The sequence below is a fragment of the Gossypium raimondii genome, chromosome 13 (genome assembly GCF_025698545.1).
Source record: "Gossypium raimondii isolate GPD5lz chromosome 13, ASM2569854v1, whole genome shotgun sequence".
NCBI classification, from domain to species: domain Eukaryota; kingdom Viridiplantae; phylum Streptophyta; class Magnoliopsida; order Malvales; family Malvaceae; genus Gossypium; species Gossypium raimondii.
Genome location: NC_068577.1, coordinates 3971562 through 4042581, shown reverse-complemented (window position 1 = coordinate 4042581; position 71020 = coordinate 3971562). Strand labels below are relative to the sequence as shown.

The window sequence follows — 71020 nt, the reverse complement described above, 5'->3', positions numbered from 1 at the left end:
TCGTTCAAATAAATAGAAAACAGTTACATGTTTGCTACAATATGAGCACATTTCTCAATAAAAACTTCAGCCAATCTTTGATGACGTCAAATTCCTTCTCCAATTTGTCAAAATTGAACACCAACCTACAAGTAATCATCAGATGTGAAAAGATGTAACTTAATGGGATACAAATGCTTCCGAAGCCTTCATAAGCTTTTCTTGAACATAATCGTGCTTGATTTTGTACCAAAAGAAAATGTTGACATGATTTTTCATAAAAAGGTTAATATGTAGTTTGCCTTTGAATTTGTCCAAAAGTATCTAGGTAGAACTTGAATTATTTTTTACCTAGTTAGTACCTGAATTTGTCTTTCATCACCCAAGTTGGTACCTCCGTACTAATATCATTAGTTTGTGCTAACAAGGCACTAATGGTCAATTCGGTGATGACACGTGGTAGACATGAATTTAAAAATATATAAATTAATTCAAAAGTATAAATTTTTTCGGATACATCTAAATCCGGACATTCATTTATCTAGATTCACTGTAGATGCATTTTTAAATAAGTTTATGTTTTTATTTTATAAAATATCATGTTAATATTATTTTGAAATTAAAATGTATAAATTTTAAAATACTTAAATTAATAAAATGTATAAAATGTTTTTACATTAAGAATGAACCTAGATGGATTAGTTGTCCAAATTCAAATGCATCTAGACAACTATATATCCGATTTATTGTAGATGTGATTTTAGTTCTTTTCTATATTTATATGTTTTAATAAATTTATAAAATTTTAATTAATTAATTATATATATTATATGTTGTAACTTTTTATATATTTTAAAAATATTATACACTTTTTATATATTTTTATAAATTTATGTTTTATATATATTTTAAAACAATAACGATACTTTATAAAAGAAATTAAAATATATAAACTTACTAAAAATACATCTAGAATAAATCTGGACAAATAGGTGTCTAGATTCATATATATCTGGACAACTGTTTGTCTAGGTTTATTTTTATGTGAATTTAATTTGTATATTTTTAAAGAATTTTTAATTTTTTTAACTTTATTTATGCCATGTGTCATACTAAGAGGTTGCTACATATCACCATCGTATTGGTCCTTAATGCCACGTCAACACAAACAAATAGTGTTTGTTGGGAGTTATGAACTTAGGTGGTAGAATATAAATTTAGGTACCAACTAAGTAAAAAAATATTCAAATACTAACTAGATACTTTTGAACAAATTCAAGAAACAATTTACTTGTTAACCCTTCCGATCTCTTCTAACATAAAAAGAAAATTTATGTCGAAAATACCGAGTTAAATGATTGTTATTAAGAAAAATCAGAGTTTATTTTAATCAAAATAATTAACATTTAAATAAACTAATCAACAATAACATTGCAAAAGAAAAGATATCAAATTATAAAATTAAAATATTACAATTTTAGCATAATAAAAGAACAAAACCCAAAGTCAGAAGGCATGCATGTGGCAAAACCCTTGGTTAAAATTCTACAATTTCCTTTTGAATCCTCTTAAAATATTAATAATTTAATTAAATCCTTTTAAGCCAGTGGTTAAATATGTCATTCCCAACACATTTTTAATTTCACTTCTTATTTAAAATGGTTTTTTATTTATTTAGCATTTATAGTATTGAGGAGGATTTAAGGACCATTGAGTTTTAAGATAATTTTGAATGGATAATGGGATACGATGTAATACGTTTAACTTATTTTTATTTCATATTATAGTATCATTATAATATTTAATCTTATTGTCACAGTTATTTTTATATTAATTACAGATAAATATATTGTCCATCCAAATTTATTTTTAGTATTTTAAAAAAAAATTAAATGTTGATGAATGACAATTCAACGAAGAGTGGTTAAAACAAAAGCACTGCGGCCCACCTAATAATGAGTTTGGTTGAAACAAAAATGAAAGGAAAGGAGTGGACAAAAGTTTTTCAACCACATCAAGACACGACATAGCTTTAGACGATTACGCACATGCTGCTATTTTACCAAAAAATATTATATTTATAAAAATAACTCAGGTTTAAAAATAATCACTAAAATAACCTAAAATGAACAGTATCCACTCGTTTTTTCTACCCATGATTGCCTAATAATTGTGTCAGACTTAAAAAAATTAATTTTTTGGGTTTTGGCCTGTCAATGGCCGAAACCCATGTATTTTTTTTTAAAATTTATTAATACAGATATACGAAAAAGGAAAAAAATGAAAAATGAAAAAAATAAATTTTTTGGGTGCTGGCCTGTCAATGGCTGGCACCCAGTACAAATTTTAAAAAAAAATTTTTTTTTCGTGTCAGAATCAGATATCAGTATACGAAAAAAATTTTAAAAAAAATTTTGAGTGATGGCCTGTCAATGGCCGGTACAAATTAAAAAAAAATCTTTTTTTTGTTTCAAAATCAGATATCAGTATACGAAAAAAAATTTAAAATTTTTTTTTTGGTGCTGACCTATCAATGGCCGGCACCCAGTACAATTTAAAAAATTTTCTTTTTTTTTCGTGTCAGAATCAGATATCGGTATACGAAAAAAGTAAAAAAAATTTTGGTGTTGGCTCATCAATGGCGGCACTCAAGACAATTTAAAAAATCTTTTTTAACGTCGAATCGAGATATCGATATCTGAAAAATTCAAAAAAAAATTTTTTTGGGTGCTGGCTTGTCAATAGCCAGCACCCAGTACAATTTATAAAAAAAAAATTCTTTTTATTTTCGTGTCAGAATTAGATATCAGTATATGAAAAAATAATATTACGAAGTCATATATTCAAACAAATAATTATGTTAGATTCATTAAATAAATATTAAAAAAATGTAAAAATAAAAGAAATATTTACATAATAAAATTTAAGAAAGTAAAAATTAACATAAAAATTTAAATTGTCGCGATCCTGGGGACGTCCCCGGCGCTAGCGTGTAACGATCCGAAAAAAAATTAAAATTGATAGGCTAGCACCCAAAAAAAATTTTTTTAAATTTTTTTCGTATATTGATATCTGATTTTGACACGAAAAAAAAGAATTTTTTTATTTTAATGGGTGCCGGCCATTGACAGGCCAGCACTCAAAATTTTTTTTTAATTTTTTTCGTATATTGGTATCTGATTTTGACACGAAAAAAATAATTTTTTTTTAAAATTATATTGGTGCCGCCATTGATGTGCCAAAGACCCAAATTTTTTTACTTTTTGTATCTTGATATCTAATTCGAAAAGAGAAAAAAGTAAATTTTTTAAAAAATTTCTCTGGGTGCCGACCATTGACAAAGCCAAGACCCAAATTTTTTAATTTTATTCGTATACTGATATCTAATTTTGACACGAAAAAAAAGAAAAAAAATTTAATTGTACTGGGTGCCTGCCATTGACAGGCCAGCACCCAAAAAAAATTTTAAATTTTTTTCGTATATTGATATTTGATTTTGACACGAAAAACAAAAGAATTTTCTTTTTAATTGTACTGGGTGCCGGCCATTGACAGGCCAGCACCCAAAATTTTTTTTATTTTTTTCGTATATTGATATCTGATTCTGACACGAAAAAAAAGAATTTGTATTTAAAATTTGTACTGGGTGCCGGCCATTGACAGGTCAGCACCCAAATTTTTTTTTTCATTTTTCATTTTTTTCCTTTTTCGTATATCAGTATTATACAATTTAAAAAAAAATACATGGGTTCCGGCCATTGACAGATCAAAACCCAAAAAATTAATTTTTTTAAGTCTGACACAATTATTAGGCAATCATGGGTGCAAAAAACGAGTGGTTACTGTTCATTTTAGTTTATTTTGGTGATTGTTTTTAAACCTAGGTTATTTTTATAAATATAATATTTTTTAGACTATATTGGTAAAATGGCCCGCACCTGCCGATCGCGTGCCGACTTTTAACACTGCTAAGCTATACGCATTACCTACATCATCACATCAACTATTGGTTGAAGCCATACCAAATAAACATCACTAAAAAATTCTTTTTATAAATGTATAAATGTTGAGGTTAAATTTATTAAATTTTTCAGAATTAAAAATTAAATTTGATATTATACCAATTAAAATTATGCACAATTAATAAAAATATTAATACCGTGATTAATTATTTTTAATTGCCCACATTCAAAATTGAAAGAGATTAATTCACTTCATTTTTTTAAGGACTAATTTAGAAATCGAAAAGATCATTTGACCTAAAAAATAAGATTGAAAAAGTTGTATACTTTATTTAAAAATTCGATGGGTAAATTACAAAAATAGATTTTAGTCACTTATGTTTGAAATGTTACGTTTTAGTTATTTACGTTATCGTTTTGTTACGAGGTTATCACTCTAATGTTAAATTTCGTTACCTCCCTAATGATAGTCCTACATGGCAGTCCAAATGGGTTTTAAATGCCAACTTGGATATCTAGTTACTGGGATGAAAATAAGTTTTTAATTAGATACATTTAATTTGGATAGTCACATAGAATATCCAAATTGGCATTTAAAATTTATTTGGTTTGCGACGTAAGACCGCCATTAGGGATGTAATGAAACTTAATAGTAGAGTGACAACTTCGTAACAAAACTATAATGTAAGTGACTAAAACGTAATATTTCAAACATAAATAACTAAAATATAGTTTCAGGTAAATAAAAGTGACTATTTTTATAGTTTACCCAAATTCGATTTAACTTAGTACCGTGTATTATTGAAACTTGAAAGTTGAAACAAGTATGAATTAAATGCTTAATTAAATGTACATTATCCATCCTTTTTATGCTTTTTTTCTTAAAAAGCAAAAGTTTAAGATGCGACATTAGTGGTCCTTTTCTTCTTCTTTAATTTCCTTTGAGTACCGTCGATTAATAGTTTTAAAATGTTAAAAGTGTATTATTTTTATTTATAGATTGAGGAAGAATTATGAATGAATTTAAATATTGTGTTAAAAAGAATAAATATAATAAAAATTATAATAAAATTGCTTAAAAGGATTTCTCGTATATATTTAAAAAGATTTTAATTTAGTCACCTTTAAATTTTAATCTTCTGAACATAGTGATATCGAAATTTGTTATCACATTTTTTTTATAAAATCCTAGTTACCTCCAGATTATCTATTTGAATCGTGACCCTTTTAAACATCACTAAAATTCCTGAAAGTTAGGTTTCGAACTCACTTGTACTTAATGTAGTCATCGAAGACCAAAATTATTTGAAAACAGCAACTTAAATATATTAATGATTGAAACTTGAAACCGCTATGAATTAAATGCTTAATTTAATACCTTATCTTTGGTATATTGTAAAAGAAATATGGGCCAGCTTACTTATTTAAGTGATGGATCAGAGTATTAAATTAAATTCACCAAAGTTTGGCGAATTCCATTGTCGACATTAATGTGAAAACTGGAAAGGTATAACAACCTTTTGAATCATGGAGAATGGGTGGTATGAAATTGTGATTCCACGTTATTTTTATTCCTTTTTATTTGAAGAATGATAAATTATATTTCTCCTTCTGATTTTTAGCTTTTTCCTCTTAAAAAAATTCAAATCCAACTAAAAATGCTAAAAGTGAGGAGGAAAAATCTGATTTTTCATTCTCCTATTAAAAAGAAATAAAGATGACGTGGAATCACAGTTTCATACAATCACTTCTCTTGAATCGTATAGTTGCATTTTGTAATAATAGTTTATAATGTTTGTATGTAATAATATTCTGTTATTTAGAAAATCCATCGGATTATAACTTTTGTACGTAAAGTTATCTTATAAAACAACACAATCCTATAAAAGTCATACGAAATTATATATCATGTAAAGACATATTTACTGAATGCTTAAAGAAAATTATTCCGAGTCTCAAAGTCTTTATATTTTACTAACTTATTTTTTAATTTTCATGTTTCAATTTTTAATCTATTTTTCTAGCAATCTTAACGCTGTAATATCATTTATTATGAAGCAGGAATTATTTTGTGGCTACTATGCCTTTAAGGATTCATCGAAAGGAGGAATGAAAGACTACTGTATTGATACATATGATATCTTGATTGTTGATTTAAACATTTTTTTAGTAAAAGATGTACATCTTGCATTAACAACTATAATGAAATTTTTAAAATAAGAATCATGAGAACAAAATTATTTTAGTTATTAGATCAAAAATAAATAGTTCTAAGATTTAAATTTTGTATTTATCTTACTTTATTAAAATAAAATCAGCAACACCTAATTTTTTCATTCATTTTTCTTTTCACCGTCTAATTGAAGTTTTAGGGTGAAAAAGTTTGGATAATCTTTACTTTAAGATTTAATTTTTTAAAAATGCAATGGAAAGAGTTTAGGGTTTTAAGATTAGTCAAATTGGGCATTAGGTAATAGTTTTACTTGATTGAATAAATTGGTAGACCGTTTCATTGTAAAAATTTAAAATTTTTTATTGGTTGATTTTAAGTACTCACTTTTTACTCGACCAATGTAAAAGTCCCAATTTTTAAAAATGGAATGGTCAACCAATTTTTCAATAAAAAACACATATCTAATATACAAATTGATTAATCTTAATAACCTTAATATATTGCTTCCAATTCCCATTTTCTTAAAAAAATAAATTAAATATGAAAGTAAAGATTACCAAAAAAAAATCACCTTGATACTTTAATAACACACTGAAAAGAAAAGAAGAGAAAAATTGAGTGTTGTTGGTTTTATTTTAATAAGATAGAACCATTTATTTTGATTCAATGGCTACGATTATTTTAATTCTCATTGTTCTCATTTTAAAAGTTCTCACTTTAATTGCCATTACATTTTGCACATGGTATAATTTTACAACCATAATGTAGTAAAATTTGGTAAAATTTTACAATATGAAATTATACAATCTAATAATTTTAACTATCTTATTAAGAAAAAGTCATTGAAATGATTCTTAATCTTATAGGATTAAAGTGAATGACTTCTTTATTAAGTTTATCCAACTTAAAGTTGAATTTATGGAAATAGAATGGTTAAAATTTATATGAATGAAAATTAGAGTTCGGTCATAACCAATGCCGACTATTTCCTAAAAAAGGAACGATGTCCAAAAATATGTTGTAAAATATATTTTGGACATGTTAGTCTACGAATTGGTTATATTAGAGATCCAGTCTCTAATTTAAGATAATGAATGGCAAAGGAAATAATTTTGTTTGACTAGTAGTACCACAACTAGAATGAGTTTCAACCATATTATTAGACATTGATAATGAGAACCAAACTATTAATATTAACTTTTAATTTTAAAATTCAATGGGTAAAAACAAGTTATTGTTTATGTTTGTGATGCATTAGTAAAACTCATTCTAAAACAGGTTTAATGGAAACTATTAAAGGAACTCTTATCTGTAGAAATGTAAGAAGTGATGCTGCTTTGATGTGATTCCGGTCACATCCTGGTACAGAGTAATTCGACGATGTCGTAATTGACCCAAACACGAGGGACCCAAGTGCAAAATGAAACATCTCATGGGCTTGATTGATTATTGGGCCAACTATTTCAAGGATTTTTTCTTATTTTAATAAGTTGCATTTTAATTTAATCATAGATATTATCTTACATTGTATTTAATGTGTTGCATGAGTTATTTATGTTTATGCGTGAGTTTGAGTCATATGTCCATATTATATGTGTGTGGTGTGTTGTTCATTTTATGTTGTTGTGTTTTATCGCACATTGCATGTTAATATATATATATATATATATGCATATGATAGCATGTTTGGGTCATTGCTCGTAAATGTTACATATATGCGTGTGTCTAGTGCATGTGTGTTAATAACTAAGTAGTGTCTTGTGTTTATATTACTTATGCATGAGTCTTAGCTGAATTTTTGAATGATTTGTTGCGAAGTATGATGGCTATTTATATTGGTTGTAGGTGACCGATTGGTGCCCAAGAGTGACCTTTCATCTAGTTGAATGCATGCACCAAAAAGCTTCTAGAACATTCAAGAACCAGCCTTCAATGAAGATGCATTATGGCCATTCAAATGTTGCTCAACTACATGTCTTTATGCATTTCTTAATGAGGAAGAATTCATGAACAAATAAAGGGGAATGTGCCTCATAAATTTGGCCATTGAATGAGAATATACATGCACCAAAGTGGGGAATAAACTTCAAAGATCCATGCATCAAATTCATGAACCAACAATCTCATTATGACATCATTAATGGAAATGTATGTCCTACGCATTATACATTCGGTCAAAGGGGATGGTGAGGAATTAAAGGTGACCAATTCATGGAACATGGAGTTTCTTCATGGCTAAGCATGCATGCACGCACCAAAGGGGAAGAAGTGACCATTCGGTTTATGCATGCGTCTACCAAGTTCAAGAACCATTTTTAATGACCTATGTGTGAATATCTTTATGTTAAGATTGAACATGTTTATGGTGTGTGTGAACACCATTAGATGCCGAATTTGAGTAGTTATCTTTGTGTTTATAAATATCTTGTAACAATGAGATTTTGAGGTTAGAACTTTATTAATCAAATTTATACTTTGTTAGATTTTTCTTTCTTGGTTCTTAATCGAACTTATCAAGCCGAAAGGTTTGTGGCGTTCACCAATTGTCTTATCACTCTGTTCCCCATCCCGAGTGTGGCGACTTTCCTTATACCGAGATTTTAGTGGTTTGAGTGTTAAACATGTCTTAGCTTTAATATAGCTAAGGTTCTTTAGCTAAGACTGTTACGGGTCGAGGTTTTCCACCATTAAACATTTCAAGACGATCCATCCCATCTAAGCTGTTTTCCAAACTTTCTAAGTCCTAGGAAATTGCATCATGCTTCAACAAATAGAGGTGGGATCTCTCTTGTAAATGGTTATTATGAATAAGATAAGCACTATAATAGTGCTAAAAGTGAATGACCTCTAACTAAAATATGAATGAATATTATGTGTGGTGTACTTTCACTTCAAATACTAAGAGTTGTAGTTCAATTTTTGGACACCCACAACTTATTAGAATTCTAAATTATTTTTAATTGATGGCTCAAATCGAAAGATATCATCTTGTATATATAATATTTGTTTGAGTGAAAGACTATAAAATAAGTTACCAACATTTTAAACTTGCGGAGGATTGTTAGTAGTTTATAATGTTGATAGAGGTAATAATATTTTGTTATTTAGAAATGTCTAACAAATTATAATTATTGATCAAATAGTTGTACCGTAAAGACGTAACTTTTGCACATGAAGTTATCTTATAAAGACATAACTTTATGTAAAGTTATCTTATAAAACAAAACAATCCTATAAAAGAGTATCTCTTAAAAATATCTCTATGAAATGTTATATCATGGAAAGATAAACATGTTGGATTTTTATTTAAAGGACTTTTCTATTAATCGTTATTACTAATTTGTTGGAAGTGTTGAGTGTTTTGTTGTATCTTAGAGACATTTGTTGGGGATCGACCCGATTAAACAACGAACAAGTAAAAATAGCGGAAGAAATTGATAAGTTGAACACACAAATTTAACGTGAAAATGCCCCTCCAAAGAGGATAAAAAAAACCACGGGCAAAGATAATTTTACTATAATGGCAAAAGAATGAAGAGTACAAAAGATGGAGATAAAAACTGAACCTCGAAAACTCGAAAACAAAGAACCCTCAAAACGTAAACGCGAAATTTTCTAAAAGTGTTATGAGTTATAATCTCTAATGGGTGTGATTTTCTAAGGTTGTAAAAGAACCTATTTATAGGTTAAATTCATAGGTCAAATAATAATAAAATAATCTAAACTAATCAGAGTTTGATTGAAACAAATAAACAGAGTTTAACTGGAAGATTATTTCTTAAATTTGACTAAAATAGGAGTCATACTCAACAAATCTCCACATTGACTCATATTTCCACAACGCCATCTTTGCCAAAGCCCGCCATGGACCTATCTTGAATTATGTAGGGAATTAACTGAGTCGAATTTATGCTTAGAAACAAGAAGACTCCTAACCTTCGACTTGTACACTGCCAAATCAAAATTAACCCGGGTCTGATTTCACTTATATCAAAACACATTAGTTGCATATGCATGGTCAGTGACTAACTCAAGATATAGGTAAATCACACCATAAACATCACAAGTGAATTAATTCACAAATGGATTTAGAATTAATTCATCTTGAATCTAGTCCAATGTATCATTCTATCAATGAATACATCTATTTCTCTACTCGTGGAGTCAACTGCTCCGATAACCAAGACTAGTTATCTCTCCAATTGGAATTGTAGACGACATAATAGTCTTTCTCAGTATTTGAATCAAATGCTCACTTTGATTCTTTTACGGGATTATGGACTCATTTAGATTATCTACAGAAGTAAATTGTATTTCTCGTAATGTAATCGTTCTTACAATGCCATTTATCTTCAGTTTGAACTGAGATAATCAATGAGCTAATATTTGTTTGTCACAATTTCACTATGCATGCAAAATATAAAAGACATAAATACAAAAAGCATAATAGTGAAATGTGAAATTAACTTTATTTATTTATTCATCGGTCAAATAAATAGAAAATAGTTACATGTTTATTACAATATGGTCACATTTCCCAACAATCTCCCACTTGTCCTAGTGAAGTAAATGTGTCATGTTTCGCATGCTCATATCTTCGACGTGTTTGTTAAAACTCCTAGTTACAAGAGTCTTAGTAAACGGATCCGCAAGGTTATCTTCAGAAGCTACTTTCATCACATCTACAATTCCTTCGGCTATTGTCTCTCGTATCAAGTGATTCTTCCGATCAATGTGTTTTTTCCTCTTGTGACTTCTCATTTCATTGGTATTAGCTATTGCAACATTGTTATCATAATACAGTGTTATAGTTTTTTCCATACCAAGAATAACTTCAAGATCGAGTAAGAAATTTCGAAGCCATATTGCTTCTTTCGTCGCCTCAGAAGAAGCCACATACTTAACCTCCATAATAGAGTCAGCAATTCAAGTTTGTTTTATACTTCTTCATGCTATGGCTCCACAGTCTAGAACGAATACATTTCCTAGCGTCGATTTCATCGAATCTTTACAGGTTTGGAAGTCTGAGTCTGTGTATCTAATAGGAGTAAGGTTCTCCCCAGAATACACAAGCATATAATCTCTAGTTCTTTTAAGATACCTTTATATATGTTTTACAACTTGTCAATGCCTGAGACCTGGATGCGCCTAATATTAACTAACCATTCCTACTGCGAAACAAATATCTGGACGTGCGCAAAGCATCACATACATAAGGCTTCCAACTGTCAAAGTATATGGAACATTACTCATATTCTCTCTTTCTTCCTCTGTCTTAGGACAGTCATCTAAAGAAATATGAAAACCTAATGCAGTCGGCTGGGCGTCTGACTTCGCATCGGCCATTGCAAAACGTTTGGTATAAGTATAACACTATTTAAGTGATAATAACTTAAAAAACAACATAGATTAAATTACTTTTGGTATTATCATATAATAATAATCTACGTAAAATTTGTGTATTATTATTATTTTAATTTACTCAATTATATTCAATGAATTAAAAGTTTCTTAATATCACTTTTGTTATTATCAAATAATAATTAATTATATATTAATGAATTATTTTAATGTCAATTTAATAATATAATAAATAGTAAAAAGTTAATTTGTTAAATTAAATTTTTTTCTAAATAAATATTTTAGATTACGTATATAGATATTCATATAAGTATTTGGACTTTCAAGCCTGGCTTGGGTTTTAATGTCTTAAATTGGACCCTATTCCTATACTAAACCTGCCGAGTTATAGCCCACAATAGGTCTTGAGCTTTTAAAACGCACCGTTTAGCCTTTCAGAAATCAGAAACCCTAACCCACTCCATATATAACTACTTTTAAGCCACTCTCATTTTCCATTCGCTAGGGTTTTCAACAAAAAAATGGCGGAAAGAGCACCGATCGAATCCGTGCAATGCTTCGGCCGCAAGAAGACGGCGGTGGCGGTTACCCACTGCAAGCGAGGCCGTGGGCTTATCAAGATTAACGGTTGTCCTATCGAGCTTGTTGAGCCCGAAATCCTCCGTTTCAAGGCCGTCGAGCCAATTCTTCTCCTCGGCCGCCAGCGTTTTGCCGGCGTCGACATGAGGATCCGTGTTAAAGGCGGAGGCCACACTTCTCAGATCTACGCCATCCGTCAAAGCATTGCTAAGGCCCTCGTCGCTTTCTACCAGAAGTACGTCGATGAGCAAAGCAAGAAGGAGATTAAGGATATCTTAGTCGGGTACGATAGGACTTTGCTGGTGGCTGATCCGAGGAGGTGCGAGCCCAAGAAATTCGGTGGAAGAGGTGCTAGGGCAAGGTTCCAGAAGAGTTACCGTTGAAGAAGTTTTATGGTTTGTTCGCGAAACTTCGTTTTGTTTTACAAGAGATACTATGTTTATGTTCATTTTGAATTAAGTTTTGCTATGTTCGTGGATTAAAATTAGCTCATGACTGAGGTTCAGACTTCAAATGTTTGTTTTGCTTTTATCTTAATTTAGACTCATTCCTTAGATTACATCGGTTTTTTATTTGATATATGTATTCTGCTTTTCATGTTTTTGTTTGGTTGCTCAACCACTATTTAGTTTTCCTTTAGACTGATCCGTATGTGACAATCAGATTTGAATTTCGATTATAAGAAACGTTTTCATTTGATAGATATGATGGTGAAGTGGCAGGGAAGAGTTTAGAAAGGGAAGATTCAATTACTGATATGATTTTGTTTGTACTTTTTACATGGGACGTAGCTATACTGGATGCTGTTTTGTGGGGTTTTTAGATGTTACGCTAGGTGTTTGATAAAATACCTAATCAAAGCTCTTTGAAACCTTGTCGTGCTTGCCACTTAATTTTCAATGCCCTTAGAAGTTTGCAAACCTCAAAAATGATTCCCAACGTGTTTGGTTCCTTAATCATTGCATTTTTTCCAGATGGCTTTAATGGCAGGTGCATTGTGGGTTTATTCATAAATCGAAACTTTCCCTCAAATCCACTTCCAGTGGAAGAAAAATAATCTAAATCAGCTCTATTGATTACACACCCAAAACTGAAATCAGCTCTTAAAGGCATTAAAGTTAAATCTATAATCCCGAAAAGATCAAAACCTACTAATCAAATGTAATCAAGTCCCTAGCAACCGACGGTCTTTTGCTTTTACTATTTTTGAATCCTGGGTTTTAGCAGAAAGAGACATTGTAGTGATGGTGCAAAGTCAGAATGGGAAATTTACCCGACGCTGGTGGAACCTTTTATGTGGCCAAGGGGCAGATGGAAAATTCTTTTTGCTTTTGTAGTTTCAACAACCGAGTTGCCCAAATCCCAGTAACTCAACAAGCATGGGCGTAGCATCAAGTGGCAGCCGCCCCATCAAGGATGTTACAAATTAAAGCAGGAGCTGGCATGCTCATAAGTGATGGTAGGGGCGAGTGGATTTTTGAAGCTTACAGACATATTTCCCTATGCGCTGAGGTTGATGCTACCAATGTAATTGGTTTTTATGTATTTACGAAGCATGTCATGACCAACCTACTGTTGTACACATTAGTATATGAATATAGGACTCTCCTTAATCAGTTTGAACACTCCAAATTGATGCACACTTTTAGGGAGGGTAATCGTTGCAAGACTTGGGAGCAAATTTTCAAATCCCTCAATTACGGATGCTGTAGGATCGAGTTATTATTGGTGTTCTTGTCAATACCCACCGGACTCTTTAATCCCTATTTATGTGCTGAGGCCGCAAGGGAACGTCATATCTTTAACTCTTATGATAAATAAAAAATAAAAGAAAAGAAATTAGGTGAACAATTAATTCACCAAAACGTCCATGTGGAATAAGATGCATGGTAGTATGTGCTGTATCTGTATCGGTAGTACCAGCCTGTATGTACTGTTCTGGTCTTAAATTGGTATCAAAAAGTTTATATTTTGTTTTGGTTAAAATGTTAGTGTATTTCAGTCATTTCGATGTGTTCCAGCCCATTTTGGCCAATACTAGCTTATATCGGTACGTATCGGCCCATATCGGTTGATACAAAATTTTAATATTTTAAATTAATTTTTAATTTTTTTATCACAACTATTTTGAATTTTCTATAACTATACTTAAAATTAAAAGCTATTAAATTAAATTATCGAACTTAATTAATAATTTTAAAACTTATATTTACGTATAAATATATTTATTTGTATGTAATTGAAATATATTTGTCTTTATATATAATATATAATATATTTTTATCAAAGTAATATATGATTTATTAAAAAACAAAAAATTAGACTATATATATGTGGGTGAAAATATTTAAAACATCGATAAATCCAAAACGATACAAGTTCATCAAGATTGATTTCATTAATGTTGGAGATTAAATCGAATGTTTTCATATTTAGGTGACGAAATAAAGCACACAAATAAATAAGGGATCAAAGGTGAAATTTATCCTTATTTAATTGATGTTTTGTTTTTTTTATATAAATAAATTAATATTTGATTTTATGTTTTGTAGTTCTTTTGTGAACTCTCTGCTATTATGATGAAATTAAATATTTATGGAGTATGCAAGACACCATATTATTAGGGCAAAGCATTTTATACCATCTATTCCTCAATTCATAGCTTGATAAAATTAACATAGTAGATAATCATGTTTAAAAATATATCAAATTAAAAGTTAAACTATCACTATGGTAACCGCAGATAACGTGAATGACTAAAATGTAATATTTCAAATATAAATAACTAAAATATAATTTGATGATAATAATGGATATAATTGTAACTTAGAAAAATTAAAGTGTTAATATAAATAGAGCGATAAATAGGTACGGATTCAAGCTATATTATCTGATACCACCTTAATATTGTATAAAAAGGATAAACCCATTGTACAAGCCCAATAATGCCCGGGCCCGCACAAAACAAAGCATGCATCCAGTTTTTTTTCTAGTAGGCCTAAACCCATCAAGGCCCAAATATCCCATTTGACCCAAGCCCCATCAGCCTAAAACAAAAAAAAAAACCCTAGCTTCCTAGCCACTAACAGTTGCCGCAAGCTGCAACCGCCCCCGCATATTGCGCCCCTCGCTCCCGCACGTCGCATCTGCCGTTCCACGCACGTCGCGCGCATTCTTCTCCAAGCAATACCTGCAGCAACAAACACAAAGAAAACAAAGAAGAAAAGGGGAACAAAACAGAATAACAAAAATTGGGGGAACAATATTTATATTTTTTATTTTCGTTTCGGCTATAAAGCCGAAAAGATTGTCAAGTAAGAGGGGGATTTTTCAGGGTAAAAAGGATACGAAAATAGAGAGAAAAGAAATTGAAAGAGAAAATTTTTTGAATAAAAGGTTTTTTTTCTCTTCCTATTCTGTCGGTGTTTTTTTAGATTATTTGTTTTGTTTTTTTTAACTTTTGCTTAAGCTATAAAGAAAAAGAGGAGAAAACTTACCTTTTTTCGTCGGAGTTGTTGGATCGTCGCCGTCTCCGTCGCAATCGGAGGCCAGGCCGAGATCGGGGTTTGGAGCGGCGGCGGCGGCTAAAAGTTGGAACCCTAGCAGAGAAAGCTAGGGTTCATCAGTTTTTGTTTTGAAGAAAATGGCAAAAAATGAATGGTTTTAGGAAAAGATGTTGGTTTTATACAGGCATAAAACGACGTCGTTTAGGGCCTGTTTTAGTGGCCCAAAAATTACGCCGTTTGGTTAGGGAGATCCGCGCGCCGACCCGACCCGGTTCCAGGATCCGCGTGTATTCCTTTAAATGGTCCATTTACGCATTTGGTCCTTCAAGTTTTAAAATCGTTTTTAAATCAGTTTTTGTTTCTTTTAAATGTGGTCGCACACTTTGCTTTTGTTTCATTTTGATCCTTATTTAAATGCACCGTTTGGGGAGAGGGATTATTTCCATTTTGGCCCCCCATGTAATGTGCGTGTGGCAGATTAGTCCTTCGTTTTATTTTAATTTCATTTTTTTTTGATTATTTTGTTTTTGCAATTCAATTGTTTTTTTTGTTTTAGAAAAAGAAAATCGATGCTTACTGTCATTATTCTCATTATTGTTTATTACTATTTGTATTATTTGTATTATTTTTATATTTATATGCATGCGACGTCTTTATATAATATGTATATATTGTCTTATATTACTTATACATATATCATACATAGGTTTTATTATATTTCCTAACTTTTATATACATATATAAATATTTTCATTTTTAGTTTTTTTCCTTTTGTAAATATGAATACATATTTTTTTATATATATATATACATATATATTATTCTTCATAATTTTTTCCGTACATACATATTCTAAAATGTACATTCACTTCCTATAGCATATACATTTTTTTAAAATATTTTTTTACTATTCTATTCCATTTTTTATGTATATACGTACTGTACATAGATATAAGTATTTTAATATACGTATACATATTTGCATGTTTTACCAATTTATATATACTTATACATTTTTGTTTTTTTGTAAATATATACACATATGCATATCTTTATACTTTTGTTTTATTTTTACGATTTTCATACTCATACATACATGCATTTTTTTCCTTCCATCTTTTATATGTATCATTGTATATGTGCATTAAGTATATGCGTATACATGTTTGTCAATTTCTTGGTATATTGTATTTGTATATATATATTTGTAAATATTTATTCGTATATGCTGTAAAATAAAGTATATGTATCATATTGTATATTAACTTTTTAACATACCCTTTCGAAAATATATTTTGGTTTTACCCATTCATCAAAGTTATTTTCTTGATTCGAAGGTTTTTTTTGAATAAAGACATTATTCGAAGTTTGGGGATTTTCAAAGGAAATTGAGCCCTAACGTATTGGGTTCAGATTTTCTTTGTTAATCTTAAATGACCGAGAATATTCTTTATTCAAAATGCATGAGCATAAAAATCATTTTTGGGAACTTAACTTGTCGTGCCCTAACGCATTGGGTGTGGCATGTTACTTTCTCGAAATGAAGATTTTCGCATAAAATAAAGTGATATTCAAAGTTTGGGGATTATGAGGGATTGTACCCTAACGTATTGGGACTCGATTTCTTTACATGACTTGAACAATTGATTATCCTTTTTCAAATTCCATCATTTGAGCTGATTTTAAAATCTTTTTAACCTTCGACACTAAAACATTAAATGATCAATTTGGTATCGATTTTGGGCGTTACGAGGGTGCTAACCCTTCCTCGTACGTAACTGACTCCCGAACTCATTTTCTCAAAATTCGTAGACCAAAATAATTTTTAAGGTGAGCCGATCACACCTTAATAAAGGATCAGTGGCGACTCCAGTTTAATTTTGAAAGTCGACAACCAAATTTTTGTTTTTAAAAAAAACGGTTTCGTCACCCATATTCTTCGATAATCATTCACCATTATGATAAAAGAAAAATACACAATTGTAAGATTTGAAATTAAAAAGAAAGGAATGAAATAGAGTGGAGTTGCAAATTTGAAGACGCTCAAACTTGGACGGCGGCGGTAACGGTGGTTCATTTGAGGCGACGGCAAAGGGTGATTCCATCACCAACAGGGAGCATGCAGATCTCAATCCTAGGGTCAACAGCAAGAGCCTTGTTGAGTTCCAAAACAAAGTCTCTATAATACCTGACGTACTTCCTGAGCGGAGCATCAGGCGGCGCCACCACCGAGCCGTTCCATAGGGTGTTGTCGTAGCCGATTAAACCTCCCACTTTCACCAACTCAATCAACCTCTTATGGTAGTTTAAGTAGTTGTCCTTATCAGCGTCCACGAATATGAAGTCAAAGGATCCGTGATTCTTTTCCTGCCATTCAATTTTCCCATTTAGTATCAAACAAAAAAAGAAGAAGAAAAATGGATGGTTGGGGTTGGTGAAAATTTTACATCTTGGACAAGTTCATCAAGAACTGGCATTGCAGGCCCTTCTTTGAAATCAATTTTGTGAGCAACACCAGCTTTTTGGATTACAGGTAGACCCAACTCGTAGTTTTCTCTGTTAATATCCATGGCGAAGATCTGCAAACATATTTTGAAATGAAAATGGCATTGATTTTCCGGCGTTGTTTTTGAAGGATTAAAAAAAATTTCAAATCATTAGCTACCTTCCCATCATCGGGGAGAGCAAGGGCCGTGGCTAAAAGAGAGTAGCCAGTGTAAACACCAATCTCCATGGTGTTCTTGGCATTGATCAACTTAAGAAGCATGTTCAAGAATTGGCCTTCATCAGCTGATGTTGTCATAAGGTTCCTGTTTTTTTAAACCAAATCAACAATAGTCAGAATCTCCAACCCAGAAAATAAATGGGGGTGATAGATTTTAATATCTGAATCAAGAAATATGAACCATGGATGCTTGGCTGTTATCTCTCTGAGCTCTTTCATGGGTTCAGGCTCCCTGGGATATACACTTGTCTCCAGGATATACTGTAAAAAAAAAAAAACTCATTAATGAAATCAAAGAAACTAATGCTAAAAAACATGTAGGAAGAAGGTTAAAGTTAAAGATGATGATACCTGGTAAAGAGCATCGCTTTGTAAAAGGCTCTTATGGCCAACTTCTTGGTGCCTACCAGCCTGAGATTGCTGCTGCTGCTCTTCTGTTTTGTTGGTTGCCATTTGCCACTACTCTTCTAAACCTTCTTTCTTTTGTGGGAACTGTGTATTATGCCTTTGAATGGTAACCACTAAATTTGAGCTGAAAGAGGGACATGAGAGGAGCTTATATGGAAGTTGAAACTCCCGGTTGGAACCAACCATTTCGGGTTTACCAACCGGGTCGGGAGTTGGTGAACTCCCAAAACTCCTTTGGGACCAGTTCTGCACTCACTCTATGACCGCATGTGCAATGTGATGACTCAAATGGATGAGGTGACTGTATGCATGAGTTGTGATATCACTTTCCTTATTAAGCTTTTGCAATATTATATTGATAACCAAAGGTAACAAAGGCATAGGAGCCTTGGACAAAATTGTTGGTTCATATGAAAAATGATACCCAAGTTGGTTTATTCAGCGGTGTGTTGATTGGGGATGATAATGGTGGGATCCACCAATTATGGTGTTGGTTTATATGGAGAGTTGGTAAGAGGGTTGGTGAAATTGGGGAAAATTAGACGTTTTGAGGGTCAAATGTTACTAAATTATTATCCCATGAAATTGAACACCGCGTTCGGTGAAGATAATGACAGTCCACTGCTTTGGGTCAAAGCTTGGTACTCAATTCACAAAATATTAATAATAAAATGGTACTAACAACCCCTTTTTCGTATTTTGACATTATTATTCATTATTTTGTTGAGGGAATATCAGAAGTGTCTTGAGAGAGCATGATTATTTCACAAGCTAGTCCCCTTGCATTTTGGATGTGACCAGAAATTCTCAAATGGGATTTTCATATGATTTTACATTTAATCATGTGTAATGCGGGTATAAATATATATATTTTAGGACTAAACCTCATTCGTCGGGTTACTTCTTTAGGTTCGAAAGTCTGTCGTTTATGCAAAAATATAGATTCGAAAAATAATTTTAAACAAAAATAAGGCTCATTTCTAAATGGGCCGAGCCTCAAGTCGGTTTTTTTGCTTTGGTCCGGCCCGACCCGAATCTATTGTTTCCCTGATGTTTTGTTACTTATCTGTTGTTATTATTTGAATGTTGTATATTTGCTATTATTTTAGAGCCATTTGTTTTCTAAGTTGCAACTATCTTAGTGCTATTTAAGTATAAAAACTTTTTTTAATGTATTTCCAATTTATTGGAAAATATTTATTTTAATATTTTTAGTGTATTTTATGTATTATATTTTTAAAATTTATTTTTATATAAAAATAATCTAATTTTCTTTTACTACGGACATATCAAATCGAGTTTGGTTTAGCTCTTTTAATCTGGGTCATTCTTGAGTAAAATTTAGACCTATTTTTCAGGTTAAGCTGACCCGAACTCATAAAACAAACTTTAAATTTTATATCAGTCCAATCAAATCGATAATCAGGTCTATTTGGAACTTTGTTTTTATTGATTTTTGGATAAGCTCCTTTTAGTTATCCCTTAAAGTGAGGTTATTGCATGACGAGGAAAAGAGGGTTTGAGGTCAATCTCGAATATCTTAAAATCCGACCGACCGAGAATTGAGGTTTGTGTCGGAGTTCTTCCGACGGATAACATTATCTTTTTCGAACCCTTCTTTTGGGGCAAGTGTGTTTGTTTTCGTGAAACTCAGTTACCAATATTTTGTGGGTTGTCTATTGGGATTTTAATTGGGTTGGACTTAATCTAATGGGCTTTTATTCTTACCCAATAGAATTATTTCCCAATTTATTAGGAATAGACAATATCTTACTAACCAAATTAAGATGTTTTAGGGTTTATTTATATTTGTATGATTTAAAAAAATTTATTTAAAGCACTCTATTAAAAAATATTATTATTATTATAAGCATTAATATTGAAATTTTAAAAAATCACAAGTGAGGGTTTTTTGTATTCCATTACTAAAATATAAAATAATTATAATATTAAAATAGAAATAGAAATAAAATTAATTAATATATTTAAAGATTTATACCCATATTTAAATATACCTAAAACATATAATATATAATATTATTATTTTGAAAAAATAATAAATTTTGAATAAAATTAGGTGCAACAACAATTATTATTTATATTCATAATCTTTTTAACTTTTAAATCAAATGAAACATACTTACACTTTTCTAAAACTCCTCATTCAAAAACCAAAGATTTGGTTGGCCCAATTTCATCCTTCACTAATTTCTAATTGTCAAATTTTAGTTTTCGTCCATTTATTATGCATAAATCCTTATACTTTAATTTGGTATAATTTAATTTCTATATATTTATAATATTATTAGTTAATCAAATTAGTTAATGAGGTTAATCATTTCAGTCAAAATATTAATGTTTTCTTTTTCTTAAAACATCATTTTCATGATGATTGATATTGTTTTTTTTTCTTAAAATCATCATTTTCTATTCATCATGTTGTCATAGAATTTTTTATATGGGAAGAGAGTAATTTAAAAAATCCATTTTAATATTTTAATAAAAATAATTAACGATATTAACTATTTAAATTAACCCATGAATAGAATGCTACATTATGTTACATTAAAATATAAATGATAAAAACATCAAAACTACAATTTAACCAATTAGAAATCAATTAAACTGCCTTTGCTTGCTATATCATACTTGGTTTCCCATTCCAAATACCAATCAGTGTTAGATCCCTCTTACTATTTTTTACACAAACAAAGTTATATTAACATTTTATAAAATATTGTCGATTGAGGCTTAGCTCGATTGGCATAGACATTATTGTCAATATAAGAAGACGTGAGTTTGAGTGCACTGAAACGCATTATCATCCTATTTATAGATTAGGAAAAACTATAGGTAATTTTAAATATTATATAAAAAAACAAATATCACTAAAACCGATAATAAAATTTTTCAAAAGATTATCCAACATAAAAAAAAAGAGAGAGAAATAAAACAAAAGGGAAATATGATAAATTGGTAATGCATGAAGGCTACGTGTAGTACAAAAACGCCTTTTCTCTACGGCTTAAGTCATCGCTCTCAACTACATATATCGGTTACTTTTAGATGTAGTCAATCTATTTGAGTTACTTCCCATTTCAATTTACTTTTATTTAATTTTAAATTATTGTGAAGGGTTAGATTTTTCGAGTCAAATTATTATGAGTTGAAAATCATTTCAGTTTTTATCATTTCGAGTCCCATTATTTCATATTATTTGTTTGGCTATTTTGGATGAAGACTATTTTAAATTTTTGTTATGATAATCGGTATCATATCAATCGATATGTATTGATTTAGTTATATCGATTCGTGTCTACTGATATAAAATTTTAATGTTTTAAGCAAATTATTAAATTTTTGTCTTAGCCATTCTATTTTTTAATAATTACTTAAAAAATTAGATAGTTATTACATTAAACTATTGAATATAATTAATAATTTTAAAATTTATATTTTAAATCAAGGTAAGATAAATGACCGATGAAATTGTTACCTTTATTTTGAGCTATGAGGTGGAGTTGGTGGTGTTAGGGCTACTTTCTCTATTTGTTAAGTGGCTTTGGCATGTAAATGGACGCTTGAATTTGCTTGGGACATGGGTTTCCATCAAATAGTTCTCGAGGTTGACTCTTTGATGACTATAAAAAAATTACGAATGTTCAGTGTGAATCGGTCTCACCTGAGTAGTTATATTTCAGACAACAAAAAATTTATTGAACGATTCTTTGAGTTGGGTGTGTGAGTTGAATCATGTTTAACAGGAGAATAATATTGTGGCTCACTAAATTTAGTTTGACGGTTGCGTCGAGTTACTTTTGGATTGAGGACGGACCAACAGACATGATGACCGTGGTAGCTCATGAGTGGTGTCTCTTTGGCCGTTAATGGCGATGGGATTGAAGTGCTCCGCTCATTTTGTCATGTTTGTGTGCTTCTTCAAGTGATCTTTGGTTAAGCAAATGTTGCTTGGCTGGTTTTCTTTAGATTTAAAAATGTTGGGCTATATGTCTTGCTTTTCATTTTTTCTTGTGGTCATATTTATTTTTTTGTGCTGTCTTGTTATATTATTCGAAGATAGTTTAATATTTTTATTAAAAAAATTAAAAAAATAATTAAAATTAAAGTATTTGAAACTCGTACCAATTGTATTAATAATATAATAAATAGTATTGTAAATGGGATTTAAGGTCGAAATATTTGGAATTAATGGTTTGACAGCTAAAAGGCAGTACCTGTTTTTGTGGCCAAGGAGGAAGGCCCTATTTCTAGCATAGCATACTTGTTGTTAAACCCATTAATTTCAGATATTCTGACATTAAATCTCATTACTTTTATGACTCGTATAACAAACAAACTTACTTTTTTGACTCATACATCTTCATAGCAAACAAATTAATTTTTATGACTCATACTTTTACATAACAAACAAACTTACTTTTATGACTCATATAAGATAGTGAAACATCTAATCACATCTAATCACATCTAATCACTTTCATAGTATGTTCTAACATCAGAAGTGAGATTCAGTTATTCTATCATCTTTGTTTTTTCTTCTTTAGCTTTGTAGCACTTTATCTCCATCTGTTCAAGACCATCACGTGACCTGTCAAGATTATCTTCTACTTCTATAGGTGATGTCTTTTCCTGCGAATTAGTCCAAATTAGCGTGTTTTCTATTGCACGGGTAAAAAACCATGGATAGTCTTGTGACCATTCTTTTAACTTATTATTTTTAAAGTTTTATTTATTTTAATTTTATTATAGATATTTTATTATCTCTTTTAATAATTTATTGTTTATTATTTTTAAACCTACTTAAAGAAAATTTATAAGTATATTGTTAATTTATTTTACTTATTTATTATTATTGTTTTACCATATCAATTTTTAAAAATGAAAAAATAAAAGAAAAAACCAATGTTGCAGACAGAATACACCTGTTATCTTCCTCTGTCTCTCTCAGATCATCTCATCCATTTTTTCAGTGGTTTTGTTTTGTCCTATTTTGTTGATCTCTTCTTTTTCCTTTTCTTATTTAAATTATCATTAAAAAAAACCCTATCTGAAACTCAGACCAAAATAACAAGGAGAAGGAGAGAGCAAGAGAAAAAAAGTACAAAATTCCCAAAATAAAACTAGAAAGAAGGGAAATAAAAGAAGCAATCCCTGTGACTCCTCTCCTTAAAATAATCAAACACCTGATTTCTTTTTTCCTTTTTTAATTTTAATGGTTTTCGTTTCATCGTCTCAGCTTTCTTTTTCAGGTATTTTTCTCTTAATCCAGATGATAGTAGTTTTGATGATCGAGAATAGTTGTTTTTTCAAGATCATTTCACTTTACCCTTTTTGGGATTTCTTAGTTTTTTGGTAATTTTATGGTTATTTTCTTTATTTTGAAATATTACGAGGGATCGAGGTCGACCCATGTTGGGTTGTTTGCTAATTTTCCTTGTCAATTTTAATCGGATATTTATTTTAATCATCTGATGCTTTTTTTTTTCTAAAAGAAAAAACTAAATGGAGGAAGAAATGGGGTTGGATTTTTCTGGTTTTCTCACATTTTTGTCAAAAGACCAAAGCTTTACTAGCACTGAAGCTTTCTTTATTTGGGTTTGTTTCCCTTTAGTTTGATGGGGTTGTCAATGTGATAAAATTTGTGTTCTTTTTCTTTGTTTTTCCTTTTTTTGATGCAGATGCTTAATTTTGCATTCTTGGATTGCTGATTCTGCAAACTACATTTTGTTGATTTTGTAATTTGAGGCTTGAAACAAGCGACACTCTGATCTACAAGTTCCCGTATTTCAGCATTTTATTCCTTTTTGATCTACTTATATTGCCTAACAAGCACATTATATGTGGTAATAATTTAATATCAATGTTGTTCTATCTAGCTTGTAGTTGGTTATGGTTGTCAATGCATGGAAATATTGATAAAGTTGTAGTTGAGTTGTAGGCTAGTAGTAATTAGCTTTGATTTGTTTCTACTTGGTCTTGGTGCTGTGAATTTGACTGCTTGATCTGCACTTAATGTGAATGGCTGGTTATCAAGCTTTGTCATTTTGCACTGAATTGAGTGGTTGTGAAGTATTTTTGTATGTCAAAATGGAAGGCAGAAATATATTGGAAGAAAGAGTGATTTGCTAAGCTGGTATTGGAGATTCCAATTATCTAGATTCATATTGTATTTACAATTGTGAGTTCCTTGAAGTGATATTGAATATGAATGTTCAGCATGTGAGATGATGAAAAGGGTGGGTTAATTGGTGTTAAACATAAATTACACAAAATATGAGCTCCTCAGTTCTGGTAACTTTGTTTCGCACATGCTCAGGTGCATTTTCATATGTTGCATGAGAGACTATGCCAATAAGAGAGAGTAGCAGCCACAAGTATCTTATGTCCTGAACCAGAGAATTATCGCCTTATGAATGCCATACCGAATTTCCTGGGGTAAAGACATAGTGAACCAACTGCTTTCCTTAAACTGTCAACCTTTCAACTACTATCAGGTCATATCTTGATCTCTAATTGACCTGGCATGCTAGAAACTAGAACTGTTGGTGTTCTGTTTTTGTTTTACTTGGCCTGTTAGGATATCAAGTTGCATGCTATGTAACATAAAGTTGTTCTTGCTTGCACATTCTCACAAAAATCAATATCCATTTGCAACTGAGGTAGTTATTTCTTTTGGGTTCAAGATGTTAACTGGTTGGGCCTTTCATTTGCAGACATACGTAACCTGGGAAAGCTGGATAACTCAGGAGCTTCAGAACTTATTCTGTAAGATGTGGTTGCAATATTGTTTCTTTTTATTACTTTACATAATTCCCTTGGATGACCCCTCTCCTTATTTCTCCCCTTTTAATAACTGAAATGCGAATTTGGATATTATGCTTATCTTTTCAGGTTTTAACTACCAGTCTGATCTTGTGATCCCTTTCGTATTTTGACCTGAGAAATGCGGAGCTTGAATGGAGACTTGTTCTGAAAGTTGGAATAGTATTTAGTGTCTCAGACATATTTCTAGGTGGAATATATCTTCCCTGATGCAAGGTCAGGGGGGCACCATTGACTCTTTCCCTGAAACTGTTAACATTGATGAGGGCTCTGGTCCCAATGACACGAGCATTGGTCAACCAAATTCTTTGCACAACATGCTGAATCCTGTGGAAACTCGGTTATCCAATTATGCAATGTCTTCTAGTGGGATGATGCATGGAAGCACTGTTACTCCCGATGTTCAGAGTGTTAGTGGCTGGAGTTCTGGGGAACCGAGCTCTAGATTGAGAATTCAAAACCAGGTGATGCACGATGTTCTAAATCACCATCTTAATGATGATGGAACAAAAATAGAGCGTGGTTGGCCTTCTTATGGTGCTCATGTTGGGGCTGCTCCAAGGTCAGAAGAAAGGCGGATTGAGCCAGCAAATGTCATTTTTCCTGGGAGACTGAATAATGGTCGAAGTGGCAATCAGGTCCGAAGTGGGCCCATATTTTTACAAGGTTCAAGCTCTAATCATAGCCCACACAATGTGAATCTAAATGAAGGGTTTATTAGCAGCAGTGGTAATTCAAGGTCGAGTGTGGGAACTGGTATAGGTCTTAATCTCCACAACTCAGTTGGACTAGAAAGAGAACAGATTTCTAATGCCAGTGTTTCTTCTGATAATGTTGGTAGTTCTTCTGGAAGCTCTAATTATATGGGGGAGGAAAATAATGATGGTTCTGGCACTTCTTTGGGCAGTTGGGGTTTATCCTGCAAAAGGAAGGTTCTTGAAGGTACTTCTGGACAGTCTTATTCTGCTGGTACTTCAAGCTGTTTTCAACAAATTGAAAATGCTGCTTGGCATGCTGATCCTGCTCGTAACGATGCTTCTAGCAGCTTGAGTTTATCGACACCCTCTTGGAATCTCCTTAATGTTAGTCCTCCTGATCAGCCGAATCCAAGAGTTGGGCTTGGTATGAGAGGAGTAATTAGTGATGCATTTCCTTCTACCTTAAGAAGAGCAAATCCAGGAAACCAACAAGGACCTTTACCCCATAGTTTATCATCAACTGGGGTTGCTGGGCATTCTAGTTTCGGCTCTCCTGGTCGTTCTAGAGCTGCCCTGTTTGGTGACTCTCTAGACTTGAGATCCACAGCTGCAATAGCTGGAAATTCTAGTTCTGCGTCGACTCAACCTCATATGAGGACCACTTCTGTTGTACCGAGAAATGTAAATCCTTTCCCTTGGAATGGTACTTCTGGTTTAAGAGCTGCGAACCCATCAAGTTCTACTAATTTTGGAGAGAGAGCTGCTGCATTACGGGAGGAACCAAATATAAGAAATATCCCTAGAATCAATGCAGAAAATACCATGTTTGTACCAGCAACTGAGATGAGAAATTTAGCACAAGATCCAACAGGTTGGAATTTGGCTTCTGGAAATATTAGTACTTCTGGAGACTTTTCATCTACAAGTCGACCTGGGCCTAGTTCAAGCATCCATCCTTTGCCAACTCCTGCCTGGATTCCTCCCCAAAACCCACCAATTCATAATCAACAAAGACTATCAGAATTTGCTCCCTGGTCTTTATTTCCTCCAATTGATTCTGAACCTGGTGGTCGTAGTGGCCATTTTCCACCATTGTCTTCAGGCCCTTCTGCTTCCTCACAAGAGACAATGGTGCCATCTGGATCGAACATCCAGGGTAACAATCAACCATACCCTAGGTCTGCATTCATATTGGAGAGACAAGATGATGATGTTCTTGGGATGCCCCATTCGTTGCGAGCTTTGGCTGCTGACATCGAAGGGAGACACCGGCTAATATCTGAGGTTTGTTTCTGAAGGTCATTTTGCTAAATTTTAACTTCATTGCCTCTGTACATTTATATGTCTAAGGCTTCCTGAATAGGATTTGCTCTCAATAAATTCTAATACTTAATAGTAACAAATTTGGCTTTCCAGATAATGATGATTAGCAGCATTCTAGAATCACCTAGTTATCCATTTCTATGATATGCAGCGAAATTTAGTAACGAATATTGTGTTTATACACATAAAAATTTACACCCCTGCATGCATGCACACATCTGGTTTATGCACTCATACAAACAAATAAACCATAAATATGTTCTAAGAAGACGGTTTGGTTTCAAAATTGTTGTTCTTTTGTTTTCCACATTTTATGTTTGATGTTCTTCACAAATTCATTTTGGGTTGGATATTTAGTAAGTACCTTTATTTATCCATTTATGTTAGATTGAACTGTCAAGGACAAAAGCAGATTTTTAAATTCTTTTCTTTCTATTTTCATTTTGATATTCCCATTGGATTATCGGTTTGTAGGTGTTGTTTTATGTAACACTTGCACCCACCTCATCCTCATCAAAAAATTTCATCCTTTAAAATCATATCACACTCTTATGCTTATTTTATGAAAGAAAAAAATAACTTGTCCAGTTTTAAAAAAAATTCCCCTTTGTAGTTTCATACAGGGTATTGTGGCAACTATTTATAGTTTGCACTTTCAGAAAGAATCAATACAGTTAACATGTTATATTAGTGCTTAATCAAATTCTGATTTAAAATTTCCCTTTCTGAACATTATTAAAAGTTTATATAGGATATTCTAGCATTAATATAAGAATGTTAAAACATGAAAGAAATATGAAAACCTGTAGTAAACCAGGCTCCTTATCACATCATTTATTTGAGTCTTTCTGCAAGCTATTTGTGTCATCTATAGCTATCATTTTTCCTTTTAAAGCTTCTGCAAGCTGTATACTCTATATCCCTGCCGATGTTCATCTTTCATATCTAGTTCATATTTTAGTTTGGATTGAATTATCTGTTGCCATTAGTGCTTTCTGTCCCGCGCATACAAGTCATCTTTTCACCACATTTTTGTACCAGTTTGTGACCTTTTCCCACCTAAATTTTTAATTAAGATACGAAGTCTTGAGCAATCTCAACCTAGAAATGAAAATGGGCAGTTTGTATCTACTTTCAATCTATTTTTATAAATGATTGAAATGCATATTCAATTTTTACAAATATATTAAGTAGAAATTTATGAAAGTCAGGTGCTGCGTATTAGTCTCTCTACTAAAATGCTGTTGTTCACTCTTCTCTCAGGTTTTTTTATGTTTTGGTTTTATTTTTTTCTGCTCAATTTTGTTGGATGTTGATATCTCTATTTACCTCTCCTTCAATACTTTCTAGGAAAAAATAGTTCTGAAACCATCTCTGTTTTTTTCTCAATTCCTGGTTATGCAATTCACATCTGTTAGTTTACATAATCTGTTTATACTATTTGCTTTTTAGCTTGTTAATTTATTCCCTTTCAGAAAATAATGTCTTTTACAGAATCTGATGAATTAAGTTTGAGATAAACGATATGCATCACTAAAATTATAGTTTTCTATAATTGCAGTTGAACATAAGGAAAAAAAAAATTCTAATAACTTGCTGCTTATGTTGTTCTCCTTGTATCAGATACGCCAAGTCTTGAATGCCATGCGTAGGGGGGAGAATTTACGAATTGAGGTTTGGTTTCTGTTTCATGCCATTATGTTGCCACGACATTTTCATAAATAGGTCGTGAGCTAGCAGCTGAATTTATTTTTATTTATTATTAATTTTTGGCAACACTGGCTATAATGATTTTGCTGGCTAATGTTGAAAAGATTCATTTCCTTTTCTTTTTGCATTTTATCTTACATACCTGTTTTATTTATAGGTGATATGGCTGTGCAACTCATTTCCCGTCCCATTTATTAAAATTTTCTCATACCATATTATCCAAAATACAACTGAACTGCTATAAGAACATTTCTATTAGCGTTGATTTTTGTGAAAACGTATATATTTCTTAGGATGAGATTAAAAACTTAGCAGCTTCATGTGGTTAGATAGCTTTGGTGTAAATGTTTCTCTTCTTTGGTGCTAATGTGGTTAGAGACTGTTCTCACCATTGAGAACAGATTCTGTATGACTTTGTTTTACTAGCTTAGTCTTGAATGATCTGTCACCGATTGTTTTTATGCAAAAAGCATATTATTGGATATTTTGGTGCGTAGAAAGTTTGTTTGACATCTATAGGTCGCTAACTAGATTGCTTCAGCAATTGAATATATTTTTGATGTGGGGACACGGTGATGTTCCCTTGTTTTAAGCAACATTTCGGCTCATATTGCATATAGTCTAGTCTTGTTTTTATGGTTGAGGTCACATGCATGGCTTCATATCCTCAAAGCAACACTTCTTCTTGCAGCCTTTGAAGCTTAGCATTCATGGATCAAAATATACTACACCCTATGGTCTTTAAAAAGGAAAAGAAACAGGTTTCCGACTTTGGAAATACTGAAAACATATCTAAGTACTTGCTAAACAGATTTCCACAAAATGAGGGATAAAGAACTCTATTAGTAGAGCACCCCGGTAGACCCTGGAAAGGGCTCTGTTGTCTGAGAATAATTCATAGTCCTTCCCACATGATATGATGTTGTATGACATTAGATCTTTATGTGATACCCTTACAGGATTATATGGTGTTTGATCCATTCATATATCATGGTATGGCTGAAACCCATGACAGACATAGAGATATGCGCCTTGATGTTGATAACATGTCTTATGAGGTAAAAAGGGATTGCTGTTTTTTGTTCAATCACTTCACATTGGACGTTATTCTTCTCACATTGCAAATGGAACGCTAGGAATTGTTGGCATTAGAAGAACGCATCGGAGATGTGAGCACTGGACTGAACGAGGAAACCATTCTGAAGCTGCTGAAACAGCAGAAGTACTCATCCACCACAACGGAATCCACACAAGAATTGGAACCCTGCTGTATCTGTCAGGTATGATGCTCAATGACAGATAAGCTGCTTTAAATAACTTCATTCATCTCACCTGTTACCTTGTCCGAACTTTAACGATGGCAGGAGGAATATGCAGATGGGGATGAGACTGGGACACTAGATTGTGGACATGACTTCCACACAAACTGCATCAAACAGTGGTTAATGCTAAAAAACCTGTGTCCCATTTGTAAAACAACAGGCTTGCTCAAGTGAGAGCAAAGGCTGTTGTGAGATCCAATAATAGGGTTGGGACTTGGGATTATATATAAAATATATATATCTGATTCAAACTGGCTTTTCTTGCCCTTGATCTGTAACATTCAAGGCGACGGAGCCGCTGTTAAGGTTACGAATTGCAGGATGAGTTTGTTGAATAACTTGCATAAAGCATCATGACGATGATAAACTAATTTGAAATAATATCTATTTTATGACATTATCAAAGCTTTGAAGAATGTCAATGGTAGTAGTTTTTAAACATGTTGATCATTTGAAGAATGTCAAGGCATCAACTGGGATGTAGGATAGATTCTTGATGATGATGGTGGTGGTGGGAAGAATAATGGTCTGGCAGTTTGATATATGATGAATGATGAGACATGTATATATATCATCAGTTCATCATCATCATCATCAACTCCACTATCTTTTTCCTTCTGCATGTACAGATTTTAGCAGCCGTTTTATTTGTTGTAGCGTGGACAACACATTTCTAACACTTTATCATTCTATGCCCAAACTCTCTTTCTATAATTTACTATTTACTTCCAATATTTTATACCTTCAAATAAGGTATTTTTTTTGTAGCTAAATAACACAATATACATGTCCCAATTGTTTTTATTTGTAATATTAGTATGCCTATGCATAATTAAAACCACATACATATAAAAATTGGGATTTTTAAAAAAATACATAATATATTATATATTTTACATATTTTTTAGATGTCAACTTTCAAATATATGAGTTAGAGCATATTTTCAATTTTTTTTTCAGATAAAGTGAACCTACCTGAAGATGATAAGCTAAGTTGCATGCATGCATGCATGGGATAGCATTAATTAACAAATAGAAACAAAAATGAGTAATTGCTTTCGATAGACCTTTTCATGGCTGGACTAGTAGGTCCGTCTAAAATGTAAGAGAGTTTAAATAAAAATATAGGCTTGAAAAATGGACTTAGACAAAAAAAATAAGGTTCGTTTTTAAACGAGCCGGACCTTGGGTAAGGCATTTTTTGCCCGGGCCTGGTCCGAATTCACTTAAGGACAAAAAAATTTGTTATTTTTTTTTGTTTTTTAATGCTATTTTCTTGTTATTTTCTCTCTATTTTGTTACTATTTTGTTGTTATTGTTTGGATATTGTATAAAACTTTGCTTTATTGTTAATTTTGTTATTATTTTAGAGGTATTTGTTAATTTGTTATTATTTTAGGTATTTGTTTGTTAAGTTGCATCTATCTTAATATTATTCAAGTATACATATTTTTTAAAATTTATTTTCAATTTGTTGGGAAATATTTATTTTTTAAAATAATATAAAAATTAATACGAGTGGGCTGGACCCGAATTTTAACATTTTTTTATAAGTCGGGCTTAGACAAAATTTTAGGTCCATTTTCCGGATCAAGCCGGACCTAAACCTAACAAAAGGGCCTAAATTTTTAATTGAGTCTGATTTGACTCGACCCATGAACACCTCTAGCTTTCGATAACTCATTAGAGTTTAGAAAGGTCCTTCGCTAACATTTCTATTTATATATAAAAAGGAGAGATGTAATTCATAATTCTTTTTATGGTTTTTAAAAATTCGACTGTTATGTTTGTTGCTTTATTGCCGTAAATATATGTCTGAATAATTTTAAAAGGTTTAACCTTTTACTTTTTCTTCAGAAAAAAATTATGTAAGAACCTTTTAATGGTTAAATAGATATATTTATTTTATATTTAAGTGTTTAATTAAGTTAGTGTTACGAGTCAATATATAAAAATTTAATTATTAAAAATAATAAATATTAATAAGAGGGTACTTTTTTATCTTTCTGTATTTAAAATCAATTTAAACCCAAAATAAATCTAGAAAAATAACACAATGTTGAGACTTGAAACACCATAATCTTTAAAGACTCAATTTTACCATTTTAACTAAAGTCACATTTTTTATACTTTTTTATAAATATATATATATATATATATATATATATATATATATATATATATATTTACATTATTTTTACTCACAACTTGAGTGCCATAAAATAGTATTAATAAGAACAACATTATGAATCGATTTAGTAGGGATATTAGATTAAAAATTTAATGTAGGAGAAATACAATTATATTGATAAATTGAATTGCTAAGATATTAATCACACAAAATTGTATATAAACATATAGAACTAAATTATTATTATTATTTTGATAATTGAAGGTAGGGATGAGGTTGTTAGTGATCAGGGGCGTAATTAGGTGGGCTGGTAGTAGACCTGTCTATGGGTTGGGCCGAGCCCGAAAATTTTTTTGGCCCGCCTCCTAGGCCCGGGCCCAACCCGGCCCCAAAATATGGGCCTGAAATTTTGTCCAGGCTCGGCCCGGGAAAAATATCATAAGCCTGAGCCCGGCCCATTTTTTAAAACACATTAAAAAATTATTTTAAAAATAAAAAAATAAAAATATTTTAAAAGTATTTTAAAATTAAAAAATAAAAATAAAAAATATATTTATTATATTCGGGCCGGGCCGGGCCAGGCCCGAGCTAAAAAAGTAGTGCCCGAGGCCAGGCCCATTTTTTAAACGGGCCTTATTTTTTTTGCCCAAGCCCATATTTCGGGCTTATATTTTTACCTGAACCCTCCCATATTTCGAGCGGGCCGTCGGGCCGGGCCAGACCGCCCGGCCCATGGACAGGTCTAGCTGGTAGTGTCTTAGTCCCCCTTAAAATGAAAAAAGATTTCCTTTAGGCATTTTAAAATTTTTAAAATTTTAAATTTGTAAAGGTAAAATTGTACTTTGGCCTCCTAAATATAATAAAATTTAATTTAATTCTTTAAAAATTATAAAGATATAAACTATTAAAATAGTGAAATTACATTTTTACTACCATAAAAATTATAATTTAATTTCTGCCTCTTTAAAAAAATCTAATTTTGCCCTGTCAGTAATTAAATTTATGCTCTCATGACACAACATAAATATTCTAATACTAATGTAATAAAATTTTCTCATTCTATTACGGGAGCAAATGTCATAGAAGTTATAATGAAATTATTCAAAAAATAAAAATAAAAATAAAAATAAAGTGACGGTTATCATGAGTTTTAAGTTGTGAGACCTTTAAAAGGAGAAAAAAAACATCTATTTTAAAATTTATCGAAATAAAGTTTCGAGTTTTAATTACGTGTAAGTTTATAGACAAACTAAATAACATCAGAAAAATTAAATTAATTTAAATATTTTAAATTTAATCGAGATTTAATGTAATTTACGGTTTGGTACAACGCGGTTTGGAAGATACAAAAATATATATAATATATAAAATAGATGGACATACGTTTTTGTTTAGATTCTGAGTAACGGCATAGGCTTATGATTGTATTTTGGGCACTTCCTTGTTGAAAGACAATCTCTTTTTTCTTGTTTGCCACCTTTTAAACGTCTTCTCTCCTCTCTCTCTTTTATCTTCTCAATTCAGCCATGTCTGCCACCCCTGGAAGTTTCTTCTTATGCGAAAACCACCCATTTCCACCACCTTCTAACAACAATTCAGGCGGTGGTGGTGCCAATGGAAGCGAAGACAACAACCAACATGAAAAGCAACCTCTGCAAGACTCCACCAACAACAAGAGAGGGGGCGAATCGGATCATGAAATGCATATATGGACCGAAAGAGAGAGGAGGAAGAAGATGAGGAACATGTTCTCCAACCTCCATGCCTTGCTTCCTCATCTATCTCCTAAGGTAAAAAAAAATATCCATACCATCTCTTTATCTCTTTAATCGCCATAAATTAACCTCCTGCTGCTATTCATTCATCACCAGAACTTTTTTTCCCTTTTAATTACATGGATTAATAAGTTAAAAGAAAGGAAAAATAATGGTTTTGGTCTTTCCATTATGTTTGAATTTAAAATTTAGTCCTTTAGTGTAATTTGGTAGTGGAAATAGGTAACACGGTTAATTATTCCAATTTTGTAACATAGATTTTAATTTTTTCTTATGTTGACGTGATGAGTTTGAGGGTTCTTCTGAAGAAAAAATCGTATCACCATTTGATCATGTTATATATTTGAATTGACTAATTACATTATAAGCATAAAGGACTAAATTACTTCAAATTGAAGTTTAAAGACCAAATCTTAAATTAAAACATAATATAGAGACCTAAATAATCATTTAACCTAAAAGAAAACGTAAGTTTCAGTTATGGAAAGTGCTTGTGTGTACCCAGATAGGTTCTTTCATTTGTTTATAGTTTAATATGGTAATGTATTTATTGTAGCTGAGTTGTCATAATCTGTTTAATTTTCCAAATCCCAGTTTTGTTTTGAAATGAACAATTACATCAGAAAGAAAAGGAAAAGTTTTGTAAGTACGGGATTAAGTCTTGAATTTTATGTTAATTAATTTGAAATTTACACAAATTTACTTATGAATTAGTGATGTGATTGGTAACTAATTACGGGGCGAAATCAAAAAAAGATTTAAGGGGTCGAAATTAAATTGTAATTTTTACAATAGAAAAAATTGTAATTTCACTATTTTAATAGACTATATTTTTATAATCTTTAAAGGATTAAATCAAAATTTTATATTTTAGGAAGCTAATGTGTAATTTTACCTTTATTAATTTAAAATTTTAAAAGGGTCATATGAAAAAATTTTCATTTTAGGGGGTCGGGGCCCTTACTAGCACCCCTAATTTTGCCACCGACTAATTATATCTTTTAAGATTTAGATAGTACTATTCATGGTTTGTTTCATTTGAGCACAACACAATTTAACCAAATCAATTAGTTGGTCGAACCGAATCGGTTAGCCGGATTAAGAACTAATTGATACACGAATCTAAACAAAAAGTGTTATACTTGTTTTTAAAGAAAATTGGGTAAATTGAAATACCAAAAAAAAAAAAAATTTAAAGTAAGATAAAAAGGAGGAAATTAAAAAACTAACTTAATAAATGATATTTATGTCATTGCTGTTATTAAGTTGTGTTTATAATTTTGTTTTTACTTTTCCCTATTTACTTAATTTTCGGGAATTTTTAATTTTGGATTAGTGACCTAACATTAATAAAAAATCATGTGATGCCATGATCCTCGTTAATAACCTCTAAATTAGACAAGCATCTGATGAAGAGTTTTAATGTTTTGACAGGCTGACAAATCGACCATAGTCGACGAAGCAGTGAAGCACATACAAACCCTAGAGAAAACCCTCCAAAAGCTGCAAAAACAGAAGCTAGACAGACTCCAAGAAGGACCCAATCCCATTGACTTGGGTCACCAGGATACAAGCAGGGAAGCATTCATGGCGGATCAAGTATTATCTGGAAACGATGCTGCAGCCAAGGATTTAATAATAAAATCCAATTCTGTTACGGTCGCTCAACCCCGTTTGCAGTTTCAAACATGGACCTCCTCCAACGTGGTGTTGAACATCTGCGGCAAGGAAGCACAGATAAGCGTGTGTTCGCCCAAGAAACCAGGGCTGTTCACCAGTGTTTGCTGCATCTTGGAGAAGCACTACTTGGAGGTCATATCTGCCCATGTTTCCTCCCAATCTAATCGTTCCATCTTCATGATTCAAGCTCATGTAAGTTATATATGGTTTTTTTTTGTTTTTAATCTCTACATCAAGCTATTTGCTGCTTCGTGTCTTTGATTTAGTTATTTCTTCTTTCTCTAGTTGCATGCATAGTTAGGGTAATATTCTAGAGAGACATGAAGTGATTGTCTTTTACACATTATTATGACATTGGTGAGTTGAAAGTTGATGATCTCTCAATAAATTAGTATTGTCTCCAATGGAATTGTCTCTTAACTTTGCCAAGAGACTGAATGTATGAAGAAATAGTAGAATTCACAAAGGGAGAGTATCTTATCGAATCTTGATAATCTTGATAAAGTAGTCTCTTGACAAGTATTAGAGTCGGAATCTCAGTAGTAATTTTAGTGTATGGTTTCTAAGAATATGAAATAGACGACACCATCTATATATACATTTGTGTATGTGTGACTTACACCAAATTATCAATCTACAAAAATGAAGCAGGTGGGAAGTAGTGGAGCTTATAATCATCAGGTGTCAGAAGTGGACGAAATATTCAAACAAGCTGCAGCTGAGATCATGTTCTGCCTCACCTCTTGATTATATGCCCTCTTTTACATGCATTTATAGATAAACGTCTCACAGTTTTTCTGTAAAAGCTCCCATATATGTATGTATGTATATATATGAGTAAAAAGCTCTTTTTTTCTGCATATGATTGAAGGTAGCTTTGTTGATTCCCTCCATATATATAGTCCATAGTGTGGAAGGCATATTATCCAGAAAATATACCCAGTTTTACTTCACAACATGCTGAGTTGTTGTTATAGAAAATCAAAATATACTTTGATGCATGGGTGCCTTTAATGCATGATTGGTTTCTTGAATTATAATTTTTTAATTTTAGTATTTAATTTTTTAAAATAGACACATAAAATTATAAAAAAAAGTATATAAATTAAGGTACTTTCTATATCTATTTTACATTTCATGAGTTTTTTTGGTATGTAGTTATCCCGCTTAACAATATCATCTCTAATGTTCAAATTCATATTTTCTTCTATATCTTCCAGTAATGCTAAAAGATTACCTATTTAGCCATGTTAATTTTAAATGTACAAACGCTATTAACTTAGAACTTAATATTGTAAGAATTTCAGTTAACACATCAATAAGTGGTTAGGTGTAATGGTAATGTATATTACATTCTCAAGGGGAGGACCCAAGTTCAAACTTTGAAGGCGATATTGCTAGCAGAGTAGTCATGAACCTCAAACATAACCTTTCGAACATAAAGAATATAATTAATAAAAACAATAATAATCTATTAATTTGATGATTTGGGTTCTTTCAGATCAAGTTTTCTTATGGATCATAATATTGGGCTAAGAAATAATATCAGTATCAATATCAGGCCTGTTTCAGCCTATATTCAAAAACCAATCTCATGAACTTAGCTTGTAAGCGCCTATACGGATATAATATGATTCTGATGTAGTAATATGAGAATTTTCAAACTATAAAGATCTAACATTAATACTTATAAGAAAAATCAACTCATCATGTTACAAGGTTATGTAATGCTAATTTTAAAGTTAGGATCCAAATCCAAACTTAGCTATCAAATTTCAATGTACTTTTGTTTCGATGTCAACATGTCTCAAGACACTAGAGATGGTGTCTCGAGGCATGGTTCTTTATGTCTAGAGACTAGGTCTCCAAACCAACCTCCCTTGTTTCCTTAATTTTGCTTCGATATTAAAATGTCGCAAGACTTGGAGCAGGACAAAATTAATTTAGCTTCGAATTTTATTTGTCACTTGTCTCGAGACACTAAGCATATAGATCGAAATATAAGGTAAATTTTGTTCTTATAATCTCAAGACTCAATGGTAAAATAGCTCTAGAAATACATTTTCAAGTGTATAAACCATACCAAATGGTACCTTAAACATACCTAAACTTTACATCAAAATAAAACTATCAATCAAACACCTAAACACAACCAAATGACATCAAATTATAACCATCAATGCAACATCATTTAATCAACTAATTAACATAAACAGACTTATATAAACTAGCATAATTATCTACTAACTAAAGATTAAAATTCAACTTATAAAACCTTATATGCCAATATACTAAATATACCAAAATGACCGCTTAAGCAACATGTCCAAAACAACCTAAGGACATAACATTCCAACTCAAACACATATATACATATAAAAGAGTAGCAAAATGATTCCCAAGTTAAATTGTTGAGAATGGATGCTTTTAGACTTTCAACCTACAAAAATTCTCATCCGAAACCTACACACGGAAATAAATAAAACCGTATGTTGAGTATTGAATACTCAGTGGTGCTAGTATAATTCAAATACATCTCATTAAGAAATGATATTCAATACTCAATACTCAACATACAAATAAATACTACTTTAACCCATTACCTCGATGCGTAGTCATATTGATTATAACAATTAGTTAGTCTATGAAAGCAAATTGAAATTGAATAATAGAAGCACAAACTGTAAAAGCTAAATGATGTCTAACTTTTTGTTTCCTTCGCCTTTGATGTTCCAGTGTTGTCTTTAGCTATGTTTGATAATACAATTACAAAAACCTCGTTAATCACATAACTCAACACAATTCAATGAAATCAAACATGAATGTGCTTAATTCAATTTAGTCCTTCACTTCTCTAATATTCGAAACATTTACATTGCATAATTTATCTGATCGAATTTAGATCCAACTTAATAAATATAGTACGAGAGACTTTCTAATTCTATTAATTATTAATAAACCTTAAAATTTTCACTTTTTACAAATAAGTCCTTGGTAGAGCGTAATTTGTTAATAATTTAATCTTAATTTCAACTTGATTCACTATCACTAACCACTTTTTTATCATGTTCACCCCTAATGTAATCTAACCTCATTCATTCTAACATCACATTTCTCAAATTTTCCAACAATGAAAATCTATATCTAAACTCACTAATATCCTTCATCATTTAACCAAAAATTCAACTAAAATTTTAAGAAAGGAGCTCACCTAACCCTTAGCAAGGTACCACAACGGTGAAAATGAGAAGGAAAGGGTTTCTTTCTTCTCTTCCTTATTTTGGATGGTAAGAAGAGAATGGAAAAGATGCTTCTCTTGATAATTTATCCCTAAACTTTATCAACCCATTTCAAAGGTAGTCATCAACCAAAGGCATACTATCATTAAAAAAGAAAAAAGGAAATCTTCTCCTGAGAAGTAATTCCAGGTAAAAATGCAGCCCTTATGATTTGGCAACACATGGGAGTAAAGTTAAAAAAGGACATTAATGGTTGGACCCCCAAAAGAGTAGGAAACAGAGGAGGTGTGTTGGAAAACATGTGAGCACTTGTAGTAGTTAGCCATCACCACCAGGGAGCAAAGAATATGAGCAGCCGTCACCACCACCACCACCACCATCATGTGATTCCATTCCCATGTGACCCCTCATCTTCTTTTTTACAACCCACAATCGTTAGTTTTTTTCCCATTTCAAACAGAGAGGTGGGGACCCCACCCACCCTTCCTCCCTCCCTTCCCCTGTTTCTATGCCATGATTCCTCTTGCGGACCTCTAAGCATGCACGCCACCAACCTACGTGTCTATCTCTGGCACTCCACAATCAATACCCAGTTTCGTGTTTTCATTTTTTATGTGGCCTCTCAAGCAGTATAATCTGTTAAACCCAAAGAGTAATTGGTTGCAAACTGGAGGCGAAAATGGCTATTGATTTTCAATATGATTTCAGGAAAAAGAGCAAAATGTTTCCAGGAAAACAGACGTATGATTCATTTGCTTTGCTTAACAAAAATTACAATCCTTGTTTATATACACCCATCTCTTAAAAAATGTTGTAGGTATTATCGGAATTTAAAAGGCTTATATTTTTCTGTTACAAACTTTTCGGTGTGAGGCGAGAGGGATGGTCAAAAGGGTACGATTTCACTGCAAGCAAAATCATCCGAATTGCCGATGGAATCTTCGGGCCACGAATCCCGAAGCAACTTAAGAAGCATTTGGGCCTTCCTCTTCGCCCTCTCCGTACAATCACTTTGAACCAGCAATAGCAGCTGTGTCAGAACCCCCGCGCTCACCGCCTCCCTCTGGCTCCCTTCCGACTCCGAGCACAGCGCCATCAGTGCACCCGCCGCGTACTCCGTAGCCCTGTCCGAGATCTTCAGTATCGTTTTTACCAGCAACGGGACCGTCAGCGCGTGCGCCGCGAACGCCGAACACCCCGAGGGGATCCGGCACAACAACTCTATCGTCGCCAGAGCTCGTTCGGCATCGCACTTGTCCAAATCAGCCAACCGGTCGATCAACGTCGCCGGAGCTCCGGCTTGGACGGCTTTGTGCCTCGTTTGCTTCACTAAGCACAAGGCGAAGAGAGCCCGAACGCCGATTCTCAGCGCGCGAGGATAAGAGTTGAGGTTCCTTAATATGTCCACGACGCCTTCGAATATCTCATCCGCATTGCTTATCTGAGCTCGAAGATCCGGCGATCTCGTGCCGGAGAGAACGTTTTCGATGAGTGAAGCCGAGTTAATTCGTACTTCGATCGAGGAATGGAACAACATACGCGACAGGTAGACCACTCTGTTGGGATCCGAACCGATCGACTCGCACTCGGATTCATTGAGTTGAAACATCACTAAAACCGCAAGCGCCTCCACGCTCAAATCCGACGAGCCCGTATCCGAAAACACGATATCTATCAGTACCTCACGTGCGTCATGTGAAGAAATAACGGACCGGTTCTTATCCGAGTCTCTTGCCAGTCCCTTAAGTCGACGCAGAGCCGAAAGACGAGGCTGAAACGGACTGGAAACCGCCGAAGCTTGAGTCAACAAAGCCCGAACCATAACCGGGTCGGCAGGTTGCTTAGGCGTGGGAATCCTCTGTATACCAAAAGCCTGGTTCTCTACACACCAATCTTGAATAAGACGGCGAAGGGTATGGTTAGGAATAAAAGTGAAATCAGAGAGGGGAGCACGAGTGACGGGACAAGTGGTGTTGCCGGTGGCGACCCAGGACTCAATGCTGGAACGGTCGTAGGTTTGGCCGGTGCAGACGGTGACAGGGTCACGCATGAGCTCGAGGGAGATGGGGCACCTGAAATGATAAGGAATTTGGAGACCAACCAAATCTAAAGGCTCAACAATAGTGGTGCCAGGCATTTTCGTCTTCTTGGTTGTTCCAGATTTTGGGGGGAGGGGGTGTCTGAAGATTCTCTGAGCGGTGGCTGCTGGTTTTGGTTTGATATGAGGAAAAAACGTAAAAATAAAAATTGGGGAAGCAGGGGAGAGACAAGAAGGCAATAACAGCTAAGGGAAGGGAATGGTGGGGACTTGTGAGAGGGGTCGGGTCCTTTCGCCCCTTATCTTATCTTATCTGACTATGGGCCACACGTGTGGCCATTTATAAGTGTGGACTCTATAGGAGTAGTTCCAAAGGGTTTTGGTCAAACCAATTTATGTACGACTTGTTTTCTCTTGGGTCCCACCTTTTTACATCACCAAATACTGCATTATTAATTATTCTGATCTATTTTTACGTTTTTAGTTTTTAATAAATTATATATTTTAATTACATCTATATAATAAATATAAAACTTAATATTATTAATTAATTTAAATAACTTAATTTAATACATATATTTTTAATTTTAAATGTTATTATAAAAAATTAAAAATGTTTAAGATAAAAAAAAAGTTAAAAGTTAGATCTAAACTATCAAATCCTACTAATTAATATGAGCTGTACGTATCAATACAAGTTGATCTTGTTTGAAACGGGTCGAAACACATTGATATAATCTAGATGCATCGAAGTTTTAACCAAAATGAAATCTAAAGTACTTGGTGTGGATTAAGGACTGAAACAGTACATATCGATTGGTATCAATATGGTACCGACTATCGTGATTTAACTCTCATTTAGTAGTTTGATTCAACTTAATTTTGAAATTATTAGAGGTTTAGTATAATTACTAGATACAAGTGGGTCTAAAACTTGATAATAATGTTTAATAGAAGAATACGAGATATTTAATTTAGGTTAGTTCTATAGATTTGAGGTTATGTGAACTTCAAGTTTTCATGTTCAAGTTTTATCTTATATAAATTATATGGGAATTCTTTATCCAAATTTTATTTCGGTTAAGTGCTACCATACGTACGTGAATCTTATTTAAACATATTTCTATAATCAACTTGATTGATGGCAATCGAGTTAAGATTTAATCGACAGTTTCGATTTTTTTAAATCTACATCAATTGTTTAACTGAAATCTTTTAATGGTGTTTGATTATTTCAACTAATCAAGTTATATCAAATTAAATTAAAGTAATTAAATTAAATATAATAGAGAAATAAAATTAAAAATCGTAATTTTTTACTAATTTCAAGTTATATCAAGTTTTGGTTAGCCCATGTATATGATTAAATGATTAGATATTTTGAACTTATAGATTTCTAGGTGCTGTGCTTGCTTTTATGTACATGCTTTGAAGACTAAATTATGTTAGGGCTACCTTTACAGCTTGGCTGGTTGTCAAAATCTTGTGAATCAATTTTTTCATATATAATAACAAATAATTATCCAATTTATGTTTATTAAATTAATTTTTTATCTTTAAATGATTAATCTCACTTTTATAATTTTGGATATCATATTAAATTTCGAAAAAGTAAAATAAAATTAAAGTTCAAATTATTCTATTAGTTTCTATATTAGGCATAATCTACGGATTTAGTGTTTATATTCTAATTCGATCATTTTTAGTTAATATTTTTTAAATTTTAATTTTGACCCAAACAATAATTATTAGATTTTATCGTTTTAAAATATTATGTGACAAATAGATTATCACATATGTGATATAATGTCAATTTGCTATTCTTGCATAATATTAAAAGAAAAAGCCGCATTATTCTTGTTAGTAGGTTTAATGGCCGCCATTTAAGTCACGATTGAATTAAATTTCAAAAAATATATAGACTAAAATAATTAAATTAGAAAATAAAATTAAATCCACGTATAATACAAATTAATTACATAATTTGAATTAATGAATTAAATTACTCTCGATTAAATCAAAATTCTAAAAAATATATATACATATATTAAATTCTCAAAATTAAATGTATTTTTATAGATAGAATCTATTCAATGTGGGATTTTTCATGGTTATAAGTTGAAGTGTTTCACTTTCAAAGCTTTGACGCCTTAAAAAAGGTGACTAAAGAAAAATTTTTGAAGAGCACCAATGGAAGTGAAACCTTTGATTTGAAGTAAAATAAAAAGGGAAAAAAAAAGATTACTTTTATTTGGTTAGATTAAGACACTTGAACTAAACCAAATATTTTGTTGACAGTTTTGGCTATAATTATTACCCTTTTGATAATAACATTTTTAGGGTTGCTTTTAGAAGATTAGAGCAAAAGAAGTAACTATTTCTTTTCATTTCTTTCCATTGTTATGTCTGGAGAAACTTTCTTTGAATTTTATTGTGAACATCGGTGTCGGTACATCTGATGGCAGAAATGACTCTATCGTAGAGTTACAAGAACAGTTGTCTTCCCTTACAATGGGCTTTAATAAAGTTACCATAAATATAGAAGTTACGAGCATGGCAAGTTTGAGTGTGTTGACACTTGTAAAAATAAGAAGTCTTTTAATGTCACATAAAGTAATGGTTCAGAGGTTGAAGAGTTGATGTAGAAGAAACAAGTAGCTACATTGCTTTTACTGTTAGATTGTAATATATGCTTTTTAGTGTGATCACAACCACATCCTCAACTTCAGTTGCAGCCATTGATGGGGATGATGGTGATGCTCCCAGTTTACATGAGACTTACCAAGTTTTGTTAGAGAAATGGAATATGGTTTTTGATGTGAAAAAAATCCTTCAATGAGCGAATCATTAATCTAAAAAAAGGTCGATTTAAAGTTTGTGGAGGTTGTCAAATAAAAAGATTATGTGATTCTCGTGTTGGGATTTAGTGTCCTAGTATCGTAATATCATTAAATGTACTTGTACTTTTTCAAACATATTAGTTTAATAAAATTTCATCGTTTACATGCAAATATTAGCTCACTACTTATCTAACGTTTAACTAATTTTAAGTTGTATTATGTAGTTGGATTATAATGCTAGAATACAACTTATATTAATAGACAATCTAAATGGTTTGTAGTCTAATCAAAATTGATCAAGTTGACTAAAAGAATATTATGTTGTTTATTAAGTTCAATTAGGAAGATGCCTTGTAAAATAGATGTGATTGTCTAGAAGATAGAGATACAGATGTGATTGTCTAGACTAGCAGTACATTGAGACAGGACCCCAGTAGAATAAATATTAGATCAGTTTATGGATTTATTTGCTTATGACGTTCATAGTATGGCTTACCTTAATCTTGAGTAACCGACAGACTATATGTGCGTAACTTGTATACTTTAATGTATTAAAAGCCTGAGTACAATTGGTGATAGAGTTGAAAGCTGGTACGTTGAGCTATGACTTCTGCATGATATGATTTCGCTTACAAATGTTGGAAAAATTCCTGTTCGAAAATGGTTTTCTTGTATAGCGAAAAATAAAAATTTTGAGAACCGAGTTGATTTGTGATATTTATAGCAATAAACTCTTTGCCGAAATTTCACTTATGTTTTTAGCTAGATGGATCTTTATCGTTCCCGACTTTCAACTGAATGACTTTCTCTGCTATTCTCATACCACGAACTACTTCGAGTGTGGGCTCGAATGATACAAAGCAGATACTAAACCAAAAATAGTGTTATTTACTTTTAGTGTAAAAGCAAAATATCTCTTAATAGAAACTGACAAAATTGTTATTTCAGAAAATAGAATTAATACTTAAAGAATAAACTCACACTATTTTCGGACAGAATAACAATATCTTAAAATTGTATATTTAGCCTTATCGATGTCATCTATTTATAGGGACATGAGGTAAAATCCTTATTGAATTGTAGAAGTCTATTTCAATAGAAAATCGATCTCCTAGTCTAACTAGGAGGTGGAGTTTGCCATCCCTCTCTTTAAACGTGAAGGGCTTTTGGGCCTCTCACATATCGAGTTCAATTACAAGAACTTCCTAGACTTTTAACCCAGTACTCTATAATTCCATTCAACTCGATTTTGTTTTTCTATTACCCAAGATCAACGCCTTAAATTAATTTCCCAATAAAATGATTTTCTCAACCCAATTCTAATTTCATTAAAATCATGACGACTTTACCGTAAAACAATGTATAAGAAAATATATTTAATATGTAACAGCCCAATTTTTAGTGGTGTCAGAAATAGTGGTCCGAGACCACCAAATCTGGAAAATAAGCTCGTAAATTTTTATTATTTAATATTTATGAGCCAAATGTGGTTTTTAAAAGATTTTTGAATTAGTAATTTGTGTTTTATAAGGCTTTATTAGGTTAAGTGATTTAGAAAAGAGGTATCAAGATCTTGGTCCTATAAACCGAGCCGTAAATATTTTTATAAATATTTACGGGGTGTCATTAAAGTTTCGTTAGAAAATTTTAATGTTTTGGTAGTTAATTAATTAAAAAGGGCTAAATTGAAAAAGGTGTAAAACTTGCTAATTAAAGAAATAGTGATTAAATAGCCCAATAGTAAATAAAGGAGGACTAAAAGGGCAATTAGAATCACATGGGATGGCTGAGGCCGCATAAGCATAGAAAAATCAAGGAATTGAGGTGAAATAAGGGCAAAATTGTAAATTTTACCAAATTTAAGTGAAATAAATGGGAAATTGAAATTCTAGACATTTTCATCATCATTTTTCAATTATAAAACAATCATTGAAGATGGTTTCAGCTGATTTTTCAATATTTGCTTCATGTAAGTTTAATTCTTGCTCTTTCCTTGAAATTTTTATGTTTTGAGACTTTTACAATTAGGTCCAACTAACCATTTCATTAGTTTTTGATTTTATTGAAAGTTTTGGAAGACACCATTGATAATTTTATATGATTTTAGTTATTAGATGATGAAATTAAGATGTTCATGGATACTTAAAGGTATTTTATTAAAGGATTTTGGATGAAATCATGATTTAGGGATTAAATTGAAAAGTTATTGAATTCATGGAAAATTATAAAATTTCATCGAATTCATGGGATTCTATTGGTATATATGATAATATCTAGGCTTGAGATAAGGATTAAATTGCATGAATTTCATTTTTCGAGCCTAGGGAGGAAATCGTCATTAATTAAAAGTATAGGGGCAAAACAATAATTTTACCTAAGACGTGACTTGGATTGAATTGAATGTAAATTGTATTAAATTGATGTTAAATTTACTCGTATAGATCCGCATAGATAAAAAACGGAGTTAGATTGTGGAAAAGAAAAAGTATCGAATTAGTAGTTTACAATTTACGAACAATTGTCGAGGTAAGTTCATGTAACTTAATTGTGTATATTTATATGCTTATATTGAGTATTAAATATGTAAATTGTGTAAATTTCATATATATATGTATGTAATTGATCTCATAACTGAAAATTCTTGATAAATAAATAAGCCTCATTTGGATAATTAGATTTGATGGATACAAGGTTCTGTTTCCTGAAATGGTTGTGTTCCTGCATATGTTGCGGATGTATCGTATCTTGAAAGAGCGTCCCGTTACAAGCCCTCTCAAGTTTCCCGTTATAGTGTTCTTGCAAGGTTCCCGTTAAATGCTCTTCGGTAGGGGTGTGCAAAATTCGGGTAAAACCGAAAAAATTCGGTTAAACTTAATTGTGTATATTTATATGCTTATATTGAGTGTTAAATATGTAAATTGTGTAAATGTCATATATATGTATGTAATTGATCTCATAACTGAAAATCCTTGATAAATAAATAAGTCTCGTTTGGATAATTAGATTCGATGAATACAAGGTTCTGTTTCCTGAAATAGTTGTGTTCCTGCATATGTTGCGGATGTATCGTAGCTCGAAAGAGCGTCCCGTTACAAGCCCTCTCAAGTTTCCCGTTATAGTGTTCTTACGAGGTTCTCGTTAAATGCTCTTCGGTAGGGGTGTGCAAAATTCAGGTAAAACCGAAAAAATTCGGTTAACCGACCGAATTCGGTTAATCGATTGGTTAACCGAATTTTTTCGGTCGGGGTCGGTTAATTATTTTTTGATTTTTCGGTTAACGGTTAATTTGGTTCGAAACCGGTCGGTTAACCGAATTTTTTCAGTTTAACCGAAAAAATTAATAAATAAAATTATAATATATAAATAGGCCCACTATTCACCTTAACTCAATCCAAACCCAAGTACTTAATTCAATCCAATTACCCAATCTAATTACCCAACCCAACCCAATCATAAAAATTACAAATAATTTAATAAATAAAATTAAAATTCTAAAACTAAAACTAAAACTAAATTATAAAAGTCTAAAAATAATTTAATTATGTATGATTCAATTAGGTTAATTTGGGTAATTCGGGTAATTCGGGTAATTCGGTTAATTCGGGTAATTCGGTTAATTTTTAACGAAAAATAAAAAACATATAATTTTTGGTTAATTCAGTTAACCGACCGAATTAACCGAAAAAATTTCGGTTCGGTTAATTTTTTTAAAAAAATTTGGTTCGGTTAACGGTTAAAAATTTTGAAAGGTCGGTTAATTCGGTTAATGCTGTTTCGGGTCGGTTAACCGATCGGTTAATCAAATGAACACCCCTACTCTTCGGAGCATCCCGATCGGTTGTGACCCTACATGTGTTGTGGGCACAGCGCAGCTCTTATGAGCGTCCCGTTACATGGCTCTTCATGAGCTTCCCGATTAAAGGCTCTTTGTGAGCTTCCCGTTAGTGCTCACATGAACTTCCCATTATATGGTTATCCAGTGTTTCTCGTTAATTGCTCTTCAGTGCTACCTATTAATTGTTGTTTGGAGCTACCTGTTATAGGCTTTTTGTGAGCTTCTTGTTACATTTCTCGGATAAACTTCCCGTTACAAGGCTCAATGAGCTTTCCGTTATAGTGCTTGTGAGGGAGCTCTCTGTTTAAGTGCTCATAAAAGCACTCCCGGATATGAATTGACGAATTTATAGTATTGTACACTTCAGGTGTACTACCCAAGTATCCATTGAGATTTCAAATGATTCAACGGGTGAAATTCTGACATGAGAACAGGTGAAATAAAAATGAAACTATTATTTGTATATGCATGAAATACTTGGAAACTCGATACCTGATGAGCTCATCCTTGTTCTTGTTATTCACATGAAATACATGACTAATATGTTTGTTGAGGTTATATGTGTTAGGCTAATTGCCAAATTACTTTGGATGTATTATACATGTTTATTATATAAGTAAATAAATGGTAAGTTAATTTCCCGTTATACGAACTTACTAAGCATTAAGTGCTTACTCTGTCTTATTTCCTCTATTTTGTAGTACTCGGAGGCTTGTAAAGGTTGGAAGCTGGTCAGAGCTACATCACACTATCCCTCGGACTTTTCGATATATATATAACTAGTAAACTAATTTTGGTAATAATGACATGTATTGGTTAAATGTTACCATTGATGACAATTTAATGTTGGTTGAAATTAGCCATTGGAATGGCTATTAAATGATATGTTTTGATATGTAAATAGTCTTAATATGCTGAATGAGTATGTTTAAAGGGGTGAATGAGGAAAAATCATATAAGTATATTGGATATTAGTTTCTGATAGTGTATTTGGTAAAACATGTTTATAAGTATTAGGCTATCTTGGTAAGTTGGACATTTGATCATAGGTATTAATATGTCATGCATAAGACTTGAATTTGGCTAGGTTACAATGTTTTGAATTGGCTCTTGAATGTGTTTAAATGTTCATATAGGTGGAAGGTGAAAATGGGTGAAGAATAAGGCTTGGAAATGACCTTATTTTGTCCACACAGGTAGAGACGCGGGCGTGTGTCTCAGCCGTGTGTGACACACGGCCTAGCACATGGTCATGTGTTCTAGCCGTGTGTCCCCTGCATCTTAAAATTTTAAAACAGAATGTTCAGAATTGATCAGACGGCCTGACACACGGGCGTGTGGCTTGGCCATGTGACCCCTATACTTAAATGTATTGCAAGTTAGTGAGTTACACGAGCTAGGGACACGGTCGAGTGCCCTACTTCAAATACTACACGGCCTAAGACACGGGTGTGTCACTTGGCCGTGTGTCACTTGGTCGCGTGAGCCACACGACCTGACCACACGAGCGTGTGTCCCGTGCACATTGAAAAATTTTGAAATTTCACGAAAAATTCTTTGAATTTCTGATTTAGTCCCGATTTGATTCTAAAGTGAAAATTGAGCCTCGAGTGATCTCATAAGGGACTTTATGAATAATATCCGACATGAATGTTAAATAATAATATCAAATGTTTATATTTAATCTGTTTATTCTGGTAATACTCCATAATCTTGTTTCGGCGACGGATATGGGTTAGGGGTGTTACATAATATTTCTACATTCAATGAATTCACTATGACAAAATGATTTATTTTCATTTTCGATCTTTATTTAATTCGAAAGTCATAAATTCATTTCTAGTATTTTTTCATTTCCATATTCATTTTCAATTTGGAAAAAACCACATTCATTTCCAAATGTTTCTCATTTCCTCATTTTTTACCATTTCTATCAATTTTTGTTCGTTTGATTTAACATGCAATTCATTTCTAGTTTATACGAGCTAGCGGAGGGAACAATTGAACATATGCAATAAGGGCTCAAATGATTTATAATTAAGTTCCAATTTTTCGCCTATTATTTCTAAACTCATTTAGTCACAAATCATTCCATTATAGTATCGTAACTGAGCTCTCCCCAACGGCATACCATTATGCAAGCAACTTGGTTAGTACTCGTCCAATGACCTTGTTATAAATACATTGCCCTTATAAGATATCCTTAATCCTTTTGGGATAAATTCGTTCTCCCAATATGATCTTATTTTATCTTATGGTAACCATTACATCTTCCTTCAAGAAAAGTCAATTACTATCAAATAGTAATCAAGTCATTCATCACAAAGACGAATGACTTATGGCCACGTTTACTTTTCATCAACCATGTAATGTCAATAAGAGGATATCATTTACCCATGTCTTGGGCTATGAATTCCACTGTTGTGAATGACGCTACATATTGCAGAAGTCGTATACCCAACACATCAACTTTCGATTCCTTATCTATTTGAACTCAAGCTTTTATTTACATCAAAGTATACGAGTCACATATACATAGTTCGTTATCCACTCAAGATTAAGATATGTTACACTTTGAACGTCACAAGTGAATAAGTCCATAAATGAATTCAATATCTAGTCTTTTTGGGTCCAATTCGACATATTGTTAGTCCAGTCAGTCACATCTATATCTCTATCTTTTGGGAGTCATCCGCTTCGATGTCCAAGACAAAACATTTCCCCAATTGGACTTGATAGATGACATATTAGTCTTTCAATCGGTTTGCTCATTTCTAATTAGACTAAGAACATGTTTAAGTTCATCTACTAATATAAGTTGTCTTTCTGTATTACGATTCGACCACGTAATACTGCTTAGTATTAGTTTAAACAATAAACAACCAGTTAGCTAATATTTGATTCTATTTTGCTTTGCATGCAAAAACCACATTAGGACATTATACAAAGTATATTAATGTAATCCATAAAATTTTTTTATTAATCAATTTGTTTGAAAAAATTACAAATTTACAAACAAATATACTACATTCAAGGCACCAGATCCAACAAAAAATAGTGGAATCATAGCTCAATAAAAGGGTAAATGATAACCTCTTATCAACATTACATTATAGATGGAAAAGTAACATGGCCCTGGGTAATTTGTCCAAGATGGATGATTTAATTGCTATTTTTTAATATTGACTTTTTCATGAAGATATAATACTTACCATGAGATAAAATAAGATCATATTGGGTAAACGTATTTAACCCAAAGAGATTAAGGATATCCTATGGGGGTAACACAATTGACAAGGTTATTGAGTGAGCACTTGATAAGTATCTTTCGTAATTGTATATCACCGGGAAAGCTCAGTCATGGTACTTTGGTGGAATGACTCCAAGACTAAATAATTTTTTAATTAATAGATTGAGAGTTAGAACTTAATTACAAATTATTTAAACCCTAACTATATATGTCCAATCAATCCTTTTGCTAGCTTGACACAACTCTGAATGGCTTGCAATTGAATAGATATGAATGAATGGAAACGACGAATTAGAGAGATCACATATATCACTATCTGTAGTGAATGTGTTTTCTCACAGAATTATTCTTATCGAATTATTATGTAATTGTTTGTAATTAAATAATTGAATTTCAAAGTGGAAATTAAATTAATTAGTCATCACAGTTTTAGTGAACAAACTAATTAAATTTATTTACTCATAAATTCTAGTATAGTAAAGTCGTCATAATTTTAACAGATTTAGAATTGAGTTGAGAAAATAATTTAATTAGAAAATTAATTAAGTTTATTTTAAATAAATAAATAAATAAATATATTTTTGGGAATAGAAATGTAACACCCCTAACTCGTATCCATCGCGGAACAGGGACATTTCATACAATATAACTTTCATGTCAGAAACCAATTGGAATCAAACATATTGTCCCTTATATGAGCCCTTGGGGCCCAAAATACGCTTTAGAAATAAGCTACAGAGGTTACACGGTCGTGTGGCCAAGCCGTGTGACTCACACGGTCAAGAGACACGCCCATGTTTCAGGCCGTGCGGGCTTTCAAAATAGGGACACACGACCGTGTCTCAGCCCGTGTCCATGCTCGTGTAACTCTCTGACTTAGGTCACATGGCCAAGCCACACGCCCGTGTGCTAGGCCGTGTGAGCATACTGATTTGCATTTTTGAGAAGATACATGGGACACACGGTCGTGTCACTTGACTGTGTGTCACACACGGCTGAGACACACACCCATGTCTCTACTCGTGTGGACGAAAATAGGTCATTTTCTAAGCCACATTTCTCACCCAAATTGACACCAACCTAGACTCAACATATTGCATATTAACAAGCCATAACAAGGCATTCAAAACAAGCTAAAATCAAGCCTTAAACATGTATTATTACCACATACAACCAATATGCCCATAGGCACCACAAATGACAACTTAATAACATATCAACCAAGTATCCAAACTTACTTAATTAGTTTACCTGACAAAGTTACCAAAGTTCACTACAATTCAAATACATACATACACATATCACTCATATTAACACCACAATTATACCTTATTCTCATACCAGTATGTAAGTTGGTTATATAAACAAAATATTATTCATAATATTTACATAAGCTAAACTTTGACCGATACCGTGCAAAAGCCTATCCATGCCATATAAATCGTATTTAACGTTTCAAAAACTACCGAGATAAGCTGGATAGTGTGACTTGAGTGCCGATCCAATCGTCCAACCTTTGAAAATATACAAAGACATTAACAATACAAATAAGCTTAATGAAGCTTAGTAAGTTGAACGGGTTAAACAAAAATCTTACTGAAGAAGAATGCATAATTTGTTTTAATTTAATTTCATTAAATTTACCATTTTGCCATTCCATCATTTTATTTTATTATTTTCCTTAACATGCCGGCCCACCGTCTTAGTTTAGGTATATTTATTACTTAAGTCTTTCCTTATTTATTAATCAAGCCATTTAATCACTTAATTATTATAATTAACAAGTTTTGCTCCTTTTCAATTTAGTCCTTTTAATTAATTAACTATCGAAACATTAAAATTTTTCAATGAAACTTTAATACCACCTTAATGACACTTCGTAAATATTTATAAAAATATTTACGGCTTAGTTTATAGAAATGAGGTCCTGATATCTCACTTTCTAAAACCACTTGACCTAAGGTCTTACTAGTCGAACCTAATAAATCATTATAAAACATAAATTATCAATTCAAAAACCTTTTTAAAATCATATTTGACTTGTAATTTACAAACTTATTCGCCGAATTTGGTGGCCTTGAACCACTGTTTCCGACACCACTGAAAAATCGGGCTGTTACAAGAAAAATAGTTATTGGGTTGGTAAAATCATGAGTTGGTTTAAATACCAGATAACATATATAATTAATACCCAATATGGAAGAAAGCCTAGAGGCCCATTTGAGTATTAAGGGGCGGTAACCCTAATCCCCATAAGGGGTTGCCACAACCCCTATGTATCCCTGAATGGGAATACATGTGATTTTCTATTAAAATAATATTATTTACTTACTAATCGTTCAATTAAGACTCTTGTAGTTTTCTCAATATATAAAGACCATTGGCTAGGTCAAAGACACCATTTTTAAGCATCAGTACTTCGTCAAAATCTAGTGTAATTTATTTCTCAAATAAAATCTATATTTTGAGAGAGTTCGTCTTTTCGATTTCTAGCCATTGAGATAAATTAATATTCCACTGAATATTAATAAACTTTTCATTCTATGTGATTGGTCTGTGAAATCAGATCCCATACTTTAAGTAGATTAGAGTTTGAGATTAGCATAGAAGATCGTTTCGGTCAGAAGCTAGGAAAATTTTAAACCACCTAACTTAAAGCACATGTACTAATTTGGTTGGGGTTGTTTATACATATTACAACCGCTTGGTTTTTGAAAAAAATATTTTTTCGCTGTACAACAAAATCGATTCTTAAATATATTTTTCCACCATGTTGATCTTAAGAAGACTAATGTAAAGCTTAACGAGGATGCCAAAGAGCAGGATGCCATAATTATTGATCCTAGGGCCAAATTAAAAGGCAAAGAGAAAGAAATTAGTGTTATTTAGAAAAAGATAGATGACACGCAATCCATCTTAAAGAAAATGGGCTCTTGAAGTAAAAAACTTGATAAAAGTTTACTTGTTGGGAGAATGGGAACTAGACATAGAGGCCTAGGTTATATTGATAATGGTAAGGAAACCTTTACCCTTATTGTTTTTTTGTTAAAGTTAACAAAAATTGTACCAACTTTAATACATGGAAAAGAAATTTCAAAAACATACTTGTTTTTAATGTGGTGTAGTATGCCATATCAAATCACAACTTTATAGGTTTTTCAATAGTCTCAGATGAAATTGTTATGTACCTTTACACACTACTACCAAAAGAAATAAAAAAACAAGATTAAGTATGGAGGAAAAAGAATAGGTCACCCCATGGGAATCCCAAAAGGTTCGTATGCAATTATTGTGGTAAAATTAGTCACATTAGACCTCATTGTTTTAAGCTCCTTAATGATATGGGATGAAAGCAAAATACTAATTTTGCACACAATGTTCCCTCAAGACAAACAACAAGCTCGCCTTACAAGAAAGTATGGGTGAGAAAAGTTCAACCTCGAGTTAATTATGAAGATTAACGAAAGATTGATGCTCGAATTAAACATGAAGTTGCCCTTATAAATCTTTTTTTTTTTTGAAATAGTAGTTATTCATAGATTTTATTAACTAGCTGTGAAAAATTATTCAATCAATCATTATTTGACAGGGGCCTATTCTACAACCGTTTCTTACCGGCAATTGATGAGTACAATTTAGAAGCTTATTAGGGAGCTTCCCAGGCTTTGGCCTATCATAGTATAAGCGAATCTCCCACAATTGCTTTCGAGTGCGACTTAGATTTTTGTTGCAAGCAATATCAAGATAGGCTTTTAAAACATCAAAAACTTCATCTATAAACTTTTGTACTGTCTTTGTTGTTCTAGGTCGAAATCTAACAATTGTACTTAAGCCAAGCCTGAGGTGTAAGGCAGAGTTGAAGTACGTAAAGGGATCGTCAGGTTAATCAGAGCAGGTTTCATGCGTTTTCCATTCATGTTCCCAAAATTGGTAGTTTGCAGCCAAGTTAAGACCATCAGTCAAGTTTGGCCATAGTGACGTTAAGTATATTTCAATTGGACGCAATTTATTCGAGAGATTAGTGGGAGGAGTGGGTGTCTTGCGAGTATAAGGATTATTTTTCTTGTAAGGAGGTATCGGTTCATCATATCTATCTTGTGGTCATATACCGTGAATTTTGAAGTCGGAAGGGATAGGAGGTTTGCACCTTAATGTTCCATGACATGTAGCAAGTGGCCACTGGAGACTAAGTTTGTAGAAGCTTATCTTGGGCGTCGCCTGACTTGCTACTGGTGGATGAGTGTAGATGTGTTGAAGGTAGAGGGTTGTGAATAGAATCGAAACCAACCCGAGAGAGCAACCAAGGCTGCAGCCAGTAATAAATATTTCCATTCCATCCACATTCTTCAATCTACACAAGGGACGATTTCTATTGCATAACAAAAAACAATAAATGGAGAAGAATAAACTTTCATTCATGAAGTTGCCCTTATAAATCATATTAATGATATAAGGACTATTATAAATACTTCGTTGAAGTCTTGTAAAAATAAAGGAGTGTGGACTTGTGACTATTATAAAGGTGAAAAAGATCGAGTTATTTCATAAGTTAAAATGCTTGTTGGTATAACACTTTGTCACATCCCCTTGACGAGTTTGATGAATAAATTAAAAGGGAGCACAAGAATAGAGTAAAAAGGACTGTTTTAAGGCTCCTGCTAAAAGGAGTAAATCTCATATATGCTTGTTATAAAATTTATTTAATTGCATATTAAGCCATTGATAATCTTCAAATCAATTTTTGTGTTTGCATGTTAGTGTACAATTCGTTTTACTCACATTTCTTGGCACACCTCACTATTTCGAATTTTCAATTTAGATTTTAAATTAGTCTCTAAATTTTAAAACGTTCAAACTGAGTTCTTAAAGTATTTGTTATCAATATTGTACCAATCAGATTTTTTCATTAGCTCGGTAGTCAATATGGACATTAATGTTGTGTTGGATCTAACGTGAAACATTTTCAAAACATGTGAATCAAATTATAGTACCGCATGAATGACTTGGATTTGACATGAAAAAAAATAACTCTCTTTCTTTCTTTCTTTTTTTTAAAACATCATGTCTTTAAATTTACGATAGATTTTCATTATTATTCTATTACTTTAGATTCAAGTTATCCATTCTGGAGGTACACACATGTTTTAAAGATATGTTGAACTAGATTTGCATTTCTATTTAATGTCTAAACTGATGATAAAGCTTATGAAAAACTTGATCGATAAAATATTAATACTTTGATAATCTAATTAGAAAATTATGAAATTCAAATATTGACTTGAAATTTAACCTATAAATTAAGGACATATGAAGTAATTAATTTAAAAATATATTTTTTACCAACACTTATTGAATCAATAGTAAAAGAGATTTTACTACATAAAATTTCAAACTTAAATTGATTAACTTGAATAAAGTAGTAGTTAAAGCTCTTGCCAAACACCCATTTAATATGAATTTTAATCGTGTCATCCCCATCTCTTACCATACTCCATTTAATATTGTATAAAATATTATCTCCATTTAAAGATACAACCATACTCCATTTTGGGTGCAATTAAGGAGTGTAACTATTAAGATGAGTATTAAGGTATCGTACTAAAAATGGGTAAAAATATCAGGAAGTTCTTGTACTTAGGGTAGATTGCATTTCTACTATTCTATTGAAAATGGGTAAATTAACCCTTATACATTTTGAAATATGCAAATTAGTCCATCCGTTAAATTTTTCTATTAAATAATGACGTATAACATGCTGAAAAATATTTTTAATGGGTAAACTATAAAAACAGTCACCTAACAATTAATTTTTTGATTTAGTCATTCATTAAACTTTTCAAATTAAATATTTTTGTCACTCTGAGCCGATATTGACTTTTTTATTGGTCTAGTAGCAAAATTAGACCTGTAATGTTTATGTATTGTATCAATTTGATCCAAAATATAAAAATCAACAAATTTAACCTCACTATTTTCAAAATTTGTCATTTTACTTTTAATTCTAAAAGATTAATAACTTTAACCCTCAATATTTACAAAATCTATCAATTTAATCCTAATTTTAAAATTTAAAATATGTATATTTAAAAAAAATACATTTTTAACCTTTTCTAACCTATCGATTAACTCATGTAGGTTTTAATTTCCTTATTTTTCAATAGGAAAGTTGGAATGAAATCTGCGAGATATACATTTACCCAAAAAGGGAGTGTAATTATGATAAAGTTTGAATAGGGAGTGATATAAAGAGGACGGGGGTCTGGTAGTTGGCAGCGAGTCAAAGGTCAAAGCGGGGAATTGATTAACACAGGAATTGGAATGGTGCGGCTCCACCTTGTCTCTTTATTCCACCATTTCTCTTTTAATAAAATCCCGTGGATAATAAGGGTGGTTTCTAGATGCGTGGGACCCAACATAAGTGGACTATGTTTCATCAAAGTGGGCCCCCGCTTTTCTCCGCCTACGTTAACCCAACTCTCTCTGACATTCGCCTAATCTTATTCTCTTCTCTTCTTTCTTTATTTAACTAGTTTGTAGACATGTGCACTGCACGCAACTCCGTGTTTTTAATTTATTTTCTTGAAAAACTGTAATTAAATAAAATCTAGTTATGTGTTGCTTAAATATCCAAAATTTATAAATAAATAAAAATTCAAGCAAAAAAATTATATATATTATCACATACGACACTTTCAAAAAACGCAAGAGTCGGTGTCGTTTCAATAGCAGAATCACACACGCGTGTTGAGGGACAGTGTGTCCCTGCTGTCTCCGGTCAACCGGACAGTGCATTGCCTATGCAATATTTTGACTGCTCCGATGCACGTGCGAAACAGCACGTGTTTTACAGCTATAAAAATTTCAAATATCCTTTCTTAAAACATCTACAAAATACACATATAATTGGTTTAATTTTTGCTTTAGTCTCTTTATTATACTGAAATTTAGAAGTTAATCTATATACCTTAATTTGACATAATTTGATTTCTATACTTCTATAATATAGTCTTGACTCTGTGATGGGATAACAATAAAACAAAATTTCACGTAATCTTTTTAATAGAAGCAACTAATATTGCTATCAAATTGGATAAAATAATAATGTACAAATAAAAGGATTAAAACTGAAATTAAACCTATAACGATTAAGAAATAGAACTTTTAACTTGGATTGCTGGCAGCTGCTTTTACCATCCGCGATTTGTGCCCCAGCTAATTCCAACATTATCCAATAAATTTCCATTGATTTTTGTGCTTTCCCCCCCCAAATATTTGTGTTAATATTTTAAAGGGAAATTGTGATTAATGTCTCCTCCTAAATTTAAATTTAATGAAATTTTATTAACTTTAATTATTTTTTATGAATATAAAACACTACTAATTATTTTAGATATCGAAAAATATTTATCATAATATTTTTAAATTAATGAAATACTAGCAAATGTTTTTTTTTTTTGTTTGAAGTTAAGGAAAAAAATTAAAATAAAAAATATCATTTATAAATAAAGAGAAAATTTAAATAATGAATGGAGTGAAAAGAAGGCGATGTCTAGTTGGCATTGAGATTCGCTCCTAAGATTTTATCTATATGTGGTCCCACAAAGAAAATAATTGAAGTAAACATTCCACGTGGGGTGTCTCAATGCTACCACGTGTCCACTTAGAGGTGCTGCTGAGGTGGTCCATAACTGACTTGGATACTCCTCCTTATTGGCTTTTTTTTTCAACGGTTGTTTGATTATGGGAATGATCTCTCCACGTGGACCTTTCATTTCCATCCATCCAAAAGCCAAAAAGGCAAAAAGAACATCAAATTGAAAATAAAATATGTAACTAAAATATGAGAGAATTAGGGATAGATGTCGATTTTGAAAAAATATTAGGGATTTAAGGTGTAATAACAAAACATTTCAATGAGTTTTATCATATCGATATGGGAATTATTGTCAAGGTCATGCTTTATTATCTAACTAATAGATATTTAAAATGTTCGATTGTATTAATAATATAAATGAGTTGATGCTCAATTAAATTTTTAATAATCGCTGAATTGAATTCATAATCGATTAATTCATTACACTGACTCGATTAAAAATTTAATATATAATATAAATAGGTAAATATAAAAGAAAAAGAAAAGTTGAGTGGGTGAGAAGGAAAATGAAAAGAAAGATAATGTAGTGATAAAAGAGCAGTCAAAACCAATTGCAATAATGCAAATTGGGTCACTCCTTTTCCGATCGGTGATTGCTAACACAAGTTTTTGAATATTATCATTGGTCAATGTCATTATCACATTTTGAGTATTACCACTCCATGGGGGTGCATGTTAGGCCTCATTATAATAAACACATTAACCCCATTTCTCATGGTCCAAATTCATGCTTCAATATCGGTAAGATTTATATTTGATTATATTTGAGCTTTTTTTTTATACAATACCTAGAATTATTTATAGCCTCTTCCCAACCCATAAATGGGAGTATAATGTACTTCAGCACACTTGAACCCATATTATTTTGCATTGACAACAATATCCATGCGAATCAAACTAAGACTCAATCGGCTATTTAAGTTTTTAATTTAAAATATAAGTAAAGATGATAATAAAGTGAATCGAATTTTTTAATATTAGAATCGAAGACTGACTCATATTTAGAATAGAATTAACTTTTTTTTTCATACCTATTTATTTAACTTTAATATTTTTGCCTCAAACCTCTCAATTTTTTGAAGGACGTTTAAGATTGTGGGAATAGCTCAACCTTAAAAGCATACTTGTTATCTTCCCATATAAAATAGTCATTTAAAATCCTACTTTACCTAAAATTTTCTATTTTAATTGAAAAAAGTTGAATTTCATGATAAGTTTTTTCTCCTTGAAAAAATTGTGAAATTCTCACATTAAATCGCGGTAATCATTTTCTCATCCTCTTGTCATGAACCTAAAGTTAGTTAAAATTTTCTCAAAAAACACTTTTGAGCAAAAGTTAAAATTTTCTTCTACTTTTGGTTAAAAAAGTGCTTTTGCTAAGATTTTTTTGTCCCAAAAGCATTTTTAAAAAGCGTAAAAACATCTTGTTTAGCAATGTCTTTATATCAAAAAATGATTTATATCCCAAAAATGGCCCTACCTTGAGTAGTTCATACTCACTAAGGCTGTATGACGCTTGGACAGCTCTATCACTAAGGCAGCAAATACTTACCAAGCATTGCCACAAATTTTTATTTAGTGGAGCACTTGAGCAAATGTCCATTTATTGATGAATGCAAAGCATGCATTGCACTAACAATTCAAATTAATCCAGAAAAGGGCAGCATATTCCAAGCATAAATATAATTAAACTAAAATATTTTATTGAAAGAAGATGTTTTAGAGTATGGCATTTTGATTATCACTTAATAATTAAACTAGGTTTGTTTAATCCATAGGCATATGACACACTCCCACCATATTCCCCCTAATCTACCTACAAATAACATATATTCTTATTCCCAGTAAATAAAGCAGCTAGTGTCGACTTAAATCGCACTCACAACTAGTATTTTGGAGCCACTCATCATTTTATTTTATTTCTTTCTTTTTCAACTGGTGGATTTAGATAGGCGATTCGGTGCGGTGCGTTTAGTTTACTTTTTATTTCACGTTACATTATCGTTACAATATCTAATTTTACGATCACCGCTATTTTTACACTAATCGCAGATAAACGCACCGCTCATCCAAACTCACCCAAAAACTTGTATGGAAGCCAATGACTCCTAATTATTTAGGTCTAAGGTTATTAAAATTATATGTGAATTAATTAATTGAGTTAAGCTACATTATTAAGTTGGGTATTGATAATAAATTATTTCAATTAAAACGGTTGACATAACTAGTTATAATTTTTTAATAAAAAGAATAATTGTATAAATCTGACTAAATTAAATATCGAATTTAGAGTAAGTTGAGTTTACACATGTTAGTGTATCGTTAATCTTAATGCCACCTATTATCGATGAACATGGTTGCCCTTGATTCATGCAAGGTTAACTTAAGATTGAAAAAAAATTGAATAGTATGCCGAATTGGTTCAACCAATTTGAGTGTGGGTTTGTATGGACGATGCGGTGCATTTAACTTACTTTTTGTCTTATGCTATAGTATCGCTACAATATCTAATCTCACAACCGTCGTTGGTTTTACACTAACCGCAGGTAAACGCATCGCCCGTCCAAACCCACCCTAAATCACATGGTTCAATCTTGAAAATTATAAGGACTAAATTCCTAAGTTTTGAAAAGTACAGGGACTATAAGCACATTTTAACCTCTAGTTTCTCATGGTTGAAAGGCCCATACCACCATTTCTTCCCCCCATTATAACAAGTCCATATGAATCATCTCATAAGGAAGCCTAAAAATAAAATAATGGGGCACTGAAATTGGGATTCTGTAGTCCCAACTGGACCCATTAGGGTACCATGGTCTTACTCTTCTATCTTTAGCAAACATATCACATCAATTAGCGGGTCGGGTCGGGTTATTTTTCAAACAATTAGTCCGGATTAAGTGAATCCAAATAATTAATCTTTTTTATGATTGAATCAAGGATTGAAATTTCGAGTTTATATCAAAACCGAGAGATCCTTATTTTAATGATAGAGTGGCTTTCATAGTGCATAGGGGTCCATCCATCGACTGCTAAAAACAAGCTAGCAGGGAAGATTCAAGACAATATGTATTGTGAGTTGAGACAACGCACGCCTCAAATAATGTCATTATTTGCAGAAAGTAGAAAAGATTCTATGCAACAATCACATGATACCCTCTTATACACTATATATATATATATATATATATATATATAAATCTGCTGCAATCATCCAAGTTTAAGAATATCATAATATACCAATAAATTATGGCCCTCCAATCTGAATAGGGTAGCCGCCATTGTTGAACCCTGGTAATGGTTAAGACATAGAAGCTTCATTTTATTGAAAAACAAGTAGCATGTTTTTAATGTTTACATTTGCAAGAGAATTGTTGCTAAGATTATGCCAAACAACAACCATGATGAAATTGGTCGACTATCTAAATAAGCAAAGCTTGATTTATGAGCCACTGATCCCTGTTCGGGGACGACACCGGCCTCGGGTATGTCACATACTCCAAATGTCATGTTTGCCTACACAGTCCACAACAATTTAGTACGTTTAGTTATGTAAACAATGGAATGGTGGAAAATGGGTGGGAAGAATGTTGTTTCAGACCTTGCACTTGGCTATGTTTCCGCATCCGCAAACTAGATTACCGTTTACGACATCCACGGCTTCAGGAGCACCTCCGCTGTCACTCCTCTGGAATGTTCATGACAGAATTCATTTTTAGGTTGTTCACGCTTTGGTTACAAGAAATGACAGTTTTTTTGCAACATGCATTACCTTGTAAAAATCTACAGCTATGAAGTTCGGCCACCGGTTACCGGCTCCAGTATAACATGTTTTCGCCATGCTAATCAATGGGGCTGAATTGTGTTTGCAAGCTTGGGTTATGTCAGGTCTGTCGGGAAAGTAGTTGACTAAGACCAGTGACCTTGATTTTGTGTTCATCACAGGTGATTCCGCTCTGTTCGGACACGAACCAGCTACCATCCCACCATCTCCATCTGTTATTTTGGAAATGCATCAATGTCACGTCTATTTTGTTTAGTTAACTGATTAAAAAAGATTATGGTAAAAAGGACTCACATTGGTTTTCCACCATGTATCTCCATTGATAAGCTATACCTTCAGAGGCCTCTTTAGCCGACTTCGAAGTGAAAACCACAAGGCGCTGATTCTTTTGAACCATATCATCGACCGTTGGCCAATTTTCACCGTTTTTCGGCATTCGAGATACTGGAAACCAGAACTTCCTCAAGCCGGCAGCATCAAATACTTTACTCAATCCCCTTGGAGAGGTCACATAGTCTTCGATGATAATGGTAACAATCTCCAATGGATTTGCTTCAAGAAACACTCGAACCTCTTTCAAAACATTAATTGCAGGTTGCTGATAAAGAAAACAGAATCATCCATTGATAATGTTAATGGCAAGTCTAATGTAAAATATGTGTATCGGCTTTAGATATTCGTATTAGACTTACAAAAGCTGTGTAGTTGAAGCATTGTCCTCCGAAAGAGTGACACAACCAGACATCATTCAGGAAATCATACACGTCCAACATCAAACCTCTAACACCATTCTGCAAGATAGAATATAGGATCATCGATAAGATCGAATGTAATGAGCACTGTTGATATCTTGAGGATCCATAAGAAACCGAGCATATATTCATTAACCGAATCATGGATACTCGAGGAAAAACGAAGAGTTGGAGAAGCAAATACGACGTTATAGGCCAACTGCATCATTGGGGGTATGCAAAGCACATGGCTTTCGTTTTATGACTAGTTGGCACCTAAGCATGGTATGTTGGTCCCCAAATTAATATAGAAAGGTCCAACTTCCCTGCTTAAATTAAGCATCACATGGGAACCAAAACAAACACAAATTGCAAAACATAAAAAGGCCAGAGGGGATGTCTGACTCTGGTTCTTGACATGGAACCTGGGAAGTTTCGTCTTCTTCATTCCTCGACTTTAGCCTTACTTAAAAGACGCGTGTTTGCTGCTAGTTCCAGTTTGTTACAGTCATAAAACATGCCAAACACACTCCATTTTGATTCATAAAGAGAAAAGAATTGATGAAATGGTTGTTCAACATAAGTTAAAAAGTCTACCATCAAATGGAAGCATTCAATAACAAGTGTACAGGGGAAAAGCATGGTCTGTTTTAGTTTAATTTCCCTTTAAGCAAGAAAAATCCTGGCTTCCTTGAACTTTACTGAATTAAAAAATTGAAATTCCCATACCACAAATGCCAAAATTCACCCAAAATTCAAAGCATAAAAAAACAAAAAAACCACAACATAAAGCTAATAATGCTGCTGTCTCTTCAATATATATATATATAACACATATTCCAACTTGTGACATGGAGATTCCAATATTTTAATCCTATGAACCTATATAAAAAACTGCATTATTTTTCTTTACCATTTCATCTTTTTGCAAGAACCAAAAGCATTGACAATTATAGACATATGAAACAAAGTGAGTTAAAAAAGAGAATTACATTAAGCTGGCTGGTGATGGAATCCTGCTGGTTGGTAGGTGCTAAAATCAAAGACCCAGTTGCAGACCTTTCCCCTAGCCTTGCAAACGAGTTGTGAGTAGTCAACCATGAATATCGATTAAATGGTAATCCCTTAACCTGTTTTAATCAAATACCCTTTCTTTACTTTTATGCACACAAAATGTACAATCATGTAAAAAAAAACGATAAAAACTGTAATACTGAACCTTAGAAATGGGGTTTAATGGCTGGATTCTAGTGCACCTGGGCCGTACGTTCCCATTTGCTATACAGGTTTCACAGTGCAACCCTGAGTCACAATACCGATCTGCTATACATGTTTGTCCTTCCTGTTCCAATATATAACAATTAATATTCAAAAAATATAATTTAAACTGGCATTTTAATGGCAAAGGAGAGGCATTTACCCTGAGAGAAGAGCAAAAACCAAAACAAAGACTGGCAATGGTCAAAATGGCACTTAACTGCAAATAAGAATGTAAAATCTCTGTTAGTTTCCTTTCCATGCCTTGCCCAGAGAAGAAAAAAGATACATAAAAAAGGTACTTGCCTGCATTGAGTTGGTTTTGGGGTCTGCTCCTTCGAATTTTCCTTTTTTTTTCCTGCTTCAGTTTCTCTTTATATATAAGGGCATTAAAGGTGGCAAACTCGTAATGGAGGAAATAAATAATTACTCCCACTGTGGGTTTAAAACGGCATGTTTTTTCAGTAGTTAATGATGATTATTACCCAAGTTTTTTTTTTTAAAGAGAGAAACCAAAAAATGGGAAATCACTGTGATGTATACTTGTGAATGATGATGATGATGATGATGATGATAATGATGTCTATGTATATATGAGATGTTTCGTAATACGGCATTTTCTTCATCCCACTGAAAATTTTGTTGCTTGAAGTCTTCATCTTCTGCTTGCTTGTAATCATCAATCAAATCAAAATAAGGTTTTACATATTTCCAACTCTTTTATTATTGTATGCAATTAGGGACATTTTTAGGTTTGCCAGATTGTGTCAACTTCAACTGTTCTTAGTAAATAATAATAATCCTTTCTCATCAATAAAGCAGCAATGTCGCTTCAGGGCAGCTGGGGCAGTCATGGTCTTGGCAAAAAATGGTAAATTTGTTAATTAGTCCTTTTAACAAATATAAAATTATATTTTAATCTTCAAAATTGAGCATTCAAAATGGTAAAGTTATTGTTTAAACATTTTAAAATTTGTAAATTTTAACAAATGTGATTGAAGCCAAATTTTCTGAACTCATGCATGATAGTTTTAACAGCCTTTGTTGGCACGTATAAGAATCATGTTATTAAGAATGCCACTAACCCGAGCCTGCTGCATGACAAATGTGAGTATTATTTCCCAGAATTTCCATTGAATGTGAATGACTTAAAAGCAGAAACATTATGATGAGCGGCAGCTTATTCAACCTCATTTATACTCAGGGGCGTAGCCAAGCCGGCAGGGCTGACTGCTAAAGTGAAAATATTTTCATTTACACCTTTTAAATTTTTAAAAATTTTAAATTAGTAAAGGTAAAATTGTACTTTGACCCTCCTAAAAATGATAAAAAAATTATTTAATCTTTTAAAAATTATAAAGATCTTAACTATTCGAATGATGAAATTACATTTTACTATTAAAAAATTTAAAATTTAATTTTGATCCCTTAAAAGTTTTCTGCATTCACCCCTATTTATACTCGAATTTTCTTTTGGCGCTCGAAATTATATTTTTCTAATTAGGACATATGAGGCATTCAAAGAAAATAATTTTTATTTATATATTATGACTTAACGGCTCAAATCATGATGGAAGTATATTTTATCACTCCTAAATCCACCTTATTGATGGATCAAATTTATTAGGAAAAGTTTTTAAAATATCATTCGGTTCAACTCTCAACAATTATTGATATTATTTTCGGTTTGAGTTGAAGTTGCCTTTAGACTTTACTGAAGGTTGAAGCCTGAGGAGAGGTTTATGGAGTGAGAGCGACTAGTCGAATTGGATTAGATCAAATGATACTCATTTTACCTGAAAATATTATATAAGGGCATGAGTTTAAACTAGACCTCATTATGGATTGGGTTAAGCCAATGTAAAATTTTAGGCCCATTTTCTATGTCTAAACCCGGTTTGATCTGAAAAATGGGCTTAAAATTTTACCCAAGCTCGACTTAAATAAAAAATGCTAAATCCGAGCTTGACCTAGCCCGCCCATATTAAAATTTTTATATTATTTTTATATAAAAATAGATTTGAAAATATAATGCATAAAATACACTAAAAATATTAAAATAAATATTTTTCGACAAATTGAAAATACATTAAAAATATATTTATACAACCCTAAGATAATTGAAACTTAGCAAGCAAATGCCTCTAATATAGTAGCAAAATTAATAATAAAATAATAGTTATACAAGATCCAAACAATAACAATAAAATAGTAGCAATGTAATAACAAAATAATAACAAAATAACATCAAAACGGTAGCAAATAACAACAAAACAACAGTGATAAAATTCAGGTAAATTCGGGTTGGCCTCGAGCAAAAAAATCTTACCCGAGGCTCGACTTGTTTAGAAAATGAGCCTTATTTTTTGTCCAAGCCCATTTTTCAGGCTTATATTTTTGCCCAAACCCTCCCACATTTCAAGCAAGCCTTCGAGCCTAGGAGGGTGACCTGACCCATGATCAGGTCTAGTTGAAACCCTACCAAAAGCAAATGCTTACATTTCTTTGTTTGGCGAAAGCACTCCTACTCCGTGAACCCTTAGAGGCTCTCAACGAAGTTGAGAGACAAAACTTGAGACTAAAACCAAGCACATACACCTAGGGATAGATCTAGGGGGTGCACCACCCTCTTGGAATTTTCAGATTTTTGAATTATATATATAAATTATAATGTATTTTAGATTTGGTGTCCACATTATATAACATTTATCCCCTTGGCCAAATAATAATAATAATCAAATATTAATGTATGATGGGCCTTGAAAGATTAAATTTAAAAGCCCAATACAGACTTTAAAGCCAAACTTCAGAATTAATTTTTTTCGTGTAAGGATAGATTGAGTGTAGGGTGGGTTTTGATGAACGGTGTATTTACCTGCGATTAATATAAAAATAGCGATGGTAGTGAGATTAAATACTGTAGCGGTGATGTAGCGTGAGATAAAAAGTAAGTTAAACGCACCGTACCCCACATCCAAACCTACCTTAAATCAATAGATGATTCGAACAGATGAATAAAATCTTTCGTTAAGTGAAGCTCTGTAAATATAGAATTGTTGTGTCCGAACTGTATTAACAAATATCATCGTGTCTGAACTGTATTAAAAAATATTAATGTTTTTTAAACTTTATCATCATAATTATTTGAGGTTAAGATTTTGTCAGCACGTTAATAAATTGATATAATTCCGAATGGAACTGTGGCCACAGAACAAAATCATACCCAAGTTTCCCCTGTTTTGGATTTTGGCCATTAATGTTGGTCCTACTTCATTTATACCGCCAAAAAGGAAAATTAAGATTAAAGGTAAAAAGTTTTGTATTAAAATGGTTTAACTTCAACTTTTAATATTTCATAAAGCTAAAAATATAAATTTTTTATGGATAAACTATAAAAATAATTACTTTTGTTTGCCTCAAATTACATTTTAGTCTTTTATGTTTGAAATATTACGTTTTAGTCACTTACATTATCGTTTTGTTACAAAGTAGTCACTAACGGTAAGCTCCGTTACCTCCCTAACGGCAATCCTATATGGCAGTCCAAATAGGTTTTAAATGCCAACTTGGACGCCCAACTGAGATAAAATAGTTTTTTTAGTTAAAATGGAAAATAAAACTAAAAAAAAAAAAAGAAGACGAATGAGTTTTCTTCTCCAGTTCAAGGGGTAATTAATTTAAAATTTTCAGTTAATTAAATTTATTTAATTAAAAACCTATTCTCATCACAATTGGACATCCCTCATCACAATTGGACATCCAAGTCAGCATTTAAAACACATTTGGATTGCCACGTAGGATTGCCGTTAGGGAGGTAATAGAGCTTAACGGCAGAGTGACCCCTTCGTAACAAAACTATAACGTAAGTGACTAAAATGCAACATTTCAAACATAAGTGACTAAAATGTAAATTGAGGCAAACAAAAGTGACTATTTTTGTAGTTTACCCATTTTTAATTAATAAAAAAGGCTAAAAGATATTAAATTGAATAATTAATATTTTAGATGGGCTAAGGTTACAATTATATCATTTAACAAAAGGTAATCAAATTTGCATAACAATGCGATAATTGTATTTAAATTACGTAATAATGTTCAAATTTATAATTAATTCGTTCTTATTTTTCATAATTAATTTGAACCATTATAGGGAATCAGCGTAATAATGCAGTAGTTGTATTTTAAAATCAAATAGATGACATGTCAAATTATTGGTTTATTGCAAAGTAGGTCATCATCTCCTTGCTGTCTTATTATCCTCAATCTTTTATATATATTAGATTAATTATAAAATATAATTATATCAATACAAAGCACAAAAATATGAAAATTAGATTCTAATAAGATAAAACTTAAAAATACATATATCGTAATTGTAGATAATAAGACTTAAATGATCCTCAATAATTCAATGTCTTAGCCTCGTCAACAATGTCAAAGTTTCATTGACAAGCCTTTCAATTGAATAAACTATGGGTGAAATAACCAAAAAAGTTACCAAATCTTTAGTTGACATCAATCCCGAGTTTGATTCTTGGATCACCAATACCTTTCTTTGTCTATAAAAAAAAATCCCAAGCCACTATTTTCTTATTTAAATTAAATATTGATTAATTATTTGTTAAGAAAATAATAATTAAATTGGTAGTAAAATATAATAATTACATTATGTATTTATAAGACACTTGTCAATAACAACTGGTTTTTATTTTCGTATCTTTCTCACCGTCTTTCTATATTTATAATGTTATTTGTACCAATGAATTTTTAAATATAATTTTTTCGTGTTTGTTAATAAAGCATCAATCAACCTTTTTGGTATGTACCTTTTTTTTTCCAATTCCTTGTTAGTATGTGCTTACATGCATAGAAATTAGAAAGCTTGCATTTAAATATTACAAGACAAAGATAAACTCAGATTTCAGTTCCTACCCACATGAAGTTCAGTACAACAAAACTAGAAACAAACCCCAAACTGAGAAAACAATGAATCAGACATTGTAGCCCCTAAATGCTTTGTTCATCTCATCAAGGCAACATCTGTTGTAACACATGTAAAAACGATCCTCAAAATAATCTTTAAAAAAAAAAACAGACCTGTTTCAACGTGATTCTCCGGGACCACACTCATTTCCAATTTTCCCATTTCAACGATCAAAATTAGTTTCAGCCTCTAAGACAGAAGAAAACACCACACTACACTGTTTAAAGATTGGAAGAGAAGGGTCAAAGTTCAAACCTCAAAACCCCCTTTCTCTCTTTTGTATTTCTCTGTTGCTTAGTTCCTTGGGTTCTATCATGTGCTGATATTGACCCCATTACTTACATTTCTCAGTTCCTTTGGGCAAGGCTTTTTTTTTTTTTGAAAAGAGGGGTTCTTTGAGGTTTACCATGGTGGTTTATGCGAAGGCAATGTTGGGTTTTCTGGCTTTTATTGGTTTGCAGCTTCCTTTGATACTGGCAGGTTAAGTTTCTTTGCTTTCTTGTTTCCATTTGTTGAGCTTTGCTTACCCTTTTTTAAGCAAGTTGTAATTGTTGTTATCACTTGTTTTTCCTTATTGTTGAAGGCATCATTTTGGGAATTCTATTATGCTTAAAAAAAGGGGATTGGGGTATATATAGAGTCCTGAAAATGGGTTTGGGTTTTTGAAGCAGAAAACGTTGAATTATGATTTGCATTCATAAAAAAGAAAAGGCGGACTAGAATGTTTGAGCTACTTGCACTTTGTAAACCAGTTATGTGGTTAAGATGATTTATGGGTACTTTTCTTTGGTTCACTGTTTAATGAATATTTAGAGCTATGTATCAAGAGTTAATGGCTAAAATGGTGTCCTCACAACTGGATTTTTCTGACATTGTTCGTCTTTGCTTAGTAAAAATGATGTAGACATGTGTTTCCTATAGTTTTGGTGTGGATCTGGCAATGATAATTTATGGTAGATTGTCAAATATAGGGCAGTCAATGTGATTATGTGAATTTGGGGTAACTAGATTATGCTTTCTACAGTTCCAGATAGTTGGTGATCTATTTTGTAAGTGATTGGATTGCAAAACAACGATGACTATTTGTTACTTTTGCAGATTGCCCCTTAGATTTGAGTGGATCAAATTTTACTCTCGTGGCTTCTTTATGCTCGAATAAAAATGAGAGAGGAAAGTGCTGCCGCTATATGAATGCTTTTGTTGCATTTTCCGTTGCTCGTCATGCAAATGTGA

The 71020-nt window shown here is 32.1% G+C and overlaps 7 protein-coding genes and 1 long non-coding RNA gene across 16 annotated transcripts in view; 4 read left to right on the top strand and 4 right to left on the bottom strand.

Moving 5' to 3' along the window:
* The first annotated feature begins 11957 nt into the window (after positions 1-11957).
* On the top strand, positions 11958-12613 carry LOC105782152 (40S ribosomal protein S16). The gene has a single exon (XM_012606686.2). The coding sequence runs from the start codon at positions 11997-11999 to the stop codon at positions 12435-12437; it is 441 nt and encodes a 146-aa protein (XP_012462140.1). The 5' UTR covers positions 11958-11996; the 3' UTR covers positions 12438-12613.
* Positions 12614-14873: 2260 nt separating this feature from the next.
* LOC105782153 (uncharacterized) lies at positions 14874-16079 on the bottom strand. The gene is made up of 2 exons (XR_001129731.2): positions 15552-16079; positions 14874-15244 (listed from the first exon to the last, which is right to left on the bottom strand). It is a non-coding gene; the product is annotated as an uncharacterized LOC105782153 (long non-coding RNA).
* Positions 16080-17481: 1402 nt separating this feature from the next.
* LOC105782151 (caffeoyl-CoA O-methyltransferase) lies at positions 17482-18875 on the bottom strand. Its single transcript, XM_012606685.2, has 5 exons — positions 18637-18875; positions 18467-18546; positions 18226-18370; positions 18008-18139; positions 17482-17927 (listed from the first exon to the last, which is right to left on the bottom strand). The coding sequence occupies exons 1-5, from the start codon at positions 18736-18738 to the stop codon at positions 17634-17636; spliced, it is 753 nt and encodes a 250-aa protein (XP_012462139.1). The 5' UTR covers positions 18739-18875; the 3' UTR covers positions 17482-17633.
* Positions 18876-23625: 4750 nt separating this feature from the next.
* On the top strand, positions 23626-30994 carry LOC105782149 (E3 ubiquitin-protein ligase MBR2). 6 transcript variants are annotated; one of them, XM_012606679.2, is made up of 9 exons: positions 23626-23963; positions 24393-24557; positions 25031-25149; positions 25428-25479; positions 25606-27518; positions 29181-29231; positions 30227-30325; positions 30404-30547; positions 30632-30994. In XM_012606679.2, the coding sequence occupies exons 5-9, from the start codon at positions 25746-25748 to the stop codon at positions 30761-30763; spliced, it is 2199 nt and encodes a 732-aa protein (XP_012462133.1). In that variant the 5' UTR covers positions 23626-23963; positions 24393-24557; positions 25031-25149; positions 25428-25479; positions 25606-25745; the 3' UTR covers positions 30764-30994. The 6 variants fall into 6 exon arrangements, with proteins under 6 accessions (XP_012462133.1, XP_012462136.1, XP_052482180.1 ...); XM_012606682.2 differs by having other exon boundaries at positions 25031-25208; XM_052626220.1 differs by lacking the exon at positions 24393-24557.
* A 3066-nt stretch (positions 30995-34060) lies between these two features.
* Positions 34061-37068, top strand: LOC105784519 (transcription factor bHLH95). 2 transcript variants are annotated; one of them, XM_012610422.2, is made up of 3 exons: positions 34061-34510; positions 35930-36367; positions 36824-37068. In XM_012610422.2, the coding sequence occupies exons 1-3, from the start codon at positions 34247-34249 to the stop codon at positions 36920-36922; spliced, it is 801 nt and encodes a 266-aa protein (XP_012465876.1). In that variant the 5' UTR covers positions 34061-34246; the 3' UTR covers positions 36923-37068. The 2 variants fall into 2 exon arrangements, with proteins under 2 accessions (XP_012465876.1, XP_012465878.1); XM_012610424.2 differs by having other exon boundaries at positions 34068-34510; positions 36827-37068.
* Positions 37069-40138: 3070 nt separating this feature from the next.
* Positions 40139-41737, bottom strand: LOC105783627 (U-box domain-containing protein 26). The gene has a single exon (XM_012609197.2). The coding sequence runs from the start codon at positions 41549-41551 to the stop codon at positions 40301-40303; it is 1251 nt and encodes a 416-aa protein (XP_012464651.1). The 5' UTR covers positions 41552-41737; the 3' UTR covers positions 40139-40300.
* A 20589-nt stretch (positions 41738-62326) lies between these two features.
* LOC105784136 (PI-PLC X domain-containing protein At5g67130) lies at positions 62327-65335 on the bottom strand. The gene is made up of 9 exons (XM_012609933.2): positions 65110-65335; positions 64967-65023; positions 64766-64888; positions 64539-64676; positions 63508-63606; positions 63110-63413; positions 62804-63027; positions 62633-62719; positions 62327-62547 (listed from the first exon to the last, which is right to left on the bottom strand). The coding sequence occupies exons 1-9, from the start codon at positions 65113-65115 to the stop codon at positions 62386-62388; spliced, it is 1200 nt and encodes a 399-aa protein (XP_012465387.1). The 5' UTR covers positions 65116-65335; the 3' UTR covers positions 62327-62385.
* A 4415-nt stretch (positions 65336-69750) lies between these two features.
* LOC105782224 (probable receptor-like protein kinase At1g49730) overlaps positions 69751-71020 on the top strand; it is a 4227-nt gene continuing 2957 nt past the window's right edge. For 2 of the 3 annotated variants that reach the window (XM_052626446.1, XM_052626447.1), the window contains exons 1-2: positions 69751-70267; positions 70886-71020. The exon at positions 70886-71020 is cut by the window's right edge and continues 417 nt beyond it. In XM_052626446.1, coding sequence (XP_052482406.1) covers positions 70195-70267; positions 70886-71020 — 208 coding nt within the window. In that variant the 5' untranslated portion in view covers positions 69751-70194. The remainder of the gene's footprint in view (positions 70268-70885) is intronic. The other variant, XM_012606808.2, reaches the window with a different exon arrangement.

Coding starts and splice junctions, on each gene's coding strand:
- LOC105782152 (XM_012606686.2), top strand. CDS start 11,997: ATGGCGGAAAGAGCACCGATCGAATCCGTGCAATGCTTCGGCCGCAAG.
- LOC105782151 (XM_012606685.2), bottom strand. CDS start 18,738: ATGGCAACCAACAAAACAGAAGAGCAGCAGCAGCAATCTCAGGCTGGT. Junction 18,547..18,636: donor AAAGCGATGCTCTTTACCAG/GTATCATCATCT, acceptor TTTTTTTTACAG/TATATCCTGGAGACAAGTGT. Junction 18,140..18,225: donor CTCTCCCCGATGATGGGAAG/GTAGCTAATGAT, acceptor ATATGTTTGCAG/ATCTTCGCCATGGATATTAA.
- LOC105782149 (XM_052626219.1), top strand. CDS start 25,746: ATGCAAGGTCAGGGGGGCACCATTGACTCTTTCCCTGAAACTGTTAAC. Junction 29,232..30,226: donor GGGAGAATTTACGAATTGAG/GTTTGGTTTCTG, acceptor ATACCCTTACAG/GATTATATGGTGTTTGATCC. Junction 30,548..30,631: donor AACCCTGCTGTATCTGTCAG/GTATGATGCTCA, acceptor TAACGATGGCAG/GAGGAATATGCAGATGGGGA.
- LOC105784519 (XM_012610422.2), top strand. CDS start 34,247: ATGTCTGCCACCCCTGGAAGTTTCTTCTTATGCGAAAACCACCCATTT. Junction 34,511..35,929: donor TTCCTCATCTATCTCCTAAG/GTAAAAAAAAAT, acceptor ATGTTTTGACAG/GCTGACAAATCGACCATAGT. Junction 36,368..36,823: donor TCTTCATGATTCAAGCTCAT/GTAAGTTATATA, acceptor ACAAAAATGAAG/CAGGTGGGAAGTAGTGGAGC.
- LOC105783627 (XM_012609197.2), bottom strand. CDS start 41,551: ATGCCTGGCACCACTATTGTTGAGCCTTTAGATTTGGTTGGTCTCCAA.
- LOC105784136 (XM_012609933.2), bottom strand. Junction 63,414..63,507: donor GCTTCAACTACACAGCTTTT/GTAAGTCTAATA, acceptor TTTCTTTATCAG/CAACCTGCAATTAATGTTTT. Junction 62,548..62,632: donor GAAACATAGCCAAGTGCAAG/GTCTGAAACAAC, acceptor TGGACTGTGTAG/GCAAACATGACATTTGGAGT.